General features: G+C 47.0%; 1 protein-coding gene and 1 non-coding gene across 4 annotated transcripts; both read left to right on the top strand.

Moving 5' to 3' along the window:
• The first annotated feature begins 35,497 nt into the window (after window positions 1-35,497).
• TCP1 (t-complex 1) lies at window positions 35,498-67,890 on the top strand. 3 transcript variants are annotated; one of them, XM_063917831.1, is made up of 12 exons: window positions 35,498-35,518; window positions 44,406-44,491; window positions 47,281-47,409; window positions 47,540-47,637; window positions 48,337-48,447; window positions 48,652-48,833; window positions 49,322-49,448; window positions 64,442-64,617; window positions 65,764-65,887; window positions 66,503-66,695; window positions 66,901-67,064; window positions 67,551-67,890. In XM_063917831.1, the coding sequence occupies exons 2-12, from the start codon at window positions 44,408-44,410 to the stop codon at window positions 67,762-67,764; spliced, it is 1,602 nt and encodes a 533-aa protein (XP_063773901.1). In that variant the 5' UTR covers window positions 35,498-35,518; window positions 44,406-44,407; the 3' UTR covers window positions 67,765-67,890. The 3 variants fall into 3 exon arrangements, with proteins under 3 accessions (XP_063773901.1, XP_063773899.1, XP_063773898.1); XM_063917829.1 differs by lacking the exon at window positions 35,498-35,518 and adding an exon at window positions 35,573-35,684; XM_063917828.1 differs by lacking the exon at window positions 35,498-35,518 and adding an exon at window positions 35,573-35,811.
• LOC134913631 (small nucleolar RNA SNORA29) lies at window positions 44,918-45,051 on the top strand. Its single transcript, XR_010177331.1, has one exon. It is a non-coding gene; the product is annotated as a small nucleolar RNA SNORA29 (small nucleolar RNA).
• Window positions 67,891-72,089: the final 4,199 nt, after the last annotated feature.

Below are 72,089 nucleotides of genomic sequence, written 5' to 3'. Positions count from 1 at the left end.
GATCCAGCGCCCCCGGAGAGGCAAGTACGGCGGCCGCGGCCGCGGCATGACACATTCCCCCTCCTTTGCCTATATCGTGGGCAGATGTATAGGCTTGAATGGCCTTTTGCTGCTCCTCCATCCTCTGAAGCATATAGAGGGTTGAATTCCACCTCGTTACCACCTCTTGCTTCAGATGATGGCAGGGCAGGTTCAGGAATGTTTGGTGGTGCTCCAGTCTTCGGCACGCGGTGGCTGAATGCCGAAAGTGGCCCCCAATTCTTTGGGCCACCGACAGCATCTCTTGCACGCCCCTGTCGTTTTTTAAATAATTCTGCACCACCAAATTCAATGTATGTGCAAAACACGGGATGTGCTGGAATTTGCCCAGATGTAATGCACGCACAATACTGGTGGCGTTGTCCGATGTCACAAATCCCCAGGAGAGTCCAATTGGGGTAAGCCATTCTGCGATGATGTTCCTCAGTTTCCGTAAGAGGTTGTCAGCTGTGTGCCTTTTATGGAAAGCGGTGATACAAAGCGTAGCCTGCCTAGGAACGAGTTGGCGTTTGCGAGATGCTGCTACTGGTGCCGCCGCTGCTGTTCTTGCTGCGGGAGGCAATACATCTACCCAGTGGGCTGTCACAGCCATATAGTCCTGAGTCTGCCCTGCTCCACTTGTCCACATGTCCGTGGTTAAGTGGACATTGGGTACATTTTTTAGGACACTGGTGACTCTTTTTCTGAGGTCTGTGTACATTTTCGGTATCGCCTGCCTAGAGAAATGGAACCTAGATGGTATTTGGTACCGGGGACACAGTACCTCAATCAAGTCTCTAGTTGCCTCTGAATTAACGGTGGATACCGGAACCACGTTTCTCACCGCCCAGGCTGCCAAGGCCTGAGTTATCCGCTTTGCAGCAGGATGACTGCTGTGATATTTCATCTTCCTCGCAAAGGACTGTTGGACAGTCAATTGCTTACTGGAAGTAGTACAAGTGGTCTTCCGACTTCCCCTCTGGGATGACGATCGACTCCCAGCAGCAACAACAGCAGCGCCAGCAGCAGTAGGCGTTACACTCAAGGATGCATCAGAGGAATCCCAGGCAGGAGAGGACTCGTCAGACGTGCCAGTGACATGGCCTGCAGGACTATTGGCTTTCCTGTGTAAGGTGGAAATTGACACTGAGGTAGTTGGTGGTGTGGTTTGCAGGAGCTTGGTTACAACAAGAGGAAGGGATTTAGTGGTCAGTGGACTGCTTCCGCTGTCATCCAAAGTTTTTGAACTTGTCACTGACTTCTGATGAATGCGGTCCAGGTGACGTATAAGGGAGGATGTTCCTAGGTGGTTAACGTCCTTACCCCTACTTATTACAGCTTGACAAAGGCAACACACGGCTTGACACCAGTTGTCCACATTTCTGTTGAAATAATTCCACACCGAAGAGGTGATTTTTTTTTGTATTTTGACCAGGCATGTCAATGGCCATATTCGTCCCACGGACAACAGGTGTCTCCCCGGGTGCCTGACTTAAACAAACCACCTCACCATCAGAATCCTCCTTGTCAATTTCCTCCCCAGCGCCAGCAACACCCATATCCTCATCCTGGTGTACTTCAACAGTGACATCTTCAATTTGACTATCAGGAACTGGACTGCGGGTGCTCCTTCCAGCACTTGCAGGGGGCGTGCAAATGGTGGAAGGCGCAACCTCTTCCCGTCCAGTGTTGGGAAGGTCAGGCATCGCAACCGACACAATTGGACTCTCCTTGGGGATTTGTGATTTAGAAGAACGCACAGTTCTTTGCTGTGCTTTTGCCATCTTAACTCTTTTAAGTTTTCTAGCAGGAGGATGAGTGCTTCCATCCTCAGGTGAAGCTGAACCACTAGCCATGAACATAGGCCAGGGCCTCAGCCGTTCCTTGCCACTCCGTGTCGTAAATGGCATATTGGCAAGTTTACGCTTCTCATCAGACGCTTTCAATTTTGATTTTTGGGTCATTTTACTGAACTTTTGTTTTTTGGATTTTACATGCTCTCTACTATGACATTGGGCATCGGCCTTGGCAGACGACGTTGATGGGATTTCATCGTCTCGGCCATGACTAGTGGCAGCAGCTTCAGCACGAGGTGGAAGTGGATCTTGATCTTTCCCTATTTTAACCTCCACATTTTTGTTCTCCATTTTTTAATGTGTGGAATTATATGCCAGTATCAATAGCAATGGCCTACTACTATATATACTGCGCACAACTGAAATGCACCACAGGTATGGATGGATAGTATACTTGACGACACAGAGGTAGGTACAGCAGTGGCCTACTGTACCGTAATGCTATATATTATATACTGGTGGTCAGCAAACTGTGCAAAACTGAAATGCACCACAGGTATAGATGGATAGTATACTTGACGACACAGAGGTAGGTACAGCAGTGGCCTACTGTACCGTAATGCTATATATTATATACTGGTGGTCAGCAAACTGTGCAAAACTGAAATGCACCACAGGTATGGATGGATAGTATACTTGACGACACAGAGGTATGTACAGCAGTGGCCTACTGTACCGTAATGCTATATATTATATACTGGTGGTCAGCAAACTGTGCAAAACTGAAATGCACCACAGGTATGGATGGATAGTATACTTGACGACACAGAGGTAGGTACAGCAGTGGCCTACTGTACCGTAATGCTATATATTATATACTGGTGGTAAGCAAACTGTGCAAAACTGAAATGCACCACAGGTATGGATGGATAGTATACTTGACGACACAGAGGTAGGTACAGCAGTGGCCTTCTGTACCGTACTCCTATATATTATATACTGGTGGTCAGCAAAATGATGCACTGTACTCCTACTATATACTACAATGCAGCACAGATATGGAGTGTTTTTCAGGCAGACAACGTATACTGGTGGTCACTGGTCAGCAAAACTCTGCACTGTACTCCTCCTATATAATACTGCTGGTCCCCAGTCCCCACAATTAAGCAGTGTGAGCACAGATATATGCAGCACACTGAGCACAGATATGGAGTGTTTTTCAGGCAGACAACGTATACTGGTGGTTACTGTCAGCAAAACTCTGCGCTGTACTCCTCCTATATAATATACTGGTGGTCCCCAGTCCCCACAATAAAGCAGTGTGAGCACAGATATATACAGCACACTGAGCACAGATATGGAGTGTTTTTCAGGCAGACAACGTATACTGGTGGTCACTGTCAGCAAAACTCTGCACTGTACTCCTCCTATATAATACAGCTGCTCCCCAGTCCCCACAATTAAGCAGTGTGAGCACAGATATATGCAGCACACTGAGCACAGATAAGGAGCGTTTTTTTCAGGCAGAGAACGGATAAAACTGGTGGTCACTGATCAGCAAAACTCTGCACTGTACTCCTCCTATATTAATAATACAGCTGCTCCCCAGTCCCCACAATTAAGATATAAGCAAGCACAAATATTTGCATCAACAATGAATAAACGGAGAGGACGCCAGCCACGTCCTCTCCCTAACATTTCCAATGCACGAGTGAAAATGGCGGCGACGCGCGGCTGCTTATATAGAATCTGAATCTCGCGAGAATCCGACAGCGGGATGATGACGTTCGGGCGTGCTCGGGTTAACCGAGCCATACAAGAGAATCCGAGTATGCCTCGGACCCGTGTAAAATGGGTGAAGTTCGGGGGATGTTCGGTTTCCGAGGAACCGAACCCGCTCAACACTAACTACAATACAACAGAGTAAATGGCTATAGTCAATGTACATACGTGAGAATATTCGCAAGCGCTTCCTGGTCCAGTCCTCCGCTAATCAGGTAGATTTCGTTAAGAGTCTTCTGACCGGCCAGGCAGCAACAGGCTTTTTATACACTACTTCCAAAAGCAATACAATGGATACTGTAATCCCTTTGTCCATTGGACACAGGGATGCATCTTTACATTACAGGAGAGGTCATAGGTTGATTTGAAAAGGTGGGCGATGTCTTTCTCAACTGCTCTTGTGGGTGGTCTCCTCTGGATTCCCGCAGCATACATAATATACAGTAAATACAGTTTATATCTATATTCTACTTCTGCACATAACTATACGCAGGAACATGCAATCTTCCTCAAACCAACACCGGAATGTTACCCTAAAAATACCCTACAGCTGGATACCAGACACCACCTTATAACCTTAGTCTGTCCCTTCCTATCATGTAAAGGCGAATCCCTTAGTCCTGGAATCATTTAAACTGTTGATACTTGCTGATGTGGTGCAGGGGGACTATGTGTACAATGTGCACTATTTGGATTAAATATGTAATGTTTTGATAGCCCTCCATGCATTCACAAACTCCGCCATAAATACCTATACCACGCGCAGGACCGCGGGAGCGACCATACGCAAATTGCGTATATGTGCACGCACGGCGGAACAAGTGCACGCGCAGTGGGCATGTGTGTGTATTTTATACGTGCTGTGTGTTCTGGAATATTTTTTGACTTTGATAGTCCACCCTTTGGCAGTCAACAATAACTGCCACTATCTAAACACTAAACAGAAAAATATACAATACAATATCTACAGATGTTTGGACGGTAGGAGGAGAGATATAGGCGGGAAATGTATGACCTAGTGGGATAGTAAAAAGCATGTATGTATGAATTTATGTCTGAGGGGCATGTATCATCGTGCCGTATATGTTCTAGATAAGCTTCGAGGTATTGCGAAGTATACATTAAATCCTTCTTATCCCGTATTAAGGGTCTGTAAGTGGGCCAACAAACACTACCGAGCTCTTTTCGGCTTCTTGTTCCAACAAATGGAGTGCACATTTAGTTGATGATACATGGAGGGGGGGCATATGTGAGTGCTAGTATATGTGGATATCACCTGTCGACTGTGTGTGTCACTAACTGAAGGTTGTAGAGATGAAGATAAGACACGTATCTAAAATACATTCACATAACATTTTCGTAATCATTCTTGGGTGTAGTCGATGTCTTTTCTGGATCGGTGTATCTGGGCAAGGGCGGAGACAAAGGAAAAACGGGTGAAAGAAACAGGCCATGGAATTCATTTGCAATCCTTATCATAACACTGTCTCTATGGATGGGTCATAAATTAAATCTGCTGCTGTAACAATGCCCCTGCTCCTTAAACTCATCAAATTTGTGCCGTGCTTGCGCCACGTTAGAATTCAAACACACCTAAATATCAAGCCGATAATTATGACAACTCCCAGGATACAAAGGAGAAACTTTCCTACACTCATAATAACATTTTGAGCCCACTCTCCTAATCCTGAGAACCAATTTCATGGGTTCAACCATGAGACCCAGCCGGTCAGCTCATTACCCACAGCGGTCAGGGTAAGGTTGTGTCTCCTCCGGAACTCCCACTTCAACTGCAATATCATCCATCTTTTGATCGATAATCTCTGTGGGGTCGTCAGTGCTGTTTGTAATATACGTGCAGCACTTCACACCATATTGAGTTGCCAAAGTGACACAGTACCCACCCGTCACAGCTGTGATATAATTGAGGACCATCCTGTGCTGGATCAGTTCTGTCTTGTAAGCTTGCAACTCCCTACCTGTATACCTGAAGGTGTCGTCATACATCTCAGTGATATTATCTATCAAGTTCGCTAGCGCATGAATATACCTATAATTTATAATTCCTCTTGCAGTACGGGTGATGTCTAACGCGAGTAGGAATTGAATTCCGGTGGATTCGTGGATCAAATCAGAGGCTACGTGCTCTGTCCTATCTATGAGGTGTCTCTTGACGATGTGTTCATAGTGAGTATGAGTATAAGTAGCCTGAGCACTGCGGTGAACGTCTTTCATCTTATCATGGGTTATAGTCATGGCCTCTGGCAACACTCTTCCAACATAACACAATCCCTCTGAGTTTGGGGCAAGCCACTTATACGCCTTCCTCCCACATATGAAATAGGCATCATCGGGGAGAACATATGGGACAGAATATGACATTACCATATTGCAAACTTTCCAAGTGAAAAACCCCATCCCTAATTCTCCCATCTGCTCAGTACAAGTATCAGGCTGGATGATATGCGCACAGTACCCTGGTGATACTTCTCCAACCCGCATGGTCTTGCTTCCTTGAGTATACCTATACCGAAAATACCTTCCACTGTTGGCTATTTGGCGTATAAGTTCAGAGTCTACGGGTATCCTATCAGCTCTGTGCGAAAAGGCCATGGTCTGGTTATTCCATGTCTCCTCCCAATTTCCTGGTTTTCGGTAATTGGAAATGTTGAAACACACTAAGGATCTATCTACATGATACTGGTGGAGCTTCAAACTAGGGGGCCTAGAAATATTAAATTTCTTGTCCACCGGTCTCCCACCCCGTAATTCGAGTACCTCATCTATTGCTAAAGGGTACGGTACTAATCCTGACTTGCTCTGACCTTGAGGTACTTGTGAGCACACCCAGCATTCTGTCTGGTTTAAGACCTTACCCACTAGTGAGTGGTAATCACTCAATGGATGACGGTCCATGTTGATATTAAGGCTGGACTGACATCTCTGGATGCACCCATCCTCAACTATGTTCTCACAATTCCTACAAATGCAATTTTCCTCAGCCAATAACCCTTCACAGTGCCTCCTAGCTCCCTGACTACTAGATCAGATACAAATCCGTCCTCTCCATCAGAACCCATTCCAGATCCTTTCTCGACCTCAATGGGACTTTCACCGAAACAGACTGTTCTGGTCAACAACAGGATTAACAGGAAAACCTGGAACGCAGTCTCTTGTGGTAAGTCCATCTTGTTAAGGGGAGAGAAAGGAAACAAGAAGGGGGGGGGAAGGAAGGAGAGAAGGAGGGTAGTGGGAGATGAAGAAAATAATTAAAAAAAAAGAAAAACTGGTGCGACAACCTCCTCTGGTCTTGTTGTTCTCCGCGCTCAGGTGCCGTCTCAACAGTACTGCCTCTCAGCCTTCCCGGAACAGACACTCCAGTGATACGATGTTCTCTACACTCTGCCCTTTGTCATGGGTTCTCTCTGGGTCAGCGGCCTTCTTACAGTGGGACGAGTGGACCCAAGTCTCTCTTTCGGCAACCTTTAATGCTGTCGTGCTGGTTAGTAAGACTTGGTACGGTCCTTCCCACCTGTCAATGAGGCAACCTGAGCGTAGAAAATTTCGAATCATTACATAATCCCCAGGTTCAATGTCATGACAATTACTGTTTGGCAGGTCAGGAATCACCAGCTTTAGATTTCTGTTTTGATTCCTCAGCTGCTGGCTCATCTTAACCAAATATTTTACAGTCACTTCGTTATTGCATTTCAAATCATCCTGGGGGTCTATCATTACATGGGGTTGTCGGCCAAAAAGAGTCTCAAAGGGTGATAGGTTAAGTGGGGACCTGGGAGTGGTTCTGATGCTGTACAATACTAGTGGCAAAGCTTCTGGCCACAACAATCCAGTTTCAGCCATCTCTGTGCTCAGCTTGTTCTTAATAGTGCTGTTTACTCTCTCCACCTTCGCAGTTGCCTGTGGGCGGTACGGAGTATGCAGCTTGCTATTAATTCCCATCAGTTTGCACATAACCTGAAAGACTTCACCTGTAAAATGGGTACCCCTATCGCTTTCAATTATCCTGGGGATACCATGGGGTATATGCAATTAGCGGCGAATCGCGGCAAATTTTCGGCCATTTTTTAATTCGACACAATTTGACCGTCGAATTCCGGCAAGTGGGTGCCGAAATTCAACATATTCAATAAAAAACGGATTTGACAGTCCCGCTGTCGAAAAACGGCCGATTTGACGGATTTTGATCCGATTTTTAAAAAAACGGGAAAAAACTGTAAAAAACCCGGAAAAAAATTGCGTGGGGTCCCCCCTCCAAAGCATAACCAGCCTCGGGCACTTCGAGGCGGCCCTGGTTCTAAAAATCCGGGGGAAAAACTGACAGGGGATCCCCCGTATTTTTAAAACCAGCACCGGGCTCTGCGCCTGGTGCTGGTGCAAAAAATACGGGGGACAAAAAGAGTAGGAGTCCCCCGTATTTTTTACACCAGCATCGGGCTCCACTAGCTGGACAGATAATGCCACAGCCGGGGGACACTTTTATACAGCGCCCTGCGGCCGTGGCATTAAATATCCAACTAGTCACCCCTGGCCGGGGTACCCTGGGGGAGTGGGGACCCCTTCAATCAAGGGGTCCCCCCTTGATTGAAGGGGTCCCCACTCCCCCAGGGTACCCACTCCCACTCCCCCAGGGTCCCCACTCCCCCAGGGTACCATCTGGACACTGGATCAGGTGAGTATAATTTTATTCACAGGTACACGTGGATTCTACTTGGACAAGTGGACAGAGGTCGGCGTGTGAACATAGGTAAGTATGTGTGTGTCGACATGTGTGTAATAAAGTTTTACTATCACGGTGTGCGTGTCCTGTTTTTATTTGGGTATTTTTTTCCAGTAGAACTACAGGTACCAGCGGGCCCGTTTTTCTCCCGCATGCTGGTACTTGTGGTTCTCCAAGTACCAGCTTGCGGGGGAGGCTTGCTGGGACTTGTAGTACTACTGGAAAAAACAATATTCTTACACTTTTCTAAAGGCTATCAGCCCCCCATCCGCAGCCCTTGGATGGGGGGGACAGCCTCGGGCTTCACCCCTGGCCCTTGGGTGGCTGGGGGGGGAACCCCTTGATTGAAGGGGTCCCCACTCCCCCAGGGTACCCCGGCCAGGGGTGACTAGTTGGATATTTAATGCCACGGCCGCAGGGCGCTGTATAAAAGTGTCCCCCGGCTGTGGCATTATCTGTCCAGCTAGTGGAGCCCGATGCTGGTGTAAAAAATACGGGGGACCCCTACTCTTTTTGTCCCCCGTATTTTTTGCACCAGCACCAAGCGCAGAGCCCGGTGCTGGTTTTAAAAATACGGGGGATCCCCTGTCAGTTTTTTCCCCGGATTTTTAGAACCAGGACCGGCTCGAAGAGCCCGAGGCTGGTTATGCTTAGGAGGGGGGACCCCACGCAATTTTTTCCCGGGTTTTTACCATTCCATTTAAAAAAAAATATATATATATATATATATATTTTTAAAAATATATAAATAATACTTGTGCCTCCAAAATAGACAAACCAGGTACCTAATCCCTTCTAATATAAATTGCTATTACCAATAAAAAAAAACACCCAAAAAATTTTTTTACTTTTTTTTTATTAGATTCCGCCACCAAAGTGTGGCGGATTGAAAATGACGAATTTACTGTCTAAAAGCACTGTTGTCGAATTTCCAAACTTCAATTGAATATACTTTTGGCGAATTGCCGCATTTGTACCATTGCAGAAATGTCGAATTTGACAAATGTCGAATTTCAAAAAGTCGAATTTTGAAAGTCCGTTTTTTTGACGGAAAGTACTGAATTGCATTGTCGAAAAAAAATTTTGGCGAAAAAGTCCAGTTTTTCGACAATTTCGGGAATTCGACCGCAATTGCATATACCACCATATCTACACACAAATTCCTGCACAATTTTCTTTGCAGTGAACGTAGCAGTATTTGTGGCAGCAGGGAACGCTTCTACCCAATTGGAAAACACATCAATACAGACTAACACATATTTTAAATTCCTACAGGGTGGTAACTGTATGAAATCAATCTGTATTACCTGAAAAGGGCCGTCTGTCGGCGGGATATGGGATGGTTCTGTTGGTATTGACTTTCCAATATTCTTCCTCAAGCAAATAAGACATGTCATTGCTCTCTTACCCGCATGAGAAGAGAACCCTGGCGCACACCAGTAGGCTCTCACCAGCTTACACATACCCTCTTTACCCAGATGAGTCAGACCGTGTGCCGCCTCAGCTAAGCTTGGAAGATATGCTGTGGGGGCCACTGGCTTACCCTGTCCATCTGTCCAGAGTCCTGAGGACTCCTGGCCATACCCTTTTGACCTCCAGACCGCCTTTTCCTGTGGAGAACACAAATTTTGCATTTCACTTAATTTTTGTGTGTTGATGGTGTTGAATATCATCAGTGATGTGATATCTGTTTGTATGGGGGTGCTGGCTGCTGATTTAGCAGCTTCGTCTGCCCGGCTGTTACCAAGTGAGATTGGATCTTGGTTGTAAGTGTGTACTTTGCACTTGATAACAGCCACTCTGTCTGGTTCTTGTATCGCTGTTAGAAGCCTTTTTATGTGGGATGCATGTGCTACAGGTGTGCCAGCTGCCGTCATGAAATTACTGAGGCGCCATAGGGCCCCGAAATCATGCACTACTCCAAAGGCATACCTAGAATCTGTATATATATTGGCTGACTTCCCCTTGGCCAATTCACACGCTCTGGTTAGGGCGACCAGCTCAGCAACTTGTGCTGAGTGCGGTGGGCCCAGGGGCTCAGCTTCTATGATACCTCTGTCATCTACGACTGCGTATCCAGTACACAGGTCTCCCGAGTCCGTCTGTCTGTGGCAACTACCGTCAGTGTAAAAAGTAAAATCTACGCCTTCCAGTGGGTTGTCACTAATGTCGGGTCTTGCAGTGAAAGTCTGGTTCAGGTATTCCATACAATCATGCGTGTCAGTGTCTGCACTAAATCCTCCTTCACTATCATTCTCATCCTCCACCCTTTGTGCCTGTCCAGGCACACCTGGCAGATAAGTTGCAGGATTTAGTGCGCTGCATCTCTTTATGGTGATGTTTACAGGGGCCATTAGTGCTAATTCCCACCTTGTAAACCGTGCCGATGAGACATGTCTGGTTTGGGTGGAGCTCAGTAAGGCTGACACATACATGAGGTGTATGGATTGTCAGGTTGTGTCCTAACACTACGTCTACGCTTTTACTTACTAGCAAGGCTATCGCTACAACACTTCGCAAGCATGTGGGGAGAGACCGCGCTACGACCATTTCTTGCAAAGGTAAAGCCAGTATGGAGAACCCAGGGATCCAGTTTCGGCAGTACCCACACATTCCAAGAAAAGTGCGGATCTGTTGCTGGGTTTGTGGCAGAGTCATGTCGCGAATCGCCTGTATTCTATCAGCGGTGAGGTGTCTAAGTCCTTGCGTCAAGCAATGTCCCAAATATTTTACCCTGGTCTGGCACAACTGCAACTTATCCTTTGAAACCTTGTGTCCTGTATTAGAAAGGTGAAACAGTAGCTGTTTCGTGTCTTTCAAGGACGATTCGAGTGAATCAGAACACAGCAGTAAGTCATCTACATACTGTATTAATACTGATCCGCTTTTAGGTTGAAAGGATTGTAAACAGTCATGCAAAGCCTGGGAGAAAATACTTGGGCTGTCAATGAAACCTTGGGGTAGGCGAGTCCAGGTGTACTGTACTCCCCTGTATGTGAATGCAAACAGGTATTGGCTGTCAGGGTGCAGAGGGACAGAAAAGAAAGCAGAACAGAGGTCAATGACAGTGAAAAATTTTGCAGTAGGGGGAATTTGCATGAGGATGACAGCTGGATTTGGCACTACAGGGAATTGGCTCTCAACTATCTTGTTTATCCCTCTTAGATCCTGCACTAGCCTGTAACCCCTCCCCCCACTCTTTTTCACAGGGAAGATGGGACTATTGGCAGTGCTGGACGTCCTAACTAGGATGCCCTGTTGTAGCAAGCGCTCTATGACTGGGTACACTCCTAATTCCACCTCTGGCTTCAGAGGATACTGAGGGATTTTTGGAGCTATCCTACCATCTTTTATTTGCACTACTACAGGAGCTACATTCGCCATCAATCCAGTGTCTTGTCCATCTTTGGTCCAGAGGGATCCAGGTATTTGTGAGATCATTTCCTTTACCTTGGATGGACACCTGTCTATAACAGCAGAGTGTGACATTAGCCTTTGTGGGGTGTCCAACATATCCTGCACTTCCTGAACGTGATTCTCGGGTATATCCAAGAAGACACCCTCAGGAGTACAATATATGACACACCTCATTTTACACAATAAATCTCTCCCAAGTAGATTAGTCGGAGCCGATGCAGCCAGCAAAAAGGAATGCTTGGTCTGCAAAGGCCCTATCGTAATCTCCGCTGGTCTACTTAAAGGGTAGTGTTGCACTATTCCTGTTACTCCCATTGCCGAAATTGTTTTACCCGTGGTTTTCATACCTACCGTCTGTTAGGCGCCGTGGTCCGCGACGTCCTTGCGGCCCGGCGCCTAGCAACTAGTGACGCCAGGCGTGCGAGTCGCCGGGTCCCTAGCAACGCTGGGACGCCGTGCGCGCTTAGCCGCCGGCTCCCTAGTAACACTGAGCCACCTGGACCCTAGCAACGGGGACGCCACGGGCGGACCGCGCTCCCCGTTGCAGGGTCAATCTAATCAAGTTTAAACTTTCACATTTGTCTTCTGCTCGTGCAGCAAGCCAGCTGCACGGCATCTTGTTAATCAGGCTCCAAGCTTCTGATTGGAGGACTCCCTGCTAAATACCTGCTCAGTGCTGCACACAGACGCCGGTAATAGCTTCCTGCATGCTACCTTGGTTTGCTGAACGTCTGTTCCTGTCCTGCTGTATCCGGTCATTCCTGTCCTCAGAAGTTTTGTATCTTGGAGTTGTCATCTCATCCCAAGAAGTCGTTTGGTCCCCTGTTGTCCTCAACGATCACCAGAGAATATCGTGTGGTGTTCGTGAGTTACGGCTCTGCCGTATGTTGCGGCTCAGCTGCTTTATCTTTATATTCTGTTTCGGAGCATTTGCGGAGGGTTCCGCTTCCACAAGTCCTCTCCGGAACTCGGCGGTGCCGGGTAGGAGAGTGGACAAGTGGATATTTTGGTTGTCCTTTTCCCTGGCGGTTTTTCCGCACATATTCTAGTTTTTAGTTTCTTGTAGCCCCTGGCCTGGTTGTTTAGTCAGAGGGCCCCTTGTTATCACCCTGTCTCGGATTTCCCTTTGTCTCCCATTAAGACCTGAGGGGGCATCGGAGTTGGGCAGACATAATCCGCCCTTCAAACGCGGCTGCCATGGGCTCAAGCAACCATAGTCTCGCAGGGGATTTCTGACAGCACGGGCGAGACAACGGAGTTAGGGCGCCAGGGGCTATTTTCCATTCCCGCTCCCTTCCCCAGCATTACGTTCCAGTGCTCCGGTCCTCGCAATAAGATCTCCTCAGACCAGAGTGCTGGAATCATAACATTATTACCGGCCAGACCAAAAACTAAAATTAAACAGGGTTTAATTTTTTCTCATTCAGTTTTTGTTAAAGTTTTTTGGCCTCATGAATCCGACAGGTTTAGGGCCAAATCCTGGCCAGCTCTTAGTCAATCAGATTCAAGAACTTACTCAGATGGTTCAGGATCTTTCTCTTCGGGTGAGGTTGCGAGCCTCCCCAAAGGTAGTCCCTGAACCAAAGATGCATTTGCCCGACCGTTTTTCTGGTGATAGAAAATAATTTTTTAATTTTAAAGAGTCCTGTAAACTTTATTTTCGTTTAAGACCTACTTCCTCTGGTACTGAATCTCAGCGGGTAGGGATTATTATTTCTTTACTCCAGGGGGATCCTCAGACCTGGGCATTTGGTTTAAGAGCAGAGGATCCTGCATTGTTGTCAGTAGACGCTTTCTTTAAGTCTTTAGGGCTCTTGTATGATGACCCAGATAGAGAGGCGTCCGCTGAAAGTCAGCTGCGCGCTCTCAAACAAGGTAGAAATCCTGCAGAGGTTTATTGTACCGAGTTTCGCCGTTGGTCGAACGACTGTGGCTGGAATGACCCAGCCCTGCGCAGTCAGTTTCGCCTCGGTTTATCAGAGTTTATTAAAGACAGTCTCCTCCAGTACCCCGCTCCTGAGACTCTCGATAAACACATGGAGCTTTCTATTAAGATTGATCGTCGTCTCAGAGAGCGGAGGGCTGAAAGAGGAACAACTGTAAGGTCTAGTCCTTGTGTTTATTCCATTCCTGAGGACATTGAAGAGCCCATGCAGATGGGTCTCTCCCGGCTGTCTCCTGAGGAAAAAACCAGAAGGCAAAATTCCGGTCTTTGTTTGTACTGTGGTGGTAAGGGACATTTTGCTCGTAATTGTCCGAACAAGTCGGGAAACGCCTTGACCAGGTGAATTGTGAGGGGGTTCACTTAGGTCTGCAGCTTATCTCCTCGAATAACTCTCTTTTAGTTCCAGTTAAGGTTTCCTTTGGCAGCCTCAGTTCTTTGGTGTTGGCTTTTGTTGACAGTGGAGCTGCAGGAAACTTTATGGATTTAACTTGGGCTAAGGCCTTAGGCATTCCACAGTTACCATTGGATAGGTGTATCACCATGCACGGCTTAGATGGGAGTCCGCTTTCCAATGGGGTTATTACTCACCGTACACCTCCCGTAGTACTTACAGTAGGAGCCTTACATTCTGAAAATATTGAATTCTTCCTAACACATTGCCCAGCAGTTCCAGTTGTTCTGGGTCACCCTTGGCTGGCCTTTCATAATCCCACCATTGACTGGCGGTCCGGGGAGATTTCCCAATGGGGTACATTTTGTGCTACGGAATGTATTTCGTATCCAGTCAGAGTGGCAGCTATCATTCCAGAGCTCATTCCTGTGGAATACCAGGAGTTTGCCGATGTATTCTCCAAAGGCAATGCGGACATTCTGCCTCCCCATCGGCCTTATGATTGTGCTATTGAGCTAGTTCCAGGTGCCACATTGCCAAAGGGGAGATTATATGCATTGTCCGGGCCAGAAACATCGGCCATGAATGATTATGTTCAGGAGAGCTTAGAGAAAGGATTTATTAGACCATCAAAATCTCCTTTAAGTGCAGGTTTTTTCTTTGTGGAGAAAAAGGATGGCTCGCTTAGACCATGCATTGATTTTAGAGCCCTGAATAAGATCTCAGTAAAAAATACCTATCCTTTGCCGTTAATTTCTGTACTTTTTGATCAGTTACGTTCTGCTGTGATTTTTTCTAAAATTGACCTTAGAGGAGCTTACAACCTCATCCGAATTAAATCTGGAGATGAGTGGAAGACGGCTTTCAGCACTCAGTCGGGTCACTACGAATACCTGGTGATGCCGTTCGGCCTGTCTAATGCTCCAGCAGTTTTTCAAGACCTCATTAACGATGTGCTCCGTGACTTCCTAGGGAAATTCGTGGTCGTTTATTTAGACGACATCTTGATTTATTCTGAATCAATGGAACAACATGTTACCCAGGTTCGTCTGGTTCTTCAAAAGTTACGTGAGAATCATTTATATGCCAAGCTGGAGAAGTGTGATTTTCACGTCACGGAAGTATCTTTTTTAGGGTACATAATTTCCCCTCAGGGATTTTCCATGGAACCAAAGAAGCTCCAGGCCATCCTTAATTGGGCGCAACCCACCAATTTAAAAGCAATTCAGCGCTTTTTAGGGTTTGCGAATTATTATAGGAGGTTCATTCATTCTTTTTCTGACCTGGTTGCTCCTATAGTAGCTCTGACAAAGAAAGGAGCGGATCCTACCAACTGGTCGCATGAAGCTGAATTGTCCTTCTGGGCCTTGAAACAAGCCTTTGTCTCGGCTCCAGTTCTCAAACATCCTAATCCGGAGTTGCCCTTTGTTGTGGAGGTTGATGCCTCAGAGGTTGGAGTGGGGGCTGTCCTTTCTCAAAAGGATCTGGAGTCTCTGGAGTTACATCCTTGTGCCTTTATGTCCAGGAAATTCTCCTCCGCTGAATCCAACTATGACGTTGGTAATCGGGAGTTACTGGCGGTAAAGTGGGCTTTCGAGGAGTGGAGGCATTGGCTGGAGAGAGCAAAACATACTATTTCGGTTTTGACTGACCATAAGAACCTGCAATACATTGAATCAGCTAAACGGCTTAATGCCCCGCAGGCACGTTGGGCATTATTTTTTACTCGTTTCAAATTTATAATCACTTTCAGGCCTGGTTCCAAGAATACTAAAGCTGATGCCCTGTCACGTAGCTTTCTTCCGGTTCACAATAGCAATCCTGTTGTTACCCCCATACTTCCATCTTCGGTCATCCGGGCAGGCCTCACACAGGATTTATTTACCCAGTTAAACCAGCTTCAACACCAAGCTCCTAGATTTACTCCTGCTGGTCGTCTTTATGTCCCTGAATTTTTGAGAGCCACTGTTTTAACTGAATTTCATGACAACAAAGTTTCAGGGCATCCGGGAATCACTAAGACATTGGAGTTAGTCTCTCACTCAGTATGGTGGCCTAGTCTTTCTAAAGACGTTAAGGAATTTGTTTATTCATGTCAGGTTTGTGCACAGCATAAGGTTCCCCGTTCCTTGCCTATCGGGCAACTTATGCCGTTAACTGTTCCTCTCAGGCCATGGTCTCATATTTCCATGGATTTTGTGGTTGACCTTCCCCTTTCAGCCGGATTCCGAGTCATATGGGTGGTAGTGGACCGTTTTAGTAAAATGGCTCATTTTATTGCTCTTCCTCGATTGCCTTCTGCTCAAGGGTTGGCAGTTTTGTTCCTCCGCCATGTGTTCAGGCTTCATGGGTTGCCCACTGATATTGTTTCTGATCGGGGTCCACAATTCATCGCACAATTCTGGAAATGTTTTTGTGCCTCATTAAAGATGAAACTGTCGTTAACATCCGGTTACCACCCACAGTCCAACGGGCAAACCGAACGAGTCAACCAGTCATTAAAACAATATTTGCGCTTGTATTCAGCCAAACTCCAGAATGATTGGTCCGAGTTTCTCCCTTTGGCTGAATTTGCTTACAATAATTCTTGTCATTCCTCCACTAAAGAGTCTCCATTCTTCTCAGTTTTTGGTTTTCACCCCAGAGCCAATTCTTTTTTTCATCATTCTCCAGTCTCCTCGCTAACCTTGACCTCCCATCTCAGAGCAATTTGGAAAAAAGTGCACCTTGCTCTCAGAAAAGCGGCCTTCCGAGAGAAGAAATTTTCTGACAGGCTCCGACGTCCTTGCACTTTTAAGGTGGGAGATAAGGTGTGGTTGTCAACTCGCAACATCAGGCTTCGACAATCCTCGGCTAGATTGGGACCCAAATTTATTGGACCATTTCTTATTATTAAGAAGGTCAACCCAGTTGCCTTTCGGCTACGTTTACCAAGATCCCTTAAGTTTGGAAATACTTTTCATTGTTCCCTGTTGAAACAATACGTTTCTTCCAGTAAATTTCCTCGGAGGATCTCTCAGGGTAGATCTCCAGTAGATGTACAGGGACAACAGGAATTCTTGGTAGAGAAAGTTCTTGACTCCAAATTGTCCCGGGGTCGGCTTTATTTTTTAGTGCACTGGAAAGGCTATGGTCCGGAGGAAAGGTCTTGGGTCCTGGACAAGGATCTTCATGCCCCGAGACTCAAGAAGGCATTTTTTCGAGAATTTCCTCAGAAACCTGGCTCTAGGGGTTCGTTGACCCCTCCTCAAGGGGGGGGGGGGTACTGTTAGGCGCCGTGGTCCGCGACGTCCTTGCGGCCCGGCGCCTAGCAACTAGTGACGCCAGGCGTGCGAGTCGCCGGGTCCCTAGCAACGCTGGGACGCCGTGCGCGCTTAGCCGCCGGCTCCCTAGTAACACTGAGCCACCTGGACCCTAGCAACGGGGACGCCACGGGCGGACCGCGCTCCCCGTTGCAGGGTCAATCTAATCAAGTTTAAACTTTCACATTTGTCTTCTGCTCGTGCAGCAAGCCAGCTGCACGGCATCTTGTTAATCAGGCTCCAAGCTTCTGATTGGAGGACTCCCTGCTAAATACCTGCTCAGTGCTGCACACAGACGCCGGTAATAGCTTCCTGCATGCTACCTTGGTTTGCTGAACGTCTGTTCCTGTCCTGCTGTATCCGGTCATTCCTGTCCTCAGAAGTTTTGTATCTTGGAGTTGTCATCTCATCCCAAGAAGTCGTTTGGTCCCCTGTTGTCCTCAACGATCACCAGAGAATATCGTGTGGTGTTCGTGAGTTACGGCTCTGCCGTATGTTGCGGCTCAGCTGCTTTATCTTTATATTCTGTTTCGGAGCATTTGCGGAGGGTTCCGCTTCCACAAGTCCTCTCCGGAACTCGGCGGTGCCGGGTAGGAGAGTGGACAAGTGGATATTTTGGTTGTCCTTTTCCCTGGCGGTTTTTCCGCACATATTCTAGTTTTTAGTTTCTTGTAGCCCCTGGCCTGGTTGTTTAGTCAGAGGGCCCCTTGTTATCACCCTGTCTCGGATTTCCCTTTGTCTCCCATTAAGACCTGAGGGGGCATCGGAGTTGGGCAGACATAATCCGCCCTTCAAACGCGGCTGCCATGGGCTCAAGCAACCATAGTCTCGCAGGGGATTTCTGACAGCACGGGCGAGACAACGGAGTTAGGGCGCAAGGGGCTATTTTCCATTCCCGCTCCCTTCCCCAGCATTACGTTCCAGTGCTCCGGTCCTCGCAATAAGATCTCCTCAGACCAGAGTGCTGGAATCATAACACCGTCGAATTTAACACTGACCTGGCCGCCCCTGTATCTACAAGAAAAGGTAATGATCTACCAGCTACATCATCTGTGACCTCGGGTTCACTACCAAGGCTAGCAATCAACTTCACTGGCTGCAGACTACAGGTGTGGCCCAACCCCTATTGTATATTGTGACCCTCCCACAGCGCGCTGGCAGCTACAATATGTGAGGGGGGTAACTGAGAATTTTCGGAGGCCTGCCAGTCCCTCCTAGGTGGATACCTCCTTGTTTCCCCTGCGTGTAGCTCATAATTTTTCCTATGCGATCCCTGATCCCAATTATGTGTATCATAGTGTGGTTCATATCCTGGTCTAGGGTGTCTTTATACCTACAATTCCGTGCAAAATGTCCTTCCTTCTTACAGTTATAGCATACTGCTACACGTAACTTACCATCAGGGGTCTGGGGTTTTGGCTGATGCGGTTTTGTGGTTAGAGCATTTATACTTACTGTCATCAGCTTGTCCCCCTGTGACTCCGTGTGTTTAATGACGTTCCGATCGTGCTCAATAGCGGACTCTCTTAATGCAGCCACCGAGATACCTCTCCAGTTAGGTAGAGTGGTTTGTACCCTTGTTCTCAATGTTTCTTTTAACCCGTCCATTAATACTGACACAGCTACCTCCCTGTGATGTACATTGTCCTTAATGTCCTCGATCCCAGTGTATCTAGCCATTTCCTGTAGTGCTCGGCGGAAATATTCAGATGCCGTTTCACCTTCTTTTTGTCTTATGGAAAAGATTTTATTCCATTTGACAACAGTAGGGAAATATACTCCTAATTGCAGATTCATTTGTCGTACATTCTCCTGAGTGTACTCATCAGTGAGAGGTACTTCTGGGTCTAATTTACAATCAGTAATGAATTTCGCGGGGTCAGTATTGGAAGGTAAACATGCTCGTAGCACTGTTCGCCAATCTTTGATTGTGGGTTCGGTGGCGTTACCTAATTCTTTAATGAACCTCTGGCATGCGACTAGATCCTTTCTGGGATCGGGAAATTCAGACATAATTGTCCTCAATTCTGTCCGGGACCAAGGACAATGCATAGCAATGTTCCTGATGGGAGTGACTCCCTGAGCGTCAGTCTTCCCATTGGGGACTGCGATCACCCGGACAGGATTTAATTCAATTACATCATTCTGAGTTGACTCCACAATCTGAGGTGCTATTGTCTCTGCATAATGTATGGTACCGTACTTACCTGTGGACACGACCTCACCTATCCCTTCGCTAGGGGGCCTTACTACTGCTCTTGTTGGTTGGGCCGTGCCCACCTGAGTATTCTGTATGGTGGCTGCTAGAGAGAGTGCCGATATCGTGCTGGGCTCATCTTCTTGCTCGCAGTCCTGAGGAAAGTTTAAAATGGGATACAACTTGCACGGGTTAGCGTTAGTACATTTATCAACTATACTCTTATCAGATACCAATATGCCATTGTCTGTAGCCACTTTCTCCCCTACAATATACGGTGGTGGTGGTGCGGTTGCCATCATTTTCCTGCTAGGTTTGGAACCTGCTGCGTGAGCTAATTCTCTTTGCATATCGCCCTCTTGTTGCCATAAATTTAAACAGTTTGTGTGTCTGACCCTTTACTTTCGGGATTTTATCAGACATATCCTAATCCTTAAATTCTACAATACCTCTGGTTCAAAACTGCCTACCTTAGGGAATGGTTCCCTATCTTCCGCAGTCATACGTTCCCATTCATTGCACAAAATTTCTGTGTGTGGTCCATGCTTCTCACACATTATGAACCTCGCTGACCCTTTGGGTCGCGGTATGTCAACCTGAATCCTGGTTGCCCGTCCCTTACTTGAGCAACTGGCCCCCATATTTTGCAGGTATTGCCTTCCCGGCTAATCCCACAAAAAAACAAAATACTCAATATAAGGCAACGGTGAAAGTTCTCCGAGTGCTTTCACCCACTCACCGCCCACGTTGGCCAGTACTACCATACACTGTTGATAGCGAAGGCAATGTACCCAACCTAGGGCCCCTGTGTAACCTCTATTCACTGGAAGTATCTGGGAATAACTTACCCTTTCCAGTAAATATAAGTCGTTGGAGATTTCCTGAGAGAGACCAGCGAAAACTCCCTTGACCTTTTTTTATACACAAATCACGCTTGCGTATGCTATATCTAGCGCTAATGATACCGCGTTTTTACGCAAAGCTCGTAAAAGGGTATCACGTTGCGTTAAATATTGCAGCCACGAACGCGCGGTCCAATCGCACAGCGTATAGGTACTTGTTACTTATCCGCCATACGACCACTGGAATCGATTTTTCAGGCTGCGAAACCTCAGCCGGAGCGTATCAATCAAAAACTAAATGGGTATCTTCGTTAACCCCCTGGGCTGCGGTACTCTAAACCTTGCTGACCTCTGGTCTGCGGTACTCTAAACCTCGCTGACCTTCTGGTCTGCGGTACTCTGCTACCTTGCTCCTTTGTACTTCAATTTATATTAACATGTGTACTAACATTACATTGAATAAACAACTGTCCTATTATGAGTATTGAATAAAAGCTGTATGATGAATGTGCCACAAAAACCTTATAATATATTATGTGTGCGTAATTAGTGCTGATATACAGTATCAGTGTAATCAGAAATACAGTCCAATGCCATACAATATAGAGCACTGTCAAATATCAATGTTATACACATTCAGCACCTAGAGAGAACGTGAATAAGACCCAACTGTTTGTGGACTATCCATCTGTCAGTCAGGATTAAGGGGAGCCAAAGGCAAAGAAAAGATAAGATTTTACTCACCGGTAAATCTATTTCTCGTAGTCCGTAGTGGATGCTGGGAACTCCGTAAGGACCATGGGGAATAGACGGGCTCCGCAGGAGACTGGGCACTCTAAAAGAAAGATTAGGTACTATCTGGTGTGCACTGGCTCCTCCCACTATGACCCTCCTCCAGACCTCAGTTAGGATACTGTGCCCGGAAGAGCTGACACAATAAGGAAGGATTTTGAATCCCGGGTAAGACTCATACCAGCCACACCAATCACACCGTATAACTCGTGATACTACACCCAGTTAACAGTATGAAATATAACTGAGCCTCTCAACAGATGGCTCAACAATAACCCTTAGTTAGGCAATAACTACATACAAGTATTGCAGACAATCCGCACTTGGGATGGGCGCCCAGCATCCACTACGGACTACGAGAAATAGATTTACCGGTGAGTAAAATCTTATTTTCTCTGACGTCCTAGTGGATGCTGGGAACTCCGTAAGGACCATGGGGATTATACCAAAGCTCCCAAACGGGCGGGAGAGTGCGGATGACTCTGCAGCACCGAATGAGAGAACTCAAGGTCCTCCTCAGCCAGGGTATCAATTTTGTAGAATTTAGCAAACGTGTTTGCCCCTGACCAAGTTGCAGCTCGGCAAAATTGTAAAGCCGAGACCCCTCGGGCAGCCGCCCAAGATGAGCCCACTTTCCTCGTGGAATGGGCTTTTACTGATTTAGGATGCGACAATCCAGCCGCAGAATGCTTCAGCTGAATTGTGCTACAAATTCAGCGAGCAATAGTCTGCTTAGAAGCAGGAGCACCTATTTTGTTGGGTGCCTACAGGATAAAAAGCGAGTCAGTTTTCCTGACTCCAGCCGTCCTGGAAATATAAATTTTTAAAGCCCTGACTACGTCCAGTAACTTGGAATTTTCCAAGTCCCTAGTAGCCGCAGGCACTACAATAGGTTGGTTCAAGTGAAAAGCTGATACCACCTTAGGGAGAAACTGGGGACGAGTCCTCAATTCTGCCTTATCCATATGGAAAATCAGATAAGGGCTTTTACATGACAAAGCCGCCAATTCTGACACACGCCTGGCCCAAGCCAAGGCCAATAACATGACCACTTTCCACGTGAGATATTTCAAATCCACAGTTTTAAGTGGCTCAAACCAATGTGATTTTAAGAAACTCAACACCACGTTGAGATCCCAAGGTGCCACAGGAGGCACAAAAGGGGGCTGAATATGTAGCACTCCCTTTACAAATGTCTGAACTCCAGGCAGTGAAGCCAGTTCTTTCTGGAAGAAAATCGACAGAGCCGAAATCTGGACCTTAATGGAACCCAATTTTAGGCCCATAGTCACCCCTGACTGTAGGAAGTGCAGAAAACGACCCAGCTGAAATTCCTCTGTTGGGGCCTTCTTGGCCTCACACCACGCAACATATTTTCGCCAAATACGGTGATAATGGTTTGCGGTTACTTCTTTCCTGGCTTTTATCAGCGTAGGAATGACTTCTTCCGGAATGCCCTTTTCCTTTAGGATCCGGAATTCAACCGCCATGCCGTCAAACGCAGCCACGGTAAGTCTTGGAACAGACAGGGCCCCTGCTGTAGCAGATCCTGTCTGAGCGGTAGAGGCCATGGGTCCTCTGATATCATTTCTTGAAGTTCTGGGTACCAAGCTCTTCTTGGCCCATCCGGAACCACGAGTATCGTTCTTACTCCTCGTTTTCTTATTATTCTCAGTACCTTTGGTATGAGAGGCAGAGGAGGGAATACATAAACCGACTGGTACACCCACGGTGTCACTAGAGCGTCCACAGCTATCGCCTGAGGGTCCCTTGACCTGGCGCAATATCTAGTTTTTTGTTTAGGCGGGACGCCATCATGTCCACCTGTGGCCTTTCCCAACGGTTTACCAACAGTTGGAAGACTTCTGGATGAAGTCCCCACTCTTCCGGGTGTAGGTCGTGTCTGCTGAGGAAGTCTGCTTCCCAGTTGTCCACTCCCGGAATGAACACTGCTGACAGTGCTAAGACGTGATTTTCCGCCCATCGGAGAATCCTTGTGGCTTCTGCCATCGCCATCCTGCTTCTTGTGCCGCCCTGTCGGTTTACATGGGCGACTGCAGTGATGTTGTCTGATTGGATCAGTACCGGCTGGTTTTGAAGCAGAGGCCTTGCCAGACTTAGGGCATTGTAAATGGCCCTCAGTTCCAGAATATTTATGTGTAGGGACGACTCCTGACTTGACCAAAGTCCTTGGAAATTTCTTCCCTGTGTGACTGCCCCCCAGCCTCGAAGGCTGGCATCCTTGGTTACCAGGACCCAGTCCTGTATGCCGAATCTGCGGCCCTCTTGAAGATGAGCACTCTGCAGCCACCACAGTAGAGATACCCTTGTCCTTGGAGACAGGGTTATCAGCCGATGCATCTGAAGATGCGATCCCGACCACTTGTCCAAGAGGTCCCACTGAAAGGTTCTTGCATGGAACCTGCCGAATGGAATTTTGCTTCGTAAGAAGCTACCATTTTTCCCAGGACTCGTGTGCAGTGATGCACCGATACCTGTTTTGGTTTCAGGAGGTATCTGACTAGAGATGACAGCTCCTTGGCTTTCTCCTGCGGGAGAAACACTTTTTTCTGTTCTGTGTCCAGAACCATCCCCAGGAACAATAGGCGTGTGGTAGGAACCAGCTGTGACTTTGGAATGTATAGAATCCATCCGTGCTGTTGTAGCACTTCCCGAGATAGTGCTACTCCGACCAACAACTGCTCCTTGGACCTCGCCTTTATAAGGAGATCGTCCAAGTACGGGATAATTAAAACTCCCTTTTTTCGAAGGAGTATCATCATTTCTGCCATTACCTTGGTAAAGACCCTCGGTGCCGTGGACAGTCCAAACAGCAGTGTTTGGAATTGGTAATGGCAATCCTGTACCACAAATCTGAGGTACTCCTGGTGAGGATGGTAAATGGGGACATGTAGGTAAGCATCCTTGATGTCCAGGGATACCATGTAATCCCCCTCCTCCAGGCTTGCAATAACCGCCCTGAGCGATTCCATCTTGAACTTGAATTTTTTTATGTATGTGTTCAAGGATTTCAAATTTAAAATGGGTCTCACCGAACCGTCCGGTTTCGGTACCACAAACAGTGTGGAATAGTAACCCCGTCCTTGTTGAAGTAGGGGCACCTTGACTATCACCTGCTGGGAATACAGCTTGTGAATTGCCTCTAGCACAGCCTCCCTGTCTGAGGGAGTTGTCGGCAAGGCAGATTTGAGGAAACGGCGGGGGGGAGACGCCTCGAATTCCAGCTTGTAACCCTGAGATACTACTTGAAGGATCCAGGGATCCACCTGTGAGCGAGCCCACTGATCGCTGAAGTTTTTGAGGCGGCTCCCCACCGTACCTGGCTACGCCTGTGGAGCCTCCGCGTCATGCGGTGGACTCAGAGGAAGCGGGGGAAGAATTTTGATTCTGGGAACTGGCTGACTGGTGCAGCTTTTTCCCTCTTCCCTCATCTCTGTGCAGAAAGGAAGCGCCTTTGACCCGCTTGCTTTTCTGAAGCCGAAAGGACTGTACCTGATAATACAGTGCTTTCTTAGGCTGTGAGGAAACCTGAGGTAAAAAAAATTCTTCCCAGCTGTTGCTGTGGATACGAGGTCCCAGAGACCATCCCCAAACAATTCCTCACCCTTATAAGGCTCTATGTGCCTTTTAAAGTCAGCATCACCTGTCCAGTGTCGGGTCTCTAATACCCTCCTGACAGAATGGACATTGCATTAATTCTGGATGCCAGCCGGCAAAATATCCCTCTGTGCATCCCTCATATATAAGACGACGTCTTATGTTCGCAAAATAGTATCCCTGTTTGACAGGGTTACAGACCACGCTGCAGCAGCACTATCTGCAGGTCTCAGTCTAGTACCTGAGTGTGTAAATACAGACTTCAGGATAGCCTCCTGCTTTTTATCAGCAGGTACCTTCAAAGTGGCCGTATCCTAAGACGGCAGTGCCACCTTTTTTGACAAACGTGTGAGCGCCTTATCCACCCTAGGGGGATATCTCCCAGCGTAACTTATCCTCTGGCGGGAAAGGGTACGCCATCAGTAACTTTTTAGAAATTACCAGTTTCTTATCTGGGGAACCCACGCTTTTTCACACTTCATTCACTCATTTTATGGGGGAACAAAACACTGCCTGCTTTTTCTCCCCAAACATAAAACCCTTTTTTAGTGGTACTTGGGTTAATGTCAGAAATGTGTAACACATTTTTTATTGCCGGGATCATGTAACGGATGTTCCTAGTGGATTGTGTATATGTCTCAACCTCGTTGACACTGGAGTCAGACTCCGTGTCGACATCTGTGTCTGCCATCTGAGGGAGCGGGCGTTTTTGAGCCCCTGATGGCCTTTGAGATGCCTGGGCAGGCGCGGGCTGAGAAGCCGGCTGTCCCATAGCTGTTACGTCATCCAGCCTTTTATGTAAGGAGTTGACACTGTCGGTTTATACCTTCCACCTATCCATCCACTCTGGTGTCGGCCCCACAGGGGGCGACATCACATTTATCGGCATCTGCTCTGCCATCACATAAGCCTCCTCATCAAACGTGTCGACACAGCTGTACCGACACACCGCACACACACACAGGGAATGCTCTGACTGAGGACAGGACCCCACACAGCCCTTTGAGGAGACAGAGAGAGAGTATGCCAGCACACACCAGAGCGCTATATAATTTTGGGATTAACACTATATTGAGTGAATTTTTCCCAATAGCTGCTTGTATATACAATATTGCGCCTAAATGTTGTGCCCCCCCCCTCTCTTTTTAACCCTTTGAGCCTGAAAACTACAGGGGAGAGCCTGGGGAGCTGTCTTCCAGCTGCACTGTGAAGAGAAAATGGCGCTTTTTCTGGAATACTGGCAGGGGTAATTTTACATCTATATAGCCTCTAGGACTATATATGATGTAGATTTGCCAGCCAAGGTGTCATATATTGCCCTCAGGGCGCCCCCCCCCCAGCGCCCTGCACCCTCAGTGACCGGAGAGTGAAGTGTGCATGAGGAGCAATGGCGCACAGCTGCAGTGCTGTGCGCTACCTTGGTGAAGACTGATGTCTTCTGCCGCCGATTTTCCGTACCTCTTCTTGCTTCTGGCTCTGTAAGGGGGACGGCGGCGCGGCTCCGGGAACGAACACCAAGGCCAGTTCCATGCGGTCGATCCCTCTGGAGCTAATGGTGTCCAGTAGCCTAAGAAGCCCAAGCTAGCTGCAAGCAGGTAGGTTCGCTTCTTCTCCCCTTAGTCCCTCGATGCAATGAGCCTGTTGCCAGCAGGTCTCACTGTAAAATAAAAAACCTAAAATAAACTTTCTTTCTAGGAGCTCAGGAGTGCCCCTAGTGTGCATCCAGCTCGGCCGGGCACAGAAATCTAACTGAGATCTGGAGGAGGGTCATAGTGGGAGGAGCCAGTGCACACCAGACAGTACCTAATCTTTCTTTTAGAGTGCCCAGTCTCCTGCGGAGCCCGTCTATTCCCCATGGTCCTTACGGAGTTCCCAGCATCCACTAGGACGTCAGAGAAATTAAAACACACAACTCATCATTTAGTCAGTTGTTTAGGATAGCAGCACATGGATATTGTTCCCCGAAGCAGCAACAATTGATTTATCTATACTGAACACTAGTAGGCACCTTGGTTAATAAAACTATATGGCCCACCACTTAAGTATTTATAACAAAGAGTGCATTATTATTATTTATTTATTTATTTATTTATTTATTTATTTATTTATTTATGGTCATACAGCAATGATGAACCGGGTTCGAGAGGAAGGGAAAGTGAAGAATGAGAAGACATGTGAGGATGTGTGTGGACTGTACAGAGTGGATACAATTTGATAGGAAGGTTTATGAAAGTTATGTGGGCGATTCTGGAATTTGATATGCTTGCCTAAAGAGGTGAGTTTTCAGGGAATGCTTGAAGGTTTGGAGACTAGAGGAGAGTCTTATTGTGCGTGGTAGGGCATTCCACAGAGTGGGTGCAGCCCGATGAAAGTCCTGCAATCGTGAGTGGTAGCGAGTAATGAGTGTGGATGAGAGACGCAGGTCTTGTGCATTATTATACCCCTTTTCCACTATAAGCACGGGTCGCAGCCGTGTCGCCTGAAACGGCTGTGACCCGTGCTACAGCCCCTTTCAGCAGCGCTCACCAACCCGGCATATTGCCGGGTTGGTGACGCTGCTAGTGACGCGGCAGGGGACGGCGCTGGGAGATCACATGATCTCCCAGCGCCGCCCCCCCTATGCACTGTGAACGGGAGCCGTGTCGCCTCGACACGTGTTCAACACGGCTAGCTACCCGGGTAGGATTCCCGGATCACTTGATCCGGGAATTTGCCGGAGGACCCGTTTCCACTAGGGAAAAACACGGGTAAATGTGCGCCCCCGCACATTTACCCGTGTTTTAAGGAGCTAGTGGAAAAGGGGTATTAATCAGCGATGCGCACACTGCAAGCACAGAGTTAAATTATAATAGTGGCGGTACTATGAAATCACACTTAGGAGCTATCAACTCCTAGATACAAATGTATCATTACAAGACACTAAGCAACTAGCACTGCTAAAAATATTGAAACATTATTCCAAGATACTGGAGATAGTGAAGAAATACACAATTACAGTGGCTAAGCTTTTTAATTCACTTTATTTACTTTGTCACAATTTATTTCACATGCACTATATTTCGCTGATGTTTTAATGATTACAATAAAAGTTATATTTTAGAATTTGTGGTCATCTATCATAAAGATATTTGACATTAAGAAAGTATATAAGTCCGTGTGTGCCCATTACAGGGAATTTCTTTTCTTTTGGTCCTTTGCGTCAGCAACCTGGCAATATACCGGGTTGGTGATGTCACCAGCAGCACGTCTCGGAGGCTGCGCTTGGAAATCAGATGATGGGTATCAGTGAATGGGTAACGGATTGCATCGACCCGGCTTACCCATGCACACGGCACATCGATATGGGTTAAACACGAATTCAACCATGGTCGTGTTATGCACACCAGTGCCTGCAGGAATGTACTGGTGTTTAAACTGTTATGCACACCAGTGCCTGCAGGAATGTACTGGTGTCTGAACAGAGAGGGATGCAAAACAAATGAACTCACAGACAGACTGGGAAATATGACATAACGTACACAGAAGGTGATAGGGTAACAAAACCAACACAGAGTGAACAGAGAAGCCCAGAGGCTATGAAACTGGGTGTCTCCCTAGTATTAGAAATGCTCAGATGGAAAAAGCAAGATGTTGTGTTTTAATACGTAGAGAACCCAAAATGCTGTTGCTAAGGGCAACAGCAAAACCCTAAAGGGTTACCAACGGGTGTGGCAGTAAACTCCTTGGTCAGAGATGGAATAATAGACACAAGGAGAGTCTCCACAATCCTAATTCTCACTTGCAGGGCCCAGGTTCAGCTTACTGCCACTAAACTGACACATGGACGCCCTGCACAGTGAGAGAGGATTAAGCAGGCAGGTCTGAAAGTACAGCCACAAACCTGCTGGGTTCACAGAATAGCAAAAGAACCTCAGCAGGCTAAACGACTGACTCCAGTCTTACTGCTAGGTCTGGATTGGCAGAGTGTAGTACCAAATCCCCAGGCCTATTTGCAGTAAGCAACAACAAATACAAAGCTACACAGTACTGGCTAACTTTCAGGAACTGACTAACCAACAAAGATTCAGCAGCATCTGCTTAACCTGAGAAGAGGCCTTATAAAGCAGGTGCTGTCCACGCCCCCCTCAACCTCACAGACTGTGAGCACAAAAACCAGCACCGGATCCCCTGCCTGTAACCACTGCACAGCAAAAGACCCGAACCGGAGTATCAGCTGCGCTCAGGTTACTCCGCTAGCACTTGTCTCCCGGTTGCCATGACGACGTGGCAGCACAGGGCAGGAGACCCTAACAGTACCCCCCCTCTGACGAGGGGTCAAAGAACCCCTACCACCGGGTTTATCGGGGAACTGCGAGAAGAAAGAGCGTATCAGTCTGGGGGCATGAAGATCACAACTGCGCACCCACGACCGCTCCTCCGGGCCATACCCCTTCCAGTGCACCAAAAATGACAGCCGACCCCGAACCATCTTGGAGTCAAGAATCCTTTCAACAACAAACTCCCTCTGGCCACGTATCAGAAGAGGGGAAGGTCTTCCTCTGGAAGAAGGATTACTAATCGCCCGTTTTAAAAGGGAACAATGAAATGTTTTATTGATACCCAAAGAACGGGGCAGATCTAACTGAAATGCCACCGGATTGATAACCCTGGTGATCTTATAAGGGCCGATGAACCGGGGGCCTAACTTATGAGATGGCTGTCTCAACTTCAAATTCTTGGTAGACAACCAGACGAAGTCTCCTAATTTGAAGCTGCAGGGTCTTTTCCGCTTATCAAAAACCCTTTTGGTCACTAATGACACAGACACAAGGGCTTTCTTCACTTTCCTCCAAATACCTCTAAGGACCGAAACGACAGAGGAACCACCAGGCGTGGAGTCCAGGGGGTCAAAAGAATTGGCCTTAGGATGATGCCCATACACACAAAGGAAGGGAGAGATCCCTGTAGCAGAGTGAGCCGCGTTGTTATAGGCAAACTCCGCCATTGACAGATGAGCAACCCAGTCAGTCTGACACTTGGAGACATAACACCTGAGGAACTGCTCCAAGGACTGGTTCACCCTTTCAGTCTGCCCATTAGACTGCGGATGGTAGCCTGACGACAAGCTGACAGAAATCTGGAGATCGGAACAAAATGCCCTCCAGAATTTGGCCACAAACTGGGATCCGCGGTCAGAGACCACATCAAGTGGCAACCCGTGGAGACGCACAACATGCAGCATAAATAATTCAGACAGGCGTCTGGCCGATGGCAGCCCAACCAGTGGAGCGAAGTGCGCCATCTTCGAAAACCTGTCAACGACAACCCAGATGGCTGTCATCCCCGAGGATTTGGGCAAGTCCACAACAAAATCCATTGAAATGTGGGTCCATGGCTTAGATGGAATAGAGAGTGGATGTAATGGGCCAACAGGAACCCCTCTAGGAGTCTTATTTCGGGCACAGATGTCACATGCCCGAACCCACTGATCCACATCCTTAGCCACCGAGGGCCACCACACCGCCCTAGATAGCAACTCCCGAGTTCTGGCAATACCCGGGTGACCTGCCGACTTCTTGGCATGGAATTCCAGGAACACTCGCTGTCTTAACCTAGGAGGCACAAACAAAAGACCTACCGGAAGGTCTGGAGGAGCCTGCTCCTGTGCTCTAAGGACTAATGACAAGAGGTCCTGGGTAATGCCCACTTTAATACATGATGGGGACACAATGGGCAACGGCTCCTCGGTGGTCTCCTGGATTGGAGCAAAACTTCGCGAGAGCGCATCAGCCTTGATGTTTTTTGACCCAGGGCGATATGTTATCAAAAAATTAAAGCGAGCAAAAAACAAAGCCCATCGTGCCTGCCTGGCATTGAGACGCTTCGCTGACTCTAAATATGCCAAATTCTTATGGTCGGTGAGAATTGAGACCACAAACTTAGCCCCCTCAAGCCAGTGTATCCACTCCTCGAGTGCATCCTTAATAGCCAACAATTCCCGGTTACCCACGTCATAATTCATCTCGGCAGACGAAAATTTACGGGAAAAGTAAGCACAGGGATGAAGGCGATTATCAGACACCCCCTTCTGAGAGAGCACTGCCCCAATACCTATCTCAGAGGCATCCACTTCCACCACAAAAGGACGCTCTGGATCTGGGTGTCGCAGCACCTTGGCCGAGACAAATGCCCTTTTTAGACGGGCAAAAGCCGCTTTGGCCTCACGAGACCAGTGAGCAACATCCGCCCCTTTCTTAGTGAGTGCCACCAAGGGCGCCACTATAGACGAAAATCCAGCGATAAATCGTCTATAAAAATTTGCAAAGCCCAGGAAACGCTGAAGCGCCTTCAAACTAGTGGGCTGCACCCAATCCAGGACTGCCTGTACCTTGGAACCCTCCATTTGGAAACCTTCTGGGGAGATAATATATCCTAGAAATGCGATTTGCTGAACTTCAAATTCGCACTTCTCCAGCTTCGCCCCAAGCCGGTGGTCTCTGAGTTTCTGGAGGACTAAGCGTACATGCTTCCGATGTTCCTCAAGGGAATGGGAGAAGATTAGGATGTCATCTAAGTATACAACTAAGAATCTATCCAAATATTCCCTGAGCACATCGTTCATGAAATCCTGGAAGACTGCCGGGGCATTACAGAGCCCAAAAGGCATCACCAAATATTCATAATGCCCTGAGTGGGTATTAAAGGCAGTCTTCCATTCATCCCCCTCTCTTATTCGGATTAGATTGTACGCACCACGTAGGTCAATCTTAGAAAAAATGGTGGCAGTACGAAGCTGGTCAAACAAGACCGAAATGAGAGGCAGTGGGTATGAGTTTTTAATCGTGATACGGTTCAATTCCCTGAAGTCGATGCAGGGTCGCAATGAACCGTCCTTTTTACCCACGAAGAAGAACCCCGACCCAACTGGAGACTGTGAAGGTCTGATAAATCCTTTAGCCAAGTTCTCCTGAATGTACTCTGCCATAGCCTGAGTCTCAGGACGTGACAGGGAGTACAACCTGCTCTTGGGAAGCTTAGCATTCGGCAACAAATCAATGGCACAGTCATAGGGGCGATGGGGAGGTAGTACCTCTGCAACTTTTTTGGAGAACACGTCCGCAAAATCTGCATAACACCCTGGCAATCCTGGCAAACTTAGCTGCGAGATTCTGACTGGAAGGCTCAAGCAACTCCTGAAACAATCAGTACCCCAACTAAGAATCTCCCCAGAGACCGAGTCAAATTGAGGATTGTGGGCCCTTAACCAGGGTAACCCCAACACCAATGGAGCAAAAGTACAGACAGTCACATAAAAGGACAATTTTTCAGAGTGTGTGGCTCCAATAAACAAAGAAATCTGGCTAGTGCAAGAGGTAATTTTACCCTGGGATAATGGTTCCCCGTTTAACCCACAAATCTCAATTTCCGACGCCAAGGGTACTAAGGAAACAGAGTGTTTCAGGGCGAATTGGCGGTCCATAAAAACCCCGTCGGCCCCACTGTCCACAAAGGCCTCAGTCTTGACAGTTTGACCGAGGATCTTCAAGGTCACCGGAATGATAAAAGTCTTCTTGGGAAATTCTGACTTCTGGCCTGACAGGATATTTCCCATCACCCTCAGGCCCTGAAGTTTTCCGGCTTTTCTGGGCATGATACTACCACATGACCCTTATTCCCACAGTACAAACACAACCCCTGCTGTCTCCTCCGCGTCTTCTCACGCGAGGAGAGGCGGGTAGCCCCAATCTGCATAGGCTCCTCGGAAAATTCCTCAGAGTCTGAGGTTCCCTTGGGAAAGAAGGAAACCTCGGTCTCCCTTTCAAGCCTACGCTCTCTCAGCCGTCTATCCACCCGGATGGATAACTGCATGAGCTGATCCAAGCTATCAGGCAAGGGATATTGTACCAGTTGGTCTTTTATCTGGTTAGAAAGACCTCTTCGGTACTGGTGTCTCAGGGCTGGGTCATTCCACTGGGTATCATGGGCCAACATCCGAAACTCCGTACAGTAAACCTCAACTGGCCTTCGCCCTTGCTTAAGGATCGAAATCTGAGCCTCGGCTGAGGCCGTCTTGTCAGGGTCATCATACAACATACAAACAAAAACAAATGTTTCCGCACCGGTATGGTATGGCCTAATCCCCATATAACATATTAATATAGAGATCTAGATATCTGCATGAGGGGACGTGCTACCTGCTACCTAAGAGATCGATATTTAATCAAAAAAGAAAAAGAAAAAGGGTAGCGTTGTGGTGCACAGGGTCATAAGTTGGCTGTTTATTAATAAATTAAAACATAACTTTTATTGGTAATTTAGAATAAAATAAACTCCCCACCAATCAAAAAAAAGAGGCGAAATATTAAAAACTAGAAGATAGTAAGAAATGAAATATTAAAAACTGGCGCTGAGACACCTGATATTGCTCCTATAGTCCTAAATAATCGATCCAAATATCAATGTTAGTAGTTTTTAATATTTCATTTCTTACTATCTTCTAGTTTTTAATATTTCGCCTCTTTTTTTTGATTGGTGGGGAGTTTATTTTATTCATCATACAACATGCCCAGTGCCGTAAAAAAAGCATCAACACTTTTAAGCGACGGACAGTCAGGCTGCAACCCATATGCCCAGACCTGTGGGTCTCCTTGTAGCAAGGAAATCACTATGCCCACCCGCTGAATCTCTGACCCAGAAGACTGAGGCCTAAGCTGGAAATATAACTTGCAGCTCTCCTTGAAACAAAAGAACTGCGAGCGATCTCCAGAAAAACGATCCAGAAGATTTACTTTCGGCTCCTTAACCCCTGAAGGTGCTGCTGCTGCGGGAGCTCCGCCAGCGGCCTGGGAGGTGTGCATTTTAATGGACAAATCATTAAATTGATGAGTCAGGACCTGCACCTGATTGACCACCTGTTGCAACGTATTGAGGGGTATGCTCCATATTCCCACAAAATTTCAACAGGAGTATTGGGCTGCTGAATATGTTATGCACACCAGTGCCTGCAGGAATGTACTGGTGTTTAAACTGTTATGCACACCAGTGCCTGCAGGAATGTACTGGTGTCTGAACAGAGAGGGATGCAAAACAAATGAACTCACAGACAGACTGGGAAATATGACATAACGTACACAGAAGGTGATAGGGTAACAAAACCAACACAGAGTGAACAGAGAAGCCCAGAGGCTAAGAAACTGGGTGTCTCCCTAGTATTAGAAATGCTCAGATGGAAAAAGCAAGATGTTGTGTTTTAATACGTAGAGAACCCGAAATGCTGTTGCTAAGGGCAACAGCAAAACCCTAAAGGGTTACCAACGGGTGTGGCAGTAAACTCCTTGGTCAGAGATGGAATAATAGACACAAGGAGAGTCTCCACAATCCTAATTCTCACTTGCAGGGCCCAGGTTCAGCTTACTGCCACTAAACTGACACATGGACGCCCTGCACAGTGAGAGAGGATTAAGCAGGCAGGTCTGAAAGTACAGCCACAAACCTGCTGGGTTCACAGAATAGCAAAAGAACCTCAGCAGGCTAAACGACTGACTCCAGTCTTACTGCTAGGTCTGGATTGGCAGAGTGTAGTACCAAATCCCCAGGCCTATTTGCAGTAAGCAACAACAAATACAAAGCTACACAGTACTGGCTAACTTTCAGGAACTGACTAACCAACAAAGATTCAGCAGCATCTGCTTAACCTGAGAAGAGGCCTTATAAAGCAGGTGCTGTCCACGCCCCCCTCAGACCTCACAGACTGTGAGCACAAAAACCAGCACCGGATCCCCTGCCTGTAACCACTGCACAGCAAAAGACCCGAACCGGAGTATCAGCTTCGCTCAGGTTACTCCGCTAGCACTTGTCTCCCGGTTGCCATGACGACGTGGCAGCACAGTGCAGGAGACCCTAACAGGTCGCTACTAGGGTTGGAATATATATTATGCGCGCTCATGTGCAATAACAAGATGGCGGTCTGATAGGGTTATATGTGTGGCCCTAGCCTAAGGGGACAGCGTACTGCTGTCCGCAGTTTTTCTCAAAGTCTCATAATACTGTATACTGTCTCGTATTAGTCCATTAAGAAGCAGCTACAGTCAGCGCAGCCAATAACTGCTGTTGGCGGTGAGGTAGGAATGGCCATCGACCATCGATGATTCGAAATCATCAATGGTCGATTACTGATGGTAACTACTTTTACCATCGATGGGGGAGAACCAGATGGTTTCCTCCCGCCATCGATGGTAAAGAGCTATCAAATATTTTTTTTATTTTTTCTCAAGGGTGTCAAGGACATGGAGCATAGCTCCGCCCCTGGACACCAGTGAAGCCACGCCCCTGGGCTCTGCTCGGCCCTCGTCCATCTCAATATTAAAGTAATGGGGACCATCGATGGGCAAAACCATCGATGGTTCCCTTACAGATGGTTGCCCACCATCAAGGTTATCCTCCGATGGTACCATCGATGAATAACCCACCGATGGCCATCCCAACTGTGAGGACGGAGAGAGGAACTAGCGTACGTACGTACGCATAAAGACAGCGTAGCATACACAGCGCATATTACGTAACTCGCGCGCCCCCAGACGATAGCTGAAGGGGGCGGTGCCGGGGCCGGGTACATGGCACGAGAGCGCGCGCCCGCCCCACGGGCCTAGAACATTCTCTATCCGGCGCCGCATTCTGAGGCCACGCCCATACGTCATCAACGTACGTACGTGTGTAACCCATTCGCTGCCGACATACTGTTCGTCCCTCCTTCTGTTGCATGTGTGTATAGGCGTGCGCCTGGCCGGCGATGAAGAGGTGTCCTTAGTGGGCGGGCCCTAGTGACTGAGCAGCTTTCCCAGCGTACTGAGCGGCCGGGCGGCGGTTGGTGAGCACGTTGTGTAGCAGTCGCCGGCAGCAGCAGTTTCTTTGTGTGCAGACACTGCGGAAAATGGAGGGCCCGTTAGCCGTGTTCGGGGAGCGCAGCACGGGGGAAGCCGTGAGGAGCCAGAATGGTACAGTGTTACCCTGAGGGATGTGTGGGCGGCTTGCAGCCCGGTCACTGTGGGGGGCGGTGCGGGTGTAGGGAGGGCCGCACCGGGCCTCCCAGTCCCCCCTTGTACCGACACTGCACAGCACCCGTGTCCACCACCCCGGAAGCTGTCCGTGTCCTGGAGTAGAGCTCCCTGCCACTGTGTGTGTGCTGGGGTGGTTTGTTTCAGGAACCTATGTGTGCTAAGTGTCCATGCAATGTATAGTAGGGCCCGGGATTGCACTCACATCACTCACTTGCGGGGAGATCTATCAGACCTTCTAAAGAACTCAAGTGGGCTCCTGAGTCTTACTATTTAATAATATCTGTAAAATGCTAACTAGTGTAGTAGTTGCTACGGGCAACACCTCTACTTGTTCTTTATAGGGTCTATTCTATTGAATGTGACGGACATACATTGCGCCCACCATCGCAGGTTCTACCTCGCACTGCCATAATAAGTGGCCAATAAGCGCAGCCGGCATTGCTGAGATGCCTCGTTGCACATTGTGTGGCATTCCACCTTTAGACGGTAGGGTGATCTCCCTTTTGTTGTTACACTTTAATGCTGCATTCAGATCGCAAATGTCGGATCTTACCCGGTAAGAGAAACGTGTACTTACCTGGTGGGATCTGGCATTTGCGCTCCGTTGCTGGCTTTCCGACCTGGCAATATACCGGGTCGGTTGCCATAGCAGCGGAGAGCGCAGCAGCAGCGGGGGTGGAGGCGGCGCCGGGAGATGAGCTCATCTCCTGCGCTGCCTATGCTGTGAATGGGAGCCGTGTCGCATCGGAACGGCTCCCATTCACACTGCGCCTGACCCGGTAATCAACCCGGTAATAACCCTTCTTTCTCTGACGTCCTAGTGGATGCTGGGGACTCCGTAAGGACCATGGGGAATAGCGGCTCTGCAGGAGACTGGGCACAGCTAAGAAAGATTTAGGACTACCTGGTGTGCACTGGCTCCTCCCACTATGACCCTCCTCCAGACCTCAGTTAGAATCCTGTGCCCGGCTGAGCTGGATGCACACTTGGGGCTCTCCTGAGCTCCTAGAGAGAAAGTATATTTTAGGTTTTTTATTTTGCAGTGAGATCTGCTGGCAACAGACTCACTGCAGCGAGGGACTAAGGGGAGAAGAAGCGAACCTACCTAACTGGTGGTAGCTTGGGCTTCTTAGGCTACTGGACACCATTAGCTCCAGAGGGATCGACCGCATGGAACCGGCCATTGGTGTTCGGTCCCGGAGCCGCGCCGCCGTCCCCCTTACAGAGCCAGAAGCAAGAAGAATCCGGAAATTCGGCGGCAGAAGACATCAGTCTTCACCAAGGTAGCGCACAGCACTGCAGCTGTGCGCCATTGCTCCTCATACACACTTCACACTCCGGTCACTGAGGGTGCAGGGCGCTGGGGGGGGGCGCCCTGAGCAGCAATAAAAACACCTTGGCTGGCAAATATATCACAATATATAGCCCCAGAGGCTATATATGTGATAAACACCCCTGCCAGAATCCATAAGAAAGCGGGAGAAAAGTCTGCGAAAAAGGGGCGGAGCTATCTCCCTCAGCACACTGGTGCCATTTTCTCTTCACAGTGCAGCTGGAAGACAGCTCCCCAGGCTCTCCCCTGTAGTTTTCAGGCTCAAAGGGTTAAAAAGAGAGGGGGGGCACTAAATTTAGGCGCAAATATATGTATACAAGCAGCTATTTGGGGAAAAATCACTCAGTTATAGTGTTAATCCCTGCATTATATAGCGCTCTGGTGTGCTGGCATACTCTCTCTCTGTCTCCCCAAAGGACTTTGTGGGGTCCTGTCCTCAGTCAGAGCATTCCCTGTGTGTGTGCGGTGTGTCGGTACGGCTGTGTCGACATGTTGGATGAGGAAGGTTACGTGGAGGCGGAGCAGAGGCCGATAAATGTGATGTCGCCCCCTGTGGGGCCGACACCAGAGTGGATGGATAGGTGGAAGGTATTAACCGACAGTGTCAACTCCTTACATAAAAGGCTGGATGACGTAACAGCTGTGGGACAGCCGGCTTCTCAGCCCGCGCCTGCCCAGGCGTCTCAAAGGCCATCAGGGGCTCAAAAAAAAAACGCCCGTTACCTCAGATGGCAGACACAGAGGTCGACACGGAGTCTGACTCCAGTGGCGACGAGGTTGAGACATATACACAATCCACTAGGAACATCTGTTACATGATCTCGGCAATGAAAAATGTATTACGCATTTTCTGACATGAACCCAAGTACCACATAAAAGGGGTTTTATTTTTGGGGAGAAAAAGCAGCCAGTGTTTTGTTCCCCCATCGGATGAATGAATGAAGTGTGTAAAGAAGCGTGGTTTCCCCCGATAAGAAACTGGTAATTTCAAAAAAGTTACTGATGGCGTACTCTTTCCCGCCAGAGGATAGGTCACGTTGGGAGATATCCCTTAGGGTGGATAAGGCGCTCACACGTTGTCAAAAGGTGGCACTGCCGTCTTAGGATACGGCCACCTTGAAGGAACCTGCTGATAAAAAGCAGGAGGCGATCCTGAAGTCTGTATTTACACACTCAGGTTATATACTGAGACCTGCAATTGCCTCAGCATAAATAGGGCTGCTGCAGCGTGGTCTGATACCCTGTCAGATAATATTAATACGCTAGGACAGGGTTAATATTTTGCTAACATTGAGCATATATAAGACAACGTCTTAAATATGCTCAAAGGATGCACAGAGGGATATTTGCCGGCTGGCATCCAGAATTAATGCAATGTCCATTCTGCCAGGAGGGTATTAGAAACCCGGCAGTGGACAGGTGATGCTGCCTGTAAAAGGCACATGGAGATTCGGCCTTATAAGGGTGAGGAATTGTTTGGGGATGGTCTCTGGGACCTCATATCCACAGCAACAGCTGGGAAGAAAAATTTTTACCTCATGTTTCCTCACAGCCTAAGAAAGCACCGTATTTACAGGTACAGTCCTTTCGGCTTCAGAAAAGCAAGCGGGTCAAAGGCGATTCCTTTCTGCACAGAGACAAGGGAAAAAGGAAAAAAGCTGCACCAGCAGCCAGTTCCCGGGATCAAAAATCTTCCCCCGCTTCCTCTGAGTCCACCGCATGATGCTGGGGCTCCACAGGTGGAGACAGGTGCGGTAGGGGCGCGTCTCGGGAACTTCAGGGACCAGTGGGCTTGCCCACAGGTGGATCTCTAGGTTCTGCAAATAGTATCACAGGGATACAGGCTGGAGTTCGAGGCGACTCCCCCTCGCCGTTACCTCACATCAGCCTTGCCGGCTGCCCTCGGAGAAAGGTACCAACAGGTGAAAGCAAGGTACCCCTCCTTCAACAAGGCCGGGGTTACTATTCCAAAATGTTGTGGTACCGAAACCAGACGGTTCGGTGAGACCCATTCTAAAATTGAAATCCTTGAACACTTGTATACAAAGGTTCAAGTTCAAAATGGAATCGCTCAGGGCGATTATTGCAAGCCTGGAGAATTTCATGGTATCACTGGACATCAAGGATGCTTACCTGCATGTCCCTATTTACCCTCTTCACCAGGAGTACCTCAAAATTGTGGTACAGAATTGTCATTACCAATTCCAGACGTTGCCGTTGGTCTGTCCCCGGCACCGAGGTATTTACCAAGGTAATGGCCGAAATAATTATCCCATACTTGGACGATCTCCTTATAAAGGCGAGGTCCAGGGAGCAGTTGTTCGTCGGAGTAGCACTATCTCGGGAAGTGCTACAACAGCACGGCTGGATTCTGAATATTCTAAAGTCGCAGCTGGTTCCTACGACGTGTCTACTGTTCCTGGGTATGGTTCTGGACACAGAACAGGATAAAAAGGGTTTCTCCCGGAGGAGAAGTCCAAGGAGTTGTTGTCTCTAGACAGAGACCTCCTAATACGTATACAGGTGTCGGTGCATCAATGCACGCGAGCCCTGGGAAAGATGGTAGCTTCTTACGAAGAAATATCATTCGCCAGGTCCCATGCAAGGATTTTCCAGTGGGATCTGTTGGACAAGTGGTCCGGGTCGCATCTTCAGATGCATCGGCGGATAACCCTGTCTCCAAGGGTCAGGGTGTCGCTGTTGTGGTGGCTGCAGAGTGCTCATCTTCTAGGGGGCAGCAGATTCGGCATACAGGACTGGGTCCTGGTGACCACGGATGCCAGCCTTCGAGGCTGGGGGGCAGTCACACAGGGAAGGAACTTCCAAGGCTATGGAAAAGTCAGGAGACTTCCCTACACATAAATATTCTGGAACTGAGGGCCATTTACAATGCCCTAAGGCAGGCTAGACCCCTGCTTCAACACCGGCCGGTGCTGATCCAGTCAGACAACATCACGGCGGTCGCTCATGTAAACCGACAGGGCGGCACAAGAAGCAGGATGGCGATGGCAGAAGCCACAAGGATTTTCCGATGGGCGGAAAATCATGTGTTAGCACTGTCAGCAGTGTTCATTCCCGGAGTGGACAACTAAGAAACCTCCATCCGGGAGAGTGGGGACTTCATCCAGAAGTGATCCAAATGATTGTACACCGTTGGGAAAGGCCACAGGTGGACATGATGGCGTCCCGCCTCAACTAAAAGTTACAAAGATATTGCGCCAGGTCAAGGACCCTCAGGCGATAGCTGTGGACGCTCTGGTAACACCGTGGGTGTACCAGTCTGTGTATGTGTTCCCTTCTCTGCCTCTTACCCAGGGTAATGAGAATGAGAGGAGTAAGAACTATACTCATTGTTCCGGGTTGGCCAAGAAGAGCTTGGTAACCAGAACTCCAAGAAATGATCTCAGAGGACCCATGGCCTCTGCCGCTCAGACAGACCTGCTGCAGCAGGGGGCCTGTCTGTTCCAAGACGTACCGCGGCTGCGTTGGACGGCATGGCGGTTGAACGCCGGATCCTGAAGGAAAAGGGAATTCCGGAGGAAGTTATCCCTACGCTATTTAAAGCTAGGAAGGAAGTGAACGCTAACCATTATCACCGCATATGGCGGAAATATGTTGCGTACTGTGAGGCCAGGAAGGCCCCAAAGGAGAAATTTCAGCTAGGTCGATTTCTGCACTTCCTACAGTCAGAGGTGACTATGGGCCTACAATTGGTTTCCATTAAGGTCCAGATTTCGGCTCTATCGATTTTCTTCCAAAATGGAACTGGCTTCACTGCCTGAAGTTCAGACTTTTGTTAAGGGAGGGCTGCATAGTCAGCCCCCGTTTGTGCCTCCAGTGGCACCGTGGGATCTCAACGTGGTGTTGGATTTCCTGAAGTCGCATTGGGTTGAGCCACTTAAATCCGTGGAGCTATAATACCTCACGTGGAAAGTGGTCATTCTGTGGGCCTTGGCGTCGGCCAGGCGTGTATCAGAATTGACAAAAGCCCTTATCTGTATTTTATATGGGAAAGGCGAAATTGAGGACTCGTTCCCAATTCCTTCCTAAGGTGGTATCAGTTTTTCATGTGAACCAACCTATTGTGGTGCCTGCGGCTACTTGGGACTTGGAGGATTCCAAGTTACTGGACGTAGTCAGGGCCCTGAAAAGTATATGTTTCCAGGACAGCTGGAGTCAGGAAGACTGACTCGCTATTTATCCTGTATGCACCCAACAAGCTGGGTGCTCTGCTTCTAAGCAGACGATTGCTCGCTGGATCTGTAGCACGATTCAACTTGCACATTCTGCGGCTGGACTGCTGCACCCTAAATCTGTAAAAGCCCATTCCACGAGGAAAGTGGGCTCTTCTTGGGCGGCTGCCCGAGGGGTCTCGGCTTTACAACTTTGCCGAGCTGCTACTTGGTCAGGGGCAAACACGTTTGCAAAATTCTACAAATTTGATACCCTGGCTGAGGAGGACCTTGAGTTCTCTCATTCGGTGCTGCAGAGTCATCCGCACTCTCCCGCCCGTTTGGGAGCTTTGGTATAATCCCCATGGTCCTTACGGAGTCCCCAGCATCCACTAGGACGTCAGAGAAAATAAGATTTTACTCACCGGTAAATCTATTTCTCGTAGTCCGTAGTGGATGCTGGGCGCCCGTCCCAAGTGCGGACTGTCTGCAATACTTGTATATAGTTATTGTTAACTACAAGGGTTATTGTTGAGCCATCTTTTGAGAGGCTCTGTTGTGTTCATACTGTTAACTGGGTATATTATCACGAGTTATACGGTGTGATTGGTGTGGCTGGGATGAGTCTTACCCGGGATTCAAAATCCTTCCTTATTGTGTCAGCTCTTCCGGGCACAGTATCCTTACTGAGGTCTGGAGGAGGGTCATAGTGGGAGGAGCCAGTGCACACCAGGTAGTCCTAAATCTTTCTTAGCTGTGCCCAGTCTCCTGCGGAGCCGCTATTCCCCATGGTCCTTACGGAGTCCCCAGCATCCACTACGGACTACGAGAAATAGTTTTACCGGTGAGTAAAATCTTATTTTTTTACCGGGTTGAATTACCGGGTCAGGCGACCCGCTAATTCACCAAAGGACCTTTCACATCGCACACGGACCCGTTTCGACACGGCAATATGCCGTGTCGATACCGGGTTTTTAGTGCGATGTGAAAGGGGTATAAGCTTCAGAGTTACTACTAGCTGTAAATAGGTCTCGGCCTTTTTCCTTTTTGAGCTGACTACAAGCATACTTTGTATATAATGAATATGTGGATGCATGGTTACTGTTATGGAGGAGTGTTGCTACCATGGTCAGGTTGCTGAAAGAATTCCTTATATGGGGGTAATCTGAAAACCTAATCTATTCCACGAGGCTGAAGTTAGCTTCTTATTCGGCCAGCTTCTTATTCAAGCTCTAGCTTCTTATTCAGATCATTCAGTTTTGCAAGGGTTAATGAGTCTTGGGTCACAAATTTGACCCCTGAAATCAACAGAGGGTGGTCCCTTACATATGACCCACTTGTATTTTGCCTGGCCCAACGCTGTTTTGGGCATGAAATACACTGGCAAAGTGGGCACACACCATATTTTACCATTTTGAATAAGTAGCTGTAGTTTTGCAAGGGTTAACTAGTCTTGGGCCACAAATTTGACCCCTGAAATCAACAGAGTGGTCACTTGCATGTGACTCACTTGTATTTTGCCTGGCCCAACGCTGTTTTGTGCATGAAATACACTGGCAAAGTGGGCACAAACACCATTTTATAAATTGCCATTTTGAATAAGTAGCTGTAGTTTTGCAAGGGTTAACTAGTCTTAGGCCACAAATTTGTCACCTGAAATCAACAAAGCGTGGTCACTTACATATCACCCACTTGTATTTTGTTTGGCCCAACGCTGTTTTGGGCATGAAATACACTGGCAAAGTGGGCACACACCATATTTTGCCATTTTGAATAAGTAGCTGTAGTTTTGCAAGGGTTAACTAATAGTTTTGGGCCACAAATTTCACACCTGAAATCAACAGTGTGGGGTCACTTACATATCGTCCACTTGTCTTTTGTCTGGCCCAATGCTGTTTTGGGCATGAAATACACTGGCAAAGTGGGCACACACACCATATTTTACCAGTTTGAATAAGTAGCTGTAGTTTTGCAAGGGTTAACTAGTCTTGGGCCACAAATTTGGCCCCTGAAATCAACAGAGAGTGGTCACTTGCATGTGACTCACTTGTATTTTGCCTGGCCCAACGCGGTTTTGTGCATGAAATACACTGGCAAAGGGGTAACAAACATGTCTGATCAGTCCCATTTCCGTTACGCTGCATCAGTTTAATATGGCATTGCTTATCAATGTAGTCATTGGGACCGATTCAGTCGCTTACTGAGCCCCCTGCTGGGCGTTTAAAGCAATGAGCGTCTATCTAAACTATTCAATTGTTGCCAGTTAAGCGGTCAGTCTGCTGGGTTTAGATATGCAGATTGGCTAAACCCGTCTAAAGAGCCTGAGTGGGCATCTAAAGTCTGGCTTGGGAGCCCAAACTACGGACTTTTTCAACGCATTTTTTTTCTAACACCTCCAGTGGGTGTGAGAAATAATGTGAAGGCTCCGACTAAACAATTGAATAGCTCTGATAGATGCCCATTGATAATGTCCAGCAGGGGGCCCGTGGCGCAAGTTAATTTTTCCCCATAGTCTTTCTTCAGACCCCCTCCCCACAAATACTCTTGCATACCTCATAGGGCCACAAACCAAACAGTCCCTGCCAGCCTCACTGCACACATTGGTTGTTGATGGTTAATATGGTCACCCAGTAGCATAATTCCTTTATATCCTTAAGGCAATCCTTAATTTGGCGTGGCCAAGGTAAAAATTACTTCACAGTGGATAAGTGGAATAGCCTCCCATCAGAGGTGGTAGAGGCTAAGACCGTAGCGCAATTTAAACATGCTTAGGATAGGCATATGAATATCCTTACAAAGAATTAAGGTTTAATAAGGGTTGAGGTTGCCTAAAGGATAAAGAAAAAACGGGGCAGACTAGATAGTTCAAGTGGTTCTTATCTGCCATCAAATTCTATGTTTCTAATGTGATATTTCCAGTAGGCTTAATATAAATTGGTTCATTGTTTCTATTTTGCTAAATATAATGTATTTTGTAATGCACTTTCTTTTAAATGTATCTTTAATTTTCTTTTATTATTTTTTAGTAATGGCTGCGGCTTCTATTGCCAATATCGTGAAAAGTTCACTTGGGCCAGTTGGTCTGGATAAAATGTTGGTGGATGATATTGGTGTAAGTATGATTTTTTTTTTTTTTTTTTTGAGCAATGCTGTCATCCTAGCACAGTGTTATATATGAACAGACATCCTGGTGACGATTCAATTGTTTTTTTTTTTCGCGGCCGCCACTAAATGGCGCCCAACCGCAGCAATTCGATTGTTTTGCTGTTCGGGAGCCCAGCAGCTGCGAATATTTTTTTTTCTCGCAGTCTCTGGAGGTGTGATAAAAAAATGTGTGTAAACTGGTCTTTCGGTGCAATATGCATGTGCGCCCAAACAATTGAATAGTGACCGTTTGGGCATCTAAACAGTCCCCTTTAGACAGGATTTTTAGATGCCAAAAACAATTGAATCGGCTCCAGGTTACTAAATGTGTACATGTATTATATGGTGCAGCTTTATTCTGTAATCTGTTTTATTTAAGTTATAACTGCATGATGATCCCATTTTAGTACCACTTTTTTGTTCTCCAGAATTAGTGGCTATGCTAATGGGGTAGAACAACATCTGTTATCGACTGAAGGAGTAGGTGTCTCACACCTACTGCTATATGATATAACAGAACATTTTTGTTGTAAGAGCATGGCCTTCAATGCATCTCTATAGAGCGATCATGCTTTTAACTTGCCATTAAAAGAATGATCGGTCTATAGAGATGCAATAAAGGCCATCACAATGTTAATTTTACAAATTGACAGTGATTGTTCAGTAAGCGTGTATAGATGAGCCATAAATTATCCCTGCACATACAGCGTTGATGCTGATCATATGTAAGTACATGTTGAAATCATTTACAACTTTAACCTATTTGCTATGAAACATCTCCAAGTGTATGCTTTACAGCCTATTGAAAGGAGAACAAAGCTTAAAATATAAATTTAATTTAAAAAAGATATTGTACAAATAGATGTAACATTTTTAGTATTGCAAAATATTTTCAAATATCAGACAATGTGTCCGATTTAATATTGTCTCCCCGGAGGCAACTAGAAGGCGCCCAACAGAGCAATTGAATTGTTGGTTTGTTTGGGCGTGCATGCAGCCGGGGAGACACATTTCAGCTCATAGCCTCATGAGGTGCGAGCTGAATTGTGCGTAAACACAGTGGTCTTGGGTGCACAAACCTGTACTGACAGGTTTAACCATACTAATGGGTCTGTGCGCGCCCAACAGGGGCAACAGTTGAATAGCCCCAGTGGGTGCCCAATACGTTTGGGTGCCCACAAAACAATTGAATTGTTCCAAATGAATTTGTGACAGTTTGGAGTTTGTATTCTTTCTTCTGTGGGAAGTTGTGTACTTAAAGCAATCGCGATAATAGAATTTTTATCTCAAATTTTTACTCTAATAACATTTTTAAGCTTACTAGGTGTTCTCTTACAGTATATGAAAGTTCTGTATGTTAGGTTTAGTGCTGTTAAAGGACTGCACATCCTGATATTGGATGTGTGTTTTGGAAGACCCATATTCTTACATATAGCTGTAGTTTGATTATGCACATCTGACGTGTGAGATCTCTACTTGCTGGTAATCTCATAATAAAAAAAAAAAAATCTGAATAAAGTGGTACTTCGTTCGCGACCAGCCGGGGAGGGTGTGCTGCCCTGCTGGGGGCACTATTGGGGCAAGCTGGCCCCCTTGATGTCACTAATAGGGGTGTGCCCCAGCTGTTGACATCACTGATTGGGCGTGCCCAGCATCTACGGAGGTGCCTGGCTTCCTGCAAGCTCTCCCTTTTAATTTGAACGGGGCGGCACAGCAGCAGGCAGACTTTTAGCAGGGCCTAGCAGTTGGCTAGATTCAAAGTGCCTCATTGCTTTACGTCCCCCACTCCTGCACCTCTGGGATGTGGTCAATAGATGGAGATAGATTGGAGCTTGTTCTATCAGACTACAAGACTTTCATAGCAGCAGATTATTTCAGGAGAATATTATGTTTAGATCCTGTTGATGCGGTGACCTAATTGTGATTATTTGTTAGATCCGTTGCAATATGTAAATTGGGGGGGGAGGAAGCTTGCCAACACAAATTTCTTGGTTCACTGGGACCTACTGTAGTTACTAGCACAAAGTGGCAGATTTTGGTGCCAATTCAGGTTGGATCGTAAATCTCCATCAGGCAGGGGGGTGGCAACACTCCGTTTCCAGAGCATTGGGGGGGCGTCGCGACATGATCGTGGCGGCTGCGTGACGTCACACTCAGCTGTTGCGATGGGGAACATCGCGGCGGGCCTCCTGCTAAGCTGTGCCCACAGGAGGCATCACTAATTTCAACAATTAAGCAGAAATTGCAATGCAATTGTAATTTCTGCTTAATCAGGGAAGGGGGGGCGGGAGGGGGGGCGCGGGCGGGCGACATGCTGGGCTGCCTTTCCTAATATCGTTAATTTTAGGAAAAATCAACAGGACTTGCTCTGGGACCCTGGCACATCACCATTCTCCCCCATGACTAATTGAGCAACTGGAAGTTTCCAATTAGCTTACTTAGTCAGTATTTTCTGACCTTCGAAGTGTCTTCTGCACCCAGCGTCAGGAGCCTGGTCTTCTGCAGCAGCGGAGATTGTGGAGTGTCTGTAAGTGTATGAGTGTGTGTGTGACCCCCGGTGTATGTGTGCATTCTTACCAAGGCAGTACTAGAGCTAGTGTGCATGCACCCTTAAGCATTGTTTCCAAATAAAAGCAATAATTTAACTGATAAAACACTGTACATGTATTTTAAAAAATGGGCCATGATTTAATATTTGGTCAATTACCAAGCTAACAACTCCATTTGCACAATTTTACTAAATACTTTTTTTTGCAGGATGTCACTATCACAAATGATGGCGCTACGATCTTGAAGTTGCTGGAAGTGGAACACCCTGCTGCCAAAGTTCTATGTGAACTGGCTGTTCTGCAGGACAATGAAGTTGGAGATGGGACAACATCAGTAGTAGGTTTTCTCTTTTGTTTCATAAACACATTGAATGTAAATTCGGCATTTTTGTAACAAAAAAATATATATATACAGTCGTTGCTGGTGCTTAAGTTTTGTCTTGACAAAGCCTCTATCTTGCATGCAGGTGATTATTGCTGCAGAGTTACTGAAAAATGCTGACGAGCTGGTGAAACAGAAAATCCACCCCACATCTGTAATTGGAGGTTATCGTCTGGCTTGCAAGTAGGCTATTTTAATAGTTGCATTATTTATCCTTTCTGACTGTGCTGTAATATAAACTTAACTTTGTTTTACCATACAGATCAGTGGGATCCGGTCTGAAGATCGACACTGTCTAGGTCGACAATGTTTAGGTCGACAGGGTTTCTAGATCGACATGAGTTTCACTTTTTTTTTATTTTTTTTTTACTTTTTCATACTTAGCGATCCACGATTGGAACAGTAATCTATGCCGAGCGAAGCGCCTTGCCCGAAGCATGGCGAGCGAAACGAGCCATGCGAGGGGACACGGTGCACTAATTGGGGTTCCCGGTCACTCTACAAACACCACCTTTTGACCTGTCGATCTAGAAACCCATCGACCTAATGATCCACACCCCAGATCAGTAACTTTGCATGCATTATGTATGCTGCTAACCGCTCCCCCCCCCCCCATTATGCCAGCATTTAACAAAAAAGTGTAGAGTCTTTCATTTATTATATGTATTTGTTATTGCGTTGCTTGTGCCCAGCATCTTCTGGCTGCATTGAGGCATGCAGCCTGAGTGTTGGTACAAACGTATGTCAAACACATCTGAAAAACATTGTTGTTCTAATCTAAAAGATGCCATTGGGTTTGAGGCGTATGTAATTTGGTGTTTAACACCCACCACCCAAACTGGTTCATAAATGTAGCAAGTATCTCGCTGTTTTATCCAATAGAGAAGCTGTCCGATACATCAATGAAAACCTCACAATCAACACTGACGAACTCGGGAAAGATTGTCTGCTTAATGCTGCTAAGACCTCAATGTCTTCTAAGATAATTGGAGTGTATCCTTTTCATATTTTCAATAGTATTGATGATAATAGATGGTAGTAATTCATATTAATCTGAATTTAGGAGGCATTTAACTTGCATTTATTGCTTAGTCTGTTGGGAATCATTTGGGCTGAATGGATGCATGCCATGTTTTATGTGGGTTATACATAGATGCACACATTGTGTAGGTTGTAATCCTTGACGTAATTGCTCAGTGACAGTGACTTTTTTGCCTCTATGGTGGTTGACGCTGCACTTGCTGTTAAGTATGTGGATCCCAGGGGTCAGGTTCGTTACCCGATCAACTCCGTTAATGTGCTGAAAGCTCATGGCCGGAGCCAGAAAGAAAGTATCCTAGTCAATGGTTATGCACTTAATTGTGTGGTGGGCTCACAAGGTGAATAGTACTGATCTTTAACAAGCCTATGGTAGTATAATTCTGGTAAAAGATTTTGCATGTGAACAATTTTTATTTGATATGATTTCACCTTTGGGCAACCCCTTGTGCGGAGGTAGGTTCCTGCTTCCCTTCAGCCACTGGTCAGACCACACTGACAGTTTGCAGATAATAGGCATAATTGGGTGGGGGTTTAGAACTTGAGTGTGGATGCGATGTGCAACTGTATAAATGTAGCCATGCACCTGTCCTATCTACTTTGATAATGTGTAAGCTGCCGTGGTGACACTTTGTGAACTGTCCTGTTGGCGGGTTAGTAAAATATACGATTCAATGAGTGCTTTGGGGAAGTGTCTATAAAGACTGCTTTTTGGTGATATACAGTACTCTACAACAGGGGTAGTATAAAGGAGTATACTGCATTTAACTTCCACTAAATGTGTGTATACTATGTTAATGAAATAGCTTTATCTATTCCTTTAATCTAGGAATGACGAAAAGGATCACAAATGCAAAAATTGCCTGTCTGGACTTCAGTCTGCAGAAAACAAAAATGAAGCTTGGTGTCCAAGTGATTATTTCAGACCCATCCAAGTTGGACCAGATCAGACAGAGGTATTTATGCGGAGGCTGGAGAAAGTGCTGTAGCAAGCCATAATGTATGTCAAATTGTTATTGCTTGTTTCAATTCAGAAGGGTAAAGACCTGCTTCGTCTAATTGGGTTTTGCAGAAAGAAGCTACTCTATTTCAGAGTCTATCTATGATTGATAGGCATTACATTGATGCTTAAAAAAATAATTTCACCCCTCCATGTATAAAGTATTTAGATAAGTTTCCTGGCACTTCACTAAATGGGAATGGTGGAGTTCAGGAGTATGGAAATCCGCCACCAGAAACATTTTAGAATGTTCAGAGGTTACTCAATCAGAGGACTCTGTCACCACCTGATGTTTGAGGGCATCTTCTGTGCATAATAGAGAAACGTGCAAAGAAACTTTCCAAAGGTGGTACAATAAAGAATGAAATATATTAATCGAGTAACCACTTTCACGTTATTACCAATTTATGGGAGAACATTTAGTATAGGAAACTTCTGCTTCTGTGTTACTTGAGTATAAATGCAAAATTCTTGTTCTGTCATATATTTACTGATTGCAGCATTTAGCTATAATTAATTGTAGATTAACTAGAAAGTTGTCAAAAAGGAGAGCAGTTTAGTCTACTTTAGAGCTGGTTACACACTAAGATTATCTGTCCAATCCTGGATTGTTGGAATGAAAATCTGTTACTGTGTGGGAGCAAATTACAATGCACATTTTGCCTCCAAAGTTGGAAAATAGACAAAAAACGTTGTTTGTATAAATTGGTTATATCAAACGGTTTCAACCAATTTGTCTTAATGACCATTTTTGTCCGTTTACCAGTGTTTGGGAGCAAAATGGTCAATAGTCATTTGCCCTCATACACTGCTAGAATCAGGGAATGAGTTTAGGGAGACCATTCCTTTCCATCCTGCATTGTTATCACAAGGATTGATAGCATTCAGACACAAAAATAAATGCTCCTTGATGTGAAAGTTTAAATGTTAAGTGTTCATGGTTTAAGGCATTCAGATGCTGTCTGCTTTTGGAGCCTAAAATGGCTGATAATTCAGGACCACACTCTGCTGCTTAAAATGTAAAACATTGTCAAGCAACTAATCCTACCATGTCTTTGAAATGTCTATATACTTCTGTATGTTATGGAATGGCTTTTAAAATAGTTTTGGGGGTTTCATTTGTTTGGGTTTGTAGTCATCCCCATTTCATTTGCTGCCATACAGTTCTCATGGTATGAGCAGTTATACGCATGGGGTAAAGCATTATGGGGCTTCTGCTTAAATGGTGAGATTTCATATTCTTACACTAGATTAGCATGAGCTCTACACCCATACACCTGAAGATTTATTGTCCGATCTGGTTGGTTGGAACGAACATCTGGTAATGTATGGAAGCAAATGATTGACCAATTGCGCCGAAATGCCGTAAAACTGACAAGAACGGTGGTTTAGACAAACTTGTTGAATCAAATGGATTTAACCAATTTGTCTGACACTATTTGTCTGGTTTTCAGTGTTTGGAAGCAAATGGTCCATTGTCATTTGCTCCCAAATGTAGTTAGTGCATATAATAGTGAAATCGGGTAAATATCTGTTAAAGTCACTTTTTCTATACATAGTTTATCAGTTGTCTTTTTGTGTATACTTTTTATTAGTTATGATAGTGTTGACTGACTGAATAGCTTCGTGTGATACAGTGCACTATTATGCCGTTCTCAAGAAACTGTAATTTTTAGCCAGTACTGCTGTCATGCATTTGTAATTGCAGCAGTCAGGTTCTGTAACTCTACTATTGTACCAAGAAATAAAGGTCTTTAGAAAATTTAGTTAGAGTCCTCTAGAATTCCTTGTTTCACTTAGGGCCAGTTGTACTTAATAAGATTTGTATCGCAAAGGGAAAATAAATAGATTAACACCTTCAGTGGTGAGTTTTCAGTTTAAAAACCATACCTGGGGGGGGGGGGGGCATACAGGGGGAGCAAGGGGCAGGGTGAGGTTATTGCATGGCGATCGCCCTTGGGCATCGCCAGCACTGATTCCTGGCTGCATTGTGGCGCCCAGGAATCAGCATACTCCATTATGGAGTTTAGCCCGCCCAATAGGAGTCCGGGGGGCGGGCTATTTAAATACGCTGATTCCCAGGTGCCGTGCGCGCTGGACGGCTATCCCCAGGGAATCAGGAGGTAGTATGCACGGAAATCTGGGATAGCCAGCGCTGGCTACCCAGGAAGATTTCTGTGCATACCACTGATGGGGTTAATGGTAAAGATCCAGGATCCCATTGTTGCAGAACACTGCTGATATTAACCTTACTGAGGAATCCTGTAGGTGAATAATGCTGATCACAGGGCAGTATATAAATGAGATTCTGGTTATAAAAATTTAACATAGATACCAGATATGTTGTAGTAAATAGGTAAGATTTTGCTGTATCGCTGCAGAAATTTTGTAGTGTGCGAGATGTATCACAGTAATACGGAAATATTGGAGGTTTCACTCACTGTCAGGTGTCCCCATTGGTGGTATTAGGCAACAATAAGTCGTAGTTTTGTTTCTGTAGAGATTGTTCTAGTAATATCACTGCAGTGTATCTCAATGAGTTCTGCTACTAATATATCACTATAATTGTGCTAATAATACAATAGTCTAGTAATATACGAATTTCAAAGTACCTATAGAGCAATTGCTTCCTGGAATTTAGGCTATTATTTAGGAGACGTGCTTCCTACTGATGTGCTGTTTATTGATAGGCTTATACACCTCAGCCATTACTGTGATGCATCTGGCACACTACTAAATGTCTGCAGAGATGCATGATAGAGAAACACTGGAGATTTAACTCCCTATCCATCCCCAAGGGATATTGGAGGGAAAAGTGCCCTCAGGAGAAAAAGTGCGGCTGACCACGGGCGCGGCGTACGCTACCCTCCCGTGGGGGTCCTGCTGAGATCCCCCGTGTGGAACTGCCACAAAAGGCTTGATTAGCACTTGTGATGTTTTCAGCTAAACAGGAGACTTTGCCAGTATAATATTACTGTAACTCCGGCGCCATTGGAGGGGGCAGAGCTACATCAGAGCAGGACCTGAGGCGTTTTGGCGCCTTCCTCAGCTTACTGCAGCCATCCACAACACACACAGCGCTGGATATCTGGTACAGGGTGTAGCAAAGGGGGAGAGCTGCTTGTGTAAACTATCTGGATCCTATTTAAGACAAAAATTTTGTGTTGACTGTATTTACCCTCACTGGGGCTGTGCAGCACAGGGTCTGCTGGTATGTTCGCTCGCGCGCTCTCTCTCTCTCTCTCTCTCTCTCTCTCTCTCTCTCTCTCTCTCTCTCTCTCTCTCTCTCTCTCTCTCTCTCTCTCTCTCTCTCTCTCTCTCTCTCTCATATACAGTAGGGCAGGCTTGCAATATAACTGTTTTGTGCTTACTGTGAAACCTGGGTAAACATAAGCTGGGCAGTGTATGTCACACTAGTTTCTCTCCATTATCTGATTGACCTGCATTGTTCACATGAAAAAATCTTCACAAATCAGTGAAGGGGCTGGGGGAGAGGGTCCAGAGCCCCACTGGTTAGGGTCTCTTAAAACTATGATGTCAGATGTAATCACTGCTAATGTGCAGAAGACTCAGCTACTACAACAAGCTGTTGCAGATTTAGCCACTAGGGCAGATGCACAGCCCCCTTCTCTCATGCAGGTCCACAGAAGCGTGGGTTACCTGCTCTACCCTCTGATACAGATGCTATACAGGAGGATGGGGATGACCTGGATCCCGCTAGTGGGGAATCCCGATTCTGCTCAGGGTATTGAACTCCTAGTTCTTGCTATAAGGGACGTGTTAAAGCTCCCTCTAGAGGATGCTGCGTCACAGCAGTCGTTTTTCTTTGTACAAAACAAGCCTAATGTCACTTTCCCTGATTCTTCAAAGTTAGATGACCTATTCAAACAAGCCTGGAAAACAAAAAATTCCAAGTGTCCAAAAAGTTTTTGCGCATTTTCCCATTTGCTCCTGAAGGTCGAAAATTTTGGGAGGAACCCCTTGGGGTGGATGTATCGGTCTCTCGCCTGTCTAAAAAGGCGGTGCTGCCTGCCCTGGGCTCCTTTACCATGAAGGATCCTGGGGGTAGGAAGAGAGACTATCCTAAAGTCTATAAACACAGCAGCCGATATATCAAAGGCCGGTCATTGCGGGTTGCTGGATGACCCATGCCATTCATTCCTGGGCCTCTCGCGGGATATGCCCTTAGTATGGTAACCCTCCTAAAACACATTCAGGACACTACACGTGTCCTCTGATTCACTCAAGGAGATGGGGAACATAAATGCTCGGACTTCTGCCATGGCAGTTTCAGCGCTCAGGGCCTTGTGGTTGCGTCAGTGGATAGCGGATGTGGAATCCCTCCCCTTTTCTGGGGAATGGCTCTTTGGGGTGGAATTGGATACCTGGATTTCCAAAGTTTACGGCTGGTAAATCCACATTTCTCCTCTCTGGGGCCCCATCGGTGAGGCGCTTCTATCCGGGGCCTTCTGTCCAGTCCTTTCGGTCTCAGATTTCGATCTAAGGCCAGAGGTGTCTCCAATGCGACTAGTGGCACCAGAGGTAAGTCCAGAAAACCTGCAACACCAGCTCTCGGGAACAGTCGACCGGTTCTGCGTCCACTAAGGTCTCAGCATGACAGTGCCCACCCACCCCGAGGGTATCTTGAGGTGGGAGCTCGTTTGCGTCACTTCAGCCGCATCTGGGAGACTTCCTGCCAGGATACCTCGGTCGGAGATCTCGTTTCTCAGAGCTACAAGCTGGAGTTCAACAGTACTCCTCCCCAACGATTTTTCAAATCAAGCTTACCAGCTTTGGAGGATATGCAAGTTATGTTGCAACAGGCCATCTGAAAGTTGTTCCAGTACCGTTACCGCAATGAGGCAAGGGGTTTTACTCAAACCTGTTTGTGGTGCCGAAACTGGACGGTTCGGTCAGACCCATTTTTTTTTTTTTTAAATTCAATATTTTTTATTGGATTTTCAAAGTAAACATTGACAATTTACACAAACATAACGAACAATTACATACACGCACATAAAGCGTGTGAACAGCTGTACATATATGATATTGATAAGGCATTGAGTGAATATATTGTCTCGTAAATCACACAGTCACAGATTATCGGTGTCTGAAAGTAACAATCCATAAACATATCACTTCCGATATAGACAGAAGTATTGCAGAAGAGGCACAACAATACCTAATATAACACAGCATGGCCGGCCGCGAGGGTGTCCACCCCCACACAGTTCTTCCATAAAATAAGGAGAGAAATACTCATCTATACTTTATCTATCCTTGAAATATCTAGAATCTATCCACCTGCCCCAGATCATGGACAATTTCCTTTCTACCTTCCTCGCCAGGAACACAAATTTTTCGTGTGCGATAGTTTCGTTGACCAGGGATATCCAGGCCTTCAGTGCCGGGGCCTCCCCTGCTAGCCACAACCGGGCTATACAGACCCTAGCTAAAGCACATAGATTGGTAACATATTGCCTGCTAGGTGAGTCTAAAGCCTCTTCATCCACAATCAGCAGCGTACACAGTGCAGGCGTACATACGGAGGCGGGAACACCCGTATCACATATGGTGCGTATAACAGCCGTCCAGAACCGAGACACGCCAGGGCATACCCATAGGAGATGCCAGAAGTCGGCACCCACAGCTCCGCATTTGGGGCACCGTGAGTCATGAGACCCCCCAATATGTGCCAGCCTCACCGGGGTCATATACACTCTATGCAGAATGTATAATTGTATTTGCTGGTATCTAACAGAGGAAGTGGAGATCCGATGGGCTCCCATAGCAGCACTCCATGCATCGTCTGATAACACACCCACATCAGTCTCCCACTTGCCCCGGAGAACAGCTAGAGGGTCCATATGATGCATCCGGAGAATACGGCCATATATCTTAGAGACCTGGTGTCCCGAGTCCAGCGTTTGCAACATTAATTTGACCGGGGAGTCAATGAGGGCCGGAGGGCCATTTGGAAATTGGGCAGCCAAAGCGTGTCTCAGCTGAAGGAATCTAAAAAAGAACCCCGAGGGGACATTATGTGCCTGTTGAAGTTGTTGGAATGAGGTAAGGGTCCCATCACTATACAGTTGTCCTAGGGAATGCACACCCCAATTACCCCAAACCTCCCGGACCTGGAGCTGACACAGTTCCGGCAACCCGTAAGCATTATCCAGTGGGGTATCAGGATCGACACCGTGGCCGCGCATCGCAGAGTGCACCAGCCTCCATATTAGGATGGATTGTTTTAATCAGTGGCATTGTGGACATTTTGACGCTACCACAGAGGAGTAGCTGTAATGGGGAGCCCCCAGGATAATCATGGTGCAGCATCAGCGAGTGCAAGGCCAGGGCATCAAGATCGGTAACCCACTCCCAAACATACGTCAGCTGCGCCGCATAATAGTAGAAACGGAAATTGGGTAGAGCCAAACCCCCCATTTCACGTGCCCTGGTCAGAGTATCTAATTTCAAACGTGCCCGCTTACTAGCCCACACCAGGGAGGAGAGTAACCCATTTATTTGTTTAAAAATCTTCTGCGGAATATAAACGGGAGAGTGCTGCAGGACATATAGAAGTTTGGGCTGGAAAACCATTTTTACCATATTAACCCTCCCCGTGACCGTTAGAGGTAATTTTCCCCATGCCTTCACCCGACTACGAAGATATGTTATTTGTGGGTCAATATTTAGGGAGGAGAATGTTTGAGGGTCATTAGACACCCAAATGCCCAGATATTTGAAGGAGTCGACCCAACGCAGCGGAAGAGCCACCAACGGGGAGGCAGGAACCGCGCCCTGGAGTGGGATAATGGAGGATTTCTCCCAATTAATCAGGAGCCCAGAGTATCGCCCGAACCCAGCAATAATTTCCAGAATCCTAGGCATAGACTCAGCATAGCGACTCATAAACAGCAAGACGTCATCAGCGTATAAGGCCACCCTGTCCTCACGGGCACCCACCTTAAAACCAGATATCCCAGCATCCGCCCTCAGAAGGCACGCAAGGGGTTCAATGGCCATAGCAAACAGAGTAGGGGACAGTGGGCAGCCCTGACGTGTACCTCTAGATAAGGGGAAGGAGTGAGATATGAAACCATTAACCGCCACCCTCGCCGAGGGAGAGGAATACATCAATTGAACATATTTAATGAAATTTGGGCCTATACCGAATCTACTCATAACTTCAAACAGATAGGCCCACTCCACCGAGTCAAAAGCCTTAGCGGCATCTAATGAGACGACTATGGAGGAGGCGGGGTCCTTGTGGGGGAGTTGTAGATGGGTAAACAGACGTCTAAGGTTAATGGAGGTCGATTTATTGGGCATAAACCCCGTCTGGTCCGGGTGTATAATGTGAGAGATAACGGAGTTTAATCTGCCCGCCAGCACTTTAGCCAATATTTTTATATCCGTGGGCAGGAGGGATATAGGGCGATAGGACTCAACTTTCTTAAGATCCTTGTCAGGCTTGGGCAGGACCACTATCACTGCCTCCGCCATAGATGGGGGGAGGGACTCCTGCGCAAAAATCTGGCCATATAACTCAAGTAGTCGGGGGACAAAGAAATCCAGGTGTTGCCTATATACCTCAGAAGGTATTCCATCTAAGCCCGAGGCTTTACCACTAGGGGAGGCGTTAATAGCAGCCATAATTTCATCGGAAGATATAGGCGCCTCCAATAGGCCACAGGCCTCGCTAGAAAGAGTGGGAAAACAAATACTGTCTAGATACTCATTTAGATGCGACTGAGTGCATTCCATTTTAGATTCGTACAGACGGCTATAATAGGATACAAATTCAGCCGCTATCTGTGGAGTCTGAGTCAGGGATTCGCCATCAGAGTTCACTATCTCAACCACCACATTATTAGGTCTGTCCCCCCGGGCCAAGGAGGCCAGGTATGACCCCGGCCTATCCCCAGTAGCGTAAAAAGCATGTGCTGAGAAAAGAAGTCTATGCTGAGTCTTCTCCATTAGATAATCCCTCCAGTCTCTCTGAGCCGTTAACCAGGCCAACTTAGAGCTATCCAAGGAATCCTGTAAGTACTGCAATTCTGCAGCGACACTCTGGGCCTCCAACTCCGCCTCCCGTCGCTTATAGAAGGACTTCAAACTAGATACTCGCTTAATCAAACTCCCCCCGCATAAAGGCTTTAAACGTGTCCCATAAAGTAGAGATAGCCGTTTCGGCACTGTTCAAATCAAAGAATTCCCGCCATGCGGCCACTAGGTCAGAACCATCCCCCATATGAACGAGCCAAAATGGGTTAAATTTCCATACAGCTTGGCCCCTAGAACAATTAAGGTCCAAGGTAAGAGTCACAGGGGAGTGGTCTGATATACCCCTAGTCTCATATCTAATACTACCAACCCGGGGAACCATGTCAATCGAGAGGAGGGCCAGGTCAATCCTGGAGAACGAAGAATGGGAGTGAGAGAAACAGGAGTATTGTTTGAGAGACGGGTGTCTCAGTCTCCAAGGATCGACCAGGCCCAGCCCCGACACCACATTTGCAAAAGTGGATTTCCCAGGACGTATAGCAGGTGAAGACACAGAGAGCCTATCCATCTCTGCATCTAGCACATTATTGAAATCCCCGAGGCAAATAACCGATATCCCAGGGTATGAGGCCATAAACCCAGCAGCTTTCTTAAGAACATCAGGAGAGTAGGGGGGAGGCACATACACAGCTAGAAGGAGGACTGGGACATAAGAGAGTCTACATTTCAAAAACACATATCTCCCCCATGGGTCCGTCTGCATAGACTCCAGCACAAAGGGGACGGTCCGCTTAATAAGGACTGATACCCCCCGAGAGGCTGAAGTGTGCATGGAGTGGTATGCCCATCCCACCCATGGTCTTTTTAGTGAAAGAATCTTACTCCCCACCAGGTGTGTTTCCATAAGGCAAATAACATCAGCGGCATAGCTTTTGAGCTGTCGGAGTACCAGGGACCTCTTAACTCTATCATTGAGCCCCCGTACATTCCACGCTAGCACTTTAATCCCCGTCATATTGCATTCTAGATAAAATAAATGTAACACCTCGCGGCCAGCCATTTCTGCCACGCGCAGATTCAGTTACTAGACACCAACACCTCAGTAGTACAGCCACATACCTTATCCATTCACATCGTACACTTCCATGCAAACAATAACTACTACCCAGAGCCTTCCCCCACCCCCCTCCCTGTATACCACCCCCAACATGCAGCATACTTGGATCCCAAAACTCAATACGAACACTTAAAAATCAAAAAGAAACAGACCTTGTAGCACCATTCACTGGTGCAAACACTCCTTAATCGGGGCCAAGAATATAATGACTCTCGGGAGAAATAGAGAGAGCCTCCAGCCACCAACCATCACCCCCCCGAAAAAAGGAGGGGAAATCATAAAATCCACCCCCTAGGTCTTTCAATACCCAGAGTAAAACAACCACGGATATCAAAAGCCAGGCATATCAAGCCTGAAATATAAACCCCCCCCCCAACGAAAAAACACCCGCCAAAACTAGGATAAGTTCAAGAGCATACCCAGGATATCAGAGTAGGCAAATTAATAATCACATACCCTGTCTTAACCGTGGGTACATAATAGCAGGGATACAGTGGGCCCCCTCATCTATCACCCACCTCCGCATCCCAGAGTAGCTGACTTATATAAAGCTACCATAATAAATGACAACACATGAGATAGTCCGCATTAGAGTCAGACCGGAGATTCACGGGTCTGCAAGGGCACGCCTCGCTGGGAACCGCCTGTCCAGCCAGACCATGGCCTCACGAGGAGTTGTGAAGAATCTTGTTTCCCCATCGGCCACCACCCGCAGCTTGGACGGGAAGAGCATGGCATATGATAGGTCAAGTTCACGGAGTCTCCTCTTGACCGGCAGGAATTGAGCCCTTTCCTTTTGCACATCCACTGCGAAATCCGGGAATACTGATATAGGTGACCCATTCCATTTCAGCGGGCCCTTGGTACGAGCCAGCCTCAGCACGGCGTCCCGATCACGGAAGTGGAGGAACTTAGCAATAAAAGTGCGTGGTGGGGCCCCTGGAGGCAGTGGGCGCATCGGAACTCTATGGGCCCGTTCGACGGTGAAGTAGGGCGAAAACTCCTCAGATCCAAAGGCATCCCGGAGCCATTTTACGAGGAATTCTTCAGGAGCTGATCCCTCTTCTTTCTCGGGCAGACCAATGAATCGGACATTATTACGCCGCAGACGTCCCTCCATGTCTGTCAGCTTTTTGCGCACATCTGTCATCTGAGATTCTAAAGCACCGGTGCGACGACCCAGCGGGCCAACAGAGTCTTCAACATTAGATATACGGGTCTCAGCCTCTCCCACTCTCTCTCTCACCCGCTGAAGATCCTGATGAATAATGGAGAGATCAGATTGTACTTGCCCAATTTTATCAGATAGGCGCGCTTCACTGGCAGTCACCGCATCCAGTATTCTCTGCAGTGCGGCATCTGGAGGGTCAGAAGAGGCGGAACTGTATGCAGGGGATGGGGGTGATGCCTCAGGTCTTAGTCTCTCCCCTTCGCTGCTGAGGGCCAGGGTCACGAACAAATTTATCCATTGCTCCCGTATTAGCGCCAGTCTGGCGGCCCTTCACCATTTTGGACAACAGGTTGGTGGTCCCTCTAGTCTGCAGGATAATTTACAACAATTGCAGGCGAGGAGGGGCGCCCTCACCACCACCTTATACACCGGCCAGTGGGTGCAAGAGTGTATGTAGATATATATATGTAGAATAAACAACAGAGCAAAAGTCCCCAGAGTTAATGCAGTGTCCACCTAAGAAGGAATACAGGGGTTGCCACCTCCAGACAGCTCTGTGGGGTGTATATAATCAATCCCCCGGCAGGAGCCTCCAGATGCAGCAGGGAAACTCTCACCACAAATGAGTTGGTCCAGGTTAATGAGCCAGAGGAGGGATGCAGGCAAAAAGGGGTATATGCAGCCCAGTGATTTCCCAGCCAGTCCAGCCAAGACTTCAGGTGGTAGCTCTCCCCACCTTAATCAATGTGCGCCCTATGTACCTGATTCCAGCGCGACTGGGGCCACATAGCAGCATGAGGTCCATGAAATGGCGACAGGGGCTGGTAAGCAGTCGGTGGTGCGCAGGATGGCCTCTCTCCCCTCCAGACTTCACACAGGAGGCAGCCCAGTCCCGTGATCCGCGTCCTGGAGGTCTCGGCTGGCTGCAGCGGGCGGTGGTGGGTAGCGGGAGCCGCACTTCCGGTCCCCCGCACAGCGCGAGTCCTCCCCGGCACGGCGATGCAGGAAGCCCAGCAGGACTTCCCCTGGTCACAGCAGGTGGCAGACGAAGCAGCAGGGAGAGCGCGGCGCCCCCGTCTCTTCAGTGTTCGGCTGGTCACAGCGGGCGGCGGCGCGGAGGGGAGAGAAGAAGCCGAACTTCCGGTTAGAACACGGGGCAGCAGCAGTCCCAGCGTAGACCAGGGCCCGCCGGTACAACAGGCTCCAGCACCCCCACAGACAAAGGCAGCAGGTTCAACTCTTCCCAGGGGGGGCAGGAGGTATTCACACACCTATGGCCCCAGTATCAGACCCAGGGGGGGAATACAGGATATATATTAGGATGAATTGGCTGGAGAGCTGCACTATGCAAGTGCTACTCCATGCCCGTCCAGGCCACGCCCCCCCAGTCAGACCCATTTTGAATCTAAAATCCTTGAATCCTTATTTGAAGGTGTTCACGATGGAATTCCTGTGAGCAGTGATTGCGGGCCTGGAAGAACAGGAATTTATGGTCTCCTTGGACATCAAGGACGCCTACCTACATATTCGATTTGGCCGCCTCATCAGGCATACCTACGGTTTGCCCTTCTGGCCAATCACTTTAAATTCCAGGCACTGCTCTTCGGCCTGTCCACAGCCCCGAGGGTATTCACGAAGGTGATGGCGGAGTTGATGCTTCAACTCCGGGTCCAGGGGAACAATGTTGTCCCTTAACTGGACGATCTTCTGATAAAAGCACGATCCAAGGAGATTTTGTTGCTCCATATCCACCGCACTATCCATCTTCTGTCAGACCATGGGTGGATCCTCAAATTACAGAAGTCCCACCTGGAGCCAACTCGGAGGCTCCTGTACTTGGGGATGTTGCTGGATACTATGGCCCAAAAGGTGTTTCTACCAGAGGACAAGGCGAAAACACTTCAGGCGATGGTCCGCATGGTGCTCAGACTTACTCGAGTGTAGTGGTGGATTTTCTACAGTCCTCTTGGTTTGAACCTCTGACTGTGGAAGACTGTGATGTTACTGGCCCTGACTTCTGCTCGACGTGTCTTAGAACTGAGGCCCTTGTCGTGTAAAAGTCCCTACTTGGTCTTTTACGAGGACAGAACGGAGCTCTGCACTAGGCAGCAGTTCCTGCCGAAGTTTGTCTCTGCGTTTCACTTGAATCAGCCTATTGTGATTCTGTCCAGTTCTGGCGCTTCTGCTCCTCCGGAGGCATTGGATGCTGTGCGAGCCTTGAAGATCTAGGTCAAGAGACCGGCTCAGATCAGAAAGATGGATTCTTTGTTCGTGCTCTGTGATGCACAGAAAAAGGATTGTCCTGCTTCAAAGCAGTCCATTGCTCGTTGGCTTAGGCTTACTATCCAACAAGCCTATGTGTCAGGAACATGTAAGGCTGCCAAGTCTCTGAAGGCCCATTCTACAAGATCGGTGGGCTCTTCCTTGGCAGCTGCCCGTGGAGTCTCGGCCATGCAACTTTGCCGAGCTGCTACCTGGTTGGTGAAGAACACTTTTGTGAAGTTCTACCAGTTTGATACCCTGGCCAAAGAGGATACCCAGTTTGGGCAGGCGGTGCTGCAGAAGTCTCCGCATGTTCCCGTCCGTTCTGGAAGCTTTGGGACGTCCCCATCGTACTAAGGGCCTAATTCAGCACAGGGCTAGTCCGCCCGCATGTCCGGCCGCTTTCCCCCACCCCTGCAGAAGTACAAAAGCAACACACACCTGCGATTGTTTTGCACTTCAGGAGTAACTCCCAGCCAGTGCAGGTTTTGTGTGCTGACCGGGAGCTACTCGTGGCTGCCCGGGTCGCAGCGGCTGCGTGTGATGTCGCGCAGCCGCTTGCGCCCGCCGCCTGCACTTCTGACCTGATCGATGTGTGCTGCGATGAACGGCAGCTTGCGAACAGGTCAGAATGACCCCCTAAGTCTCCCCAATATCCCTTATGGATGCTAGAGAAAATAGGATTTTGATTACCTACCGGTAAATCCTTTTCTCGTAGTACATAAAGGATATTGGGCGCTTGCCTCAGTGCATTGACTTTCTGCAGGTTCTTTGTGTTTACCTGTTCAGCTGTAGCTGTTACCACCTGTTGCTGGTTGTTGTGTTTAGTGGTGTGCTGGTATGTAAATCTCCCCTCTGTCATATTTCCTTCTCTCATAGATGTCCTTTGTCCATTCTCCTTCGGGCAAGTTTTTACCTATAACTGCCTGTGTGGGGGGGGGGGGGGGGGGGGCGGGGGGGGCATAGGAGGGGGGGGGGGGGGCGGGGGGGGCATAGAGGGGGGGGGGCATAGAGGGGGGGGGGGGGGCATAGAGGGGAGGAGCCAGCACACCCAGTTGAAGAAATTTAAAGTGCACTGGCTCCTTTGGACCCTGTCTCCCTTATTGACTAAAGGTGGGTGCACACTGGTAGATATATCTGCCGATCAATTGATCGGCAGATATATCTATGGACGGATCGGGCAGTGTGTTGAGCATACACACTGGCCGATCCGTTGGGGACTGGGTGGGCGTGTACACATGCCCACCCAGTTCAGCTGTCAGTCACTGCCGGCCGCCGTCGCATGTGTACAGGCGGCCGGCCGCCCGTACACAGCGACGTGCCAATATATCGGTAGATTTGCCGTCGGCTGTGCTGTGGGGCCGACACGATATGTCTGTGACTGACTGAGTTCAGACGTATCGGCCGTACACACTGGCCGACGGACCCGCGATATATCGGCCGTTCAAGAGTATGGACGATATATCGTCCAGTGTGTACCCACCTTTAGAGAAAAGGATTTACCGGTAGGTATTAAAATCCTATTTTATTTACTGCGACATAACAAGTAGCTCTATAAAATTATTAGTTTAACGTGAAACTCATTTGTGTACTGCCAAGTGACCGGCATTATTCACCTACAGCATTAGTATGTAATATTAGCATACCAGTGTTCTGAAACTGGAATCCTTTTGCTCTTTAGTATCAATCTATACATTTTTCCTTGTGATACAAATCTTATGAAGAACAGCTTGCCCCCAAGTGAAACAAGGAATTCTAGAGGGCACTGTAACTTAGACATTTTTTTATCTTGGTACAATAGTAAGAGTTACAGGCCCTGACTACTGCAATTACAAATGCATGACAGCAGTACCTATAACTGGCTATAAAGTAATGGGTTCCGGTATGAATGGTCTACAATGTTAAGGTCGACCACTATTGGTTGACATTGACATGGTCGCCATGGACAAATGGTCGACACATGAAAAGGTCAATATGGATTTTTGACCCTTTTTTTTAAGCAGTGTCGGCCTTTGGACGGATACCAAAGTAATGAGTCTGGCATAATAGTGCAACTAAAGCTATTCAGACATTCAGCACTATCATAAAGAAGGCATAAACAAAAAATACACAACTGATATTTTCTCTTTTTCTGCACACATCCCTTTATTTTAACCCATATTTCACTAATTTTACTAATTATATGCCCTAATTTCTACCACCTTTCGATGAAGTTATATTTTAATTGTTCCACATATACGGATTCTTTTGCCTCTTAGAATTGCATTCAGTGTTTTTAGTAATTTAGAGTTACCATGTGAGGGGGTTGCAACATTTCCAAAGCATTATAACCTCTCCAAAAGAAGGGCACATTTTGTAGAGCCTGTTCTTAAGTTATCTGTGTTTTTTTTAGGGAGTCTGATATTACCAAAGAGCGGATCCAGAAAATTTTGGCAACTGGTGCTAATGTCATACTTAATACTGGCGGAATTGATGACATGTGCCTCAAGTATTTTGTAGATGCAGGTGCCATGGCTGTACGGAGAGTCCTTAAAAAGGATCTGAAACGCATTGCTAAAGCAACTGGCGGTAAATAAAGAAATAATTTCTTTTTTATCCTGTTTATTTTAACCCCTGTACTGTGTAATTGAGCATAGTATTACTGAATGCCTGCATATGATTTATCATTTCATTTTGTATTTTATAGTAATCTGTTGCAGAGATTGTTCATTCTGTGTAAGTGTAATAGTTAGAATGGGAGAGGCTCTAGACCAGAACGGCACTAGCCTTTCTCCTAGGCCAGATGTTCCCAAACATGGTCCTCAAGGCACCCCAATGGTTCAGGTTTTAAATGTATCCATGCTTGGCCACAGGTGAATTAATTAGCACCTCAGTCAATTTGATTTAACCACCTTTGCTGAGCCATGGATATACCTAAAAACTGGACTGTTGGGTGTGCCTTGAGGACCACGTTTGGGAATCTGTCCTAGGCCGATCTTTGTCATTAAAGTGAAATGGTCAATGCAGCGCTTGGGCTCAACCTTCTATAAATCAGTTTGGTTTTGTTTAAAATCCAATTTTTGATCTGCTTAATAATCCTGTTATCTCACTGTTTTGAAGTTATTTTTGTTTTAAATGCAGCACACTTTATTTTATTATATTTATGCTCCTATAGGGAAATGGCTGTTTTTAAAATATTTTGAACAACTCATTATGAAACCAATAAGATCATCAAATTGTCCATTGATCACAAGCTACTGACTAATCCATGCCTAACATGCACCATGTGATTGCGTTCTGTGAATCCGTTTTCATATGTGCTTAGCTATGTCCCTTTTCACCTTTAATTTATATGCCATATGAAGAGTAAATGAGCAGCACATAATACTAATTATAGTGTTTATGAAGGAGTTCCATATTTGGTAATTCATGTTGCATCAGATCTGACTTAAATGCAGAACACATGTATTCTTTCTTGTAGGTTTTTTTTTAATACTTTTTTTTTTTAGTGCATTGCCGTTAAGAAATGTTGAAACCCCCCCTTACCCTGGTTTTACCATGTATTGCTGTTAATCTAATGAATCTAGTCATATTTTGGTTAGCGTGGTATATCGAGTAACATTCAGGTTTATAGTCTAGCTTTAAGACTGCTATGGTTACTTGACTTCGATGAGAACTGCAAATCTTAAAATTAATCCTTTGCCTAATATTTATATCTTGAAATTGATTACACAGCTACTGTTTGTTCAACCCTTGCAAACCTGGAAGGTGAAGAGACCTTTGAGGTATCAATGTTGGGACAGGCTGAAGAAGTTGTACAAGAGAGAATATGTGATGATGAGCTGATTCTTGTTAAAAAGTGAGTCTCCTACTTTGGCTTATAGGTCTTTCCCATTACATTACTGCCATGCAGGTCTGTCTCATGGTCTGTTACATGCGTGGGATAAAGTAAGTCTTTGAGTCAAGTTAAATAAAAACTGTTTTTAGAGACTACACACATTGGTTACAGACTTACTCATGTTTGGAGTTCTCCAGTGATGCGGACAGCTTGTTAACGTCTCTTGGGGGTGTTACAGTTGTTCTGCGTGCCTCCTGCTGGGAATCTATACAAATGGCCACCTAATAAGCAATACAGCTGTTGCTTTGTTCGGACTCCTGTAGCTGGAGGGACACGCATTTCTTCTCACAGCTTCCTGAGGTGCGAGAAGAAATGTGCGTAAGTCAGTGGTTTGGGTGCCTTAATCAATTAAGGTTTAGCCATGCAAAGTGCTTTTCGATGTTTTGTACTAATAGGTACCCCAATGGAGGTAACAAATTAACAATTCCATTGGGTGCCTTTTCATATAGATACTCAGGGGGAGAGGGGGTGCAAAACAAATCAATTGACACTATTGTGTTCTTGCTATGCATATAGCTTGAAAACATCTAAGCAGCCTTGCGCATACACACAAACACTTTTTTTATTGTGTTACAGTACAAAGTCCCGAACCTGTGCATCCATCATTCTTCGTGGGGCCAATGACTTCATGTGTGACGAAATGGAGCGATCTGTGCACGATGCTCTTTGTGTAGTGAAGAGAGTGCTAGAGTCAAAGTCTGTTGTGCCTGGAGGTGGCGCTGTGGAAGCAGCACTTTCCATTTATCTTGAGAACTATGCTACTAGCATGGTAAGATTTATTCTAAAGTGTGTGTGTATATGTAATGTAAAGCTATAGAATACACATGAGCATTTTGTGCAATAAAATACTGTAAATGTTTGGTACATTTTGGAAGTGACATAAGTTTGATCATCACCATAGCTTTTATAAATTATGACCTGAAACACGTTGCTTTAAGGTAACATGATTGTGTTGTCATGTATATTATTACCAGGGTTCCAGAGAGCAATTGGCGATTGCTGAATTTGCAAGAGCACTACTGGTTATCCCAAAAACCCTTGCAGTTAATGCTGCACAAGATTCTAGTGACCTGGTTGCTAAGCTCCGAGCGTTTCATAATGAGGCTCAAGTCAACCCTGAGCGCAAAAATCTTAAATGGTAAGAGCTTAAACTTATTTGTAAGTTGTGCAAATGAAATACAACTATTGTTAGGAGAGCAGTTTCTACCAGTAAGGGTGTTTTCTCCAGAAACCCATTTATCCTAAGTGTTTTCAAAACATGAACTTCAGTAGTCTGCTGCTGTTCATGTCTTAGACATCATTAAATACCTCCATAGAATGATCCTAACCCCATTGCCTGTATGGTTGATGTGTACAGTACATTTCACAGAATGGCTGCCATAATTGGATATAAGCATTGCATGCTCTTTAATATACATAACTGTTGGAGTGGATGACATAACATTGCTGACATAACATTAATAGCTTGCTGGTGCCAGAACAGAATATGCAGCAATTATCAAATTTTCTATACATTTGGAAGTTTTATTCAGTGATGTACTTCTAAGGTAGGTGTTTTGCTGACTGTACTGTAATTGCACTGTATTAGAGACCATGCATTACCTCAGGACTCCTTTTTCCCCAGGATTGGGCTTGACTTACTTAATGGAAAGCCACGGGATAACAAACAAGCTGGTGTCTTTGAACCCACTGTAGTCAAGACAAAGAGTCTCAAATTTGCTACAGAAGCTGCAATTACAATCCTGCGAATTGATGACCTGATAAAATTGCACGCAGAACCTAAGGAGGAAAAGGGGAAGTACCATGAAGCAGTGCAGTCTGGATCAATCGAAGGATAATATGTCCTAGCACTTGTCATTTTGTATTACTGTAATTTATGAATAGTAACTGTTTGTTCATTTTGCATTTGCACACATGCCAAAACCCATCAGGCATACACTTAATAAAAGCAAACTGTCAACATATTTTTCAGTCTCTTCTTACAGCAACATACATATTTATAATGGATAATAGCTGAATACGCGTGCTTTGCTACGGAATTTTAAGTATTTCTGTGCATATAACTTTAATTTCTCAAACGTCCTAGAGGATGCTGGGGACACTTCATAGACCATGGGGTATAGATGGGATCCGCAAGAGACATGGGCACACTCTAAGACTTTTACTGGGTGTGAACTGGCTCCGCCCTCTATGCCCCTCCTCCAGACCTCAGTTAGATTCTGTGCCCAGAGAGACTGGACACTAACAGGGGAGCTCTCCTGAGTTTCTCTGAAAAAGACTTAGTTAGGTTTTTATTTTCAGGGAGCACTGCTGGCAACAGGCTCCCTGCTTCGTGGGACTGAGGGGGAGAGAAGCAGACCTACTTCTAATGAGTTAAAGGCTCTGCTTCTTAGGCTACTGGACACCATTAGCTCCAGAGGGTCTGATCACTAGCCGTGCTAGATGCTCGTTCCCGGAGCCGCGCCGTCAACCCCCCTTGCAGAGCCAGAAGAAAGAAGCCGGGTGAGTATTCAGAAGAAAAGACTTCAGAGACGGCAGAAGCTGACTGAGGTACCGCGCGGCGGGTGCACTGCGCGCCATGCTTGCACACACAAGCGGCACTGTTGGGCGCAGGGGGAGGGCAACCTGAGCAGCTGGAATCCTCAGATCAGACACTGGCAAAGACAGATGGTGCCTGGGCACATATTATACCCCCGCCAGTATAAATATATTTGAAAAAGAAGCGGGACTGAAGCGCGCCATTGAGGGGGTGTGGCTTAATCCCTCATAGCTCTAACCAGCGCCATTTCTCTAACGTCCTAGTGGATGCTGGGGACTCCGTCAGGACCATGGGGAATAGCGGGCTCCGCAGGAGACAGGGCACATCTAAAAAGCTTTCTCTATCGTCCTAAGTGGATGCTGGGGTTCCTGAAAGGACCATGGGGAATAGCGGCTCCGCAGGAGACAGGGCACAAAAAAGTAAAGCTTTTACCAGATCAGGTGGTGTGCACTGGCTCCTCCCCCTATGACCCTCCTCCAGACTCCAGTTAGATTTTGTGCCCGAACGAGAAGGGTGCAATCTAGGTGGCTCTCCTAAAGAGCTGCTTAGAGAAAGTTTAGCTTAGGTTTTTTACTTTACAGTGAGTCCTGCTGGCAACAGGATCACTGCAACGAGGGACTTAGGGGAGAAGTAGTGAACTCACCTGCGTGCAGAGTGGATTTGCTGCTTGGCTACTGGACACTAGCTCCAGAGGGACGATCACAGGTACAGCCTGGATGGTCACCGGAGCCGCGCCGCCGGCCCCCTTGCAGACGCTGAAGAGAGAAGAGGTCCAAAATCGGCGGCTGAAGACTCCTGAGTCTTCATAAAGGTAGCGCACAGCACTGCAGCTGTGCGCCATTTTCCTCTCAGCACACTTCACACAACAGTCACTGAGGGTGCAGAGCGCTGGGGGGGGGCGCTCTGAGAGGCAAAATAAAAACCTTATTAGAGGCAAAAAATACCTCACATATAGCCCACAGAGGCTATATGGAGATATTTAACCCCTGCCTAACTTCAAAAATAGCGGGAGACGAGCCCGCCGAAAAAGGGGCGGGGCCTATCTCCTCAGCACACAGCGCCATTTTCTCTCACAGAAAAGCTGGAGAGAAGGCTCCCAGGCTCTCCCCTGCACTGCACTACAGAAACAGGGTTAAAACAGAGAGGGGGGGCACTGATTTTGGCGATATTGTGTATATATATAAAAGATGCTATAAGGGAGAAACACTTATATAAGGTTGTCCCTATATAATTATAGCGTTTTTGGTGTGTGCTGGCAGACTCTCCCTCTGTCTCCCCAAAGGGCTAGTGGGTCCTGTCCTCTGTCAGAGCATTCCCGGTGTGTGTGCTGTGTGTCGGTACGTGTGTGTCGACATGTATGAGGACGATGTTGGTGAGGAGGCGGAGAAATTGCCTGTAATGGTGATGTCACTCTCTAGGGAGTCGACACCGGAATGGATGGCTTATTTAGAGAATTACGTGAGAATGTCAACACGCTGCAAGGTCGGTTGACGACATGAGACGGCCGACAATCTATTAGGACCGGTCCAGGCGTCTCAGAAACACCGTCAGGGGTTTTAAAAACGCCCATTTACCTCAGTCGGTCGACACAGACACAGACACGGACACTGAATACAGTGTCGACGGTGAATAAACAAACGTATTTCTCATTAGGGCCACACGTTAAGGGCAATGAAGGAGGTGTTACGTGTTTCTGATACTACAAGTACCACAAGAAAGGGTATTATGTGGGAGTGAAAAAACTACCTGTAGTTTTTCCTGAATCAGATAAAATAAAATGAAGTGTGTGATGATGCGTAGGGTTACCCCGATAGCAAATATTGGCGTTATACCCTTTCCCGCCAGAAATTAGGGTACGTTGGGAAACACCCCTTAGGGTGATAAGGCGCTCACACGCTTATCAAGTGGCGTTACCGTCTCCAGATACGGCCGCCCTCAAGGAGCCAGCTGATAGGAAGCTGGAAAAATATCCTAAAAAGTATATACACACATACGGTGGTTATACTGCGACCAGCGATCGCCATCAGCTTGGAGATGCAGTGCTGGGTTGGCTTGGTCGGATTCCCTGACTGAAAATATTTTATTCATGTAGAGCATTTAATAGGATGCATTCTATATATATGTATGTGAGATGCACAGAGGGATATTTGCTCTCTGGCATCAAGATAAGTGCGTTGTCCATATCTCCCAGAAGATGTCAGGGACACGACAGTGGTCAGGTGATACAGATCCCATACGGCAGATGGAAGTATTGCTGTATAAAGGGAAGGAGTTATTTGGGGGGTCGGTCCATCGGACCTGGGGACCACAGCAACAGCTGGGAAATCCAACCTTTTTTACCCCAAGTTACATCTCAGCTAAAAAAGACACCGTCTTTTCAGCCTCAATCTTTCCTTTCCCATGAGGGCATGCAGGCAAAAGGCCAGTCATATCTGCCCAGACATAGAGGTACGGGAAGTAGACTGCAGCAGGCAGCCCTTTCCCAGGAAAAGAAGCCCTCCACCGCGTCTGCCAAGTCCTCAGCATGACGCTGGGGCCGTGCAAGCGGACTCAAGGTGGGGGGGTAGTCTCAAGAGTCTCAGGGCGCAGTGGGATCACTCGCAAGTTGACCCCTAGATCGTACGAGTATTATCCCAGGGGTAAAGATTGGAGAGTCGAGACATCTTCTCCTCGCAGGTTCCTGAAGTCTGCTTTACCAACGGCTCCCTCCGACAGGGAGGCAGCATTGGAAACAATTCACAAGCTGTATATCCAGCAGGTGATAATCAAAGTACCCCTCCTACGACAAGGAAAAGGGTATTATTTTTCCACACTATATTGTGGTACTGAAGCCAGACGGCTTGGTGACACATAGTCTAAATCTAAAATGTTTTGAACACTTACATAAAAGGTTCAAATCGAGATAAAGTCACTCAGAGCAGTGATAGCGAACCGGAAAAAAGGGGACTATATGGTGTCCCTGGACATCAAGGATTACCTCCATGTCCAAATTTTGTCCTTCTCATCAAGGGTACCTCTGGTTCGTGGTACAGAACTGTCAATATCAGTTTCAGACGATGCCGTTTGAATTATCCACGGCACCCCGGGCCTTTTTACCAAGGTAATGGCCGAAAAGATGTTTCTTCAAAGAAAAAAGGCATCTAAATTATCCCTTACTTGCACGACCTAAAAAGGGCAAGTTCCAGAGAACAGTTGGAGGTCGGAAGAGCACTATCTAAAGTAGTTCTTCGACGGCACGACTGGATTCTAAATATTCCAAGAATCGCAGCTGTTTTCCGACGATACGTCTGCTGTTCCTAGGGATGATTCTGGACACGGTTCAGAAAAAGGTTTTTCTTCCCGAGGAAAAAGCCAAGGAGTTATCCGACCTGTCAGGAACCTCCTAAAACCAGGAAAGGTGTCTGTACATCAATGCACAAGAGTCCTGGGAAAGATGGTGGCTTTTTACGAAGCAATTCCATTCGGCAGATTCCATGCAAGATTTTTCCAAAGGGATCTGTTGGACAAATGGTCAGGGTCGCATCCTCAGATGCACCTGCGAATAACCCTGTCGCCAAGGACAAGGGTATATCTTCTGTGGTGGTTGCAAAAGGCTCATCTATTGGAGGGCCGCAGATTCGGCAT

This window comes from Pseudophryne corroboree, chromosome 4, assembly GCF_028390025.1.
Source record: "Pseudophryne corroboree isolate aPseCor3 chromosome 4, aPseCor3.hap2, whole genome shotgun sequence".
Taxonomy (NCBI): domain Eukaryota; kingdom Metazoa; phylum Chordata; class Amphibia; order Anura; family Myobatrachidae; genus Pseudophryne; species Pseudophryne corroboree.
This window is presented reverse-complemented; position numbering and strand designations above follow the sequence as displayed.

Coding starts and splice junctions, on each gene's coding strand:
- TCP1 (XM_063917828.1), top strand. CDS start 35,748: ATGGAGGGCCCGTTAGCCGTGTTCGGGGAGCGCAGCACGGGGGAAGCC. Junction 47,410..47,539: donor GAGATGGGACAACATCAGTA/GTAGGTTTTCTC, acceptor TCTTGCATGCAG/GTGATTATTGCTGCAGAGTT. Junction 64,618..65,763: donor CATTGCTAAAGCAACTGGCG/GTAAATAAAGAA, acceptor TTGATTACACAG/CTACTGTTTGTTCAACCCTT.